Raw genomic sequence first — 71,800 nt, forward strand, 5'->3', positions numbered from 1 at the left:
GTCTCACAGTTATTTTTTATCAGAACAGCATCCAATGGCATCGGACTGCTGGGAATTTTCGTATTTAGCGAGTAGGAATGTGTCAATCTTATTATAGAACATTATATTATTATTATTATAGAATATTCAGTCGTGACTCATTTCGAAAGGTTTGATTTGCTGGTAGGCGATCTCAGTGTGAACAGAAACGTGAAAGCGAAATAATCGGATGAATTTGAATGAATCTAATCGGCCTGTGCATAAAATGTACATTTTGAGGATTGATCTTATAGAAGAAAATATTGAGGATAAATGGAAAAATAGAAGTATCCATCTAGAGATAGGAAGGTCTGGGGGGGGGAACGGAAAAATTGGGGGGAAAAAACTTTTTTTCCGTTTTTTTTTTCTAAAGCCATTTAAAAAAAAAAAAAAAAATCTGGAAAAATTGAAACAAAATGAACTGAAATATATGCTGAAAATTGTGAAATAAAACCTTTACGAAATAAAACAAGGTGCTGTCTAAATGTTTGGATTTAATCAGGTTTAACCCGTTCACTACCGTGGTTTTTTGGTACGTTTTTTTGACATTTTTACCGTATGTAGGTTTAATTAAGATTCCCCTTTCCGTGTTTGATGTACCCACACAAATTAGACATTTTTTTTTTTTTTTCTGGAACAAATAAGGTTTTTTATTTGAAACCATAAAAACGCAAAAAAAAATAATTATTGTAAGTGCTAGTATTAAAAAAAAAAAAAAAACCCAAAAAACCAAACAAACCTGAAACTGACCCAAGTTATGCTCAACAACATCGCCTGGTTAAAGCCATACCCCACATCTATCCCTTATAAAGTACCCTATAGGGTAGTATTTGTAGTACTTCTCGCTTAAGGTGTTCCGGCATAGTGAACGGGGGTTCTACTTTTTGCATGTCAGGACTTTTTCTTTTTTTTTACTGTGCAATATTGATAGAGACCCCTTTGGGATCTCTCGTACGTGTCATGTATGCCATGGATATCGCTGAGCTTGCTGTATTGTTAATGTGTTCAATCAGCATACCAGGGACTTTATGGCTCCGGTTACCCAGAGCCCCTCTTGCGGGATGCGGGCAGGAAGTCCCGCTGATGTTGCCGGTGGTCCCGCTGATGGCAGCGATGTTAAATGGCTGTACCTGTTACGTTGCGGCAGCTGTTCCTGCTCCGTGATTGCAGGAGGCCGCCATACTTTAACAGAACAAAAAATCCCTTTTGTTAATAAAGGAAAGACGTTAAATGGCACACGAGATCTCCAGCATGTGTCACCAATTTTATGGTGAGCAATAAGTAGCTTTAAACACCCTTTTTGAAAAGAAAAAAAAAGTCACAAATTGTGATGTAGAGTCTCGCATTTCAAGGTACGTTTTTCCTTTCCTAGATCTTAATTGCCTCGTGTGATAGACGGGAATACGATTAATCGCCAGTCCCGACAGTTTGGTTTTTTACCGCCTCTTTAAATCAGTTTCCTTCTTCTTCTTACTTCTAGTTTACATTGCTGTTGGAGAACTCTAGAGGGTCCGTCAAACATTCTAAAGCACCTTTATTTCCTCTCTTTTCCTTTTTGTATTAAAAGTACAGCCGTCTCCAGCCGGTGCCCTCTGCACAAACATCTTGCAAAAGGCAATGGTGCGAACGTCTGAACCGACCAGATCTTCTTATTGTTTCTCGACAATTTGAAGGATTTCATAAACGAAGGGCACGTGGGGAGGGATTCTTACATTTCAGCAGAGGAAGGATTTTTTTTTAGTTTTAGAATATTTTAGAATATTTTACATATATATATTTATTATTATAATTATTTATTTTTTTTGCATTTATTTTTTTTTTTTTTTTTACTTAAACACGTTACTCCTCTGCCCCCCCCCCCCCACACACACACACTCTGCGGGGGGTTTCTGTGTAAGCTTCTTGGTACCATCTTTCTGTCTGGGACATTATATTAGTCTGTTAGAAGGCCAGCGAGCCATTAATGTACCAGGTAGAAGCCAGAACCAAGACATCGGACCAGCTTATCTCTGGAGCACGTTCATGGTTGGGCTTTTCTTTTGATCTTTGATCCCCCCAGATCCTTTTCTCTGTTTAGTTTTACCGTTTTCAGTATTTCCTGAACCCATAATTCCACGGGTTATATATTTGTGATTCTCGGGTGGAACACCTGCCCAATTTTCATCTGAACTTCAATGTCTCCTTTGCTTCAGTTCCTGGACAGTGTGGTCAGCCCCGGATCTGATAATAGACGTATTACCTACCTGCCCCAAGAAATGGAAAAAAAAATCCACTCCGGTAAAACCGACTTCCGACATAATGGGAAATTCCACATCAAGTCTACTTGTAAAGTGTTCTAATATTCTTATTGTAACACATCTGTCGTTTTTAGTACCTTTTTATTCACCTTATTAGCCGTAGCTCACCGCAGACTTCGCTACCGCTATGACTGTAGTCATCGCAGCCAACGTACGTAAGCCGCTTGGATTTGGTTGAAGGCTTTGATACTAAGTGACTTGAAACAAAACTTCTCTGTCATTGTTTGAATCAAAAAAATTACAGATCGAGTTATTAGTCAGAAAATCTCCGGGGGTTTTTTTTTTTTTTTGCCATCAGCCTTTTTATTGTTTGGGTGTGATCAAAATAAGCAGATTCCGGTCTAAAATCGGGGCATGCTTTTTTATTTCTGTGTGATGTAAGGAAAGCGGTTTCTTCATTGGGGGGAGGGTGGCTTTCTTGTGCGATATATCGTCATGCGGTATAAAAAAAAATAAAGTATGAACGATGAGCAGATAAAATCCAAAGTCAGGGCCGGACTGACAACACGGTCATGCCACTTTAAGGACCAAATGACGTAAGTGCCGCCGACGGCTGTGTATGAGCCGCCACGCTTTGTTTTTTAGCTCACACAGCGTGCAGCCAGTTTTATCCAGCTGGGGGCCACACGCTGCAGCTCTCTACCTGTGCCAGGTGGCCAGCCGGGGCCTCTCCTAGGTAGTATAAAGCTAGTGGGATTATTACCATACCTGAAACTAAGACCCAGAAAATCACGGTTGTTGGCTCTTTCTAATGTATTGCGACAATGATGAGTTGAAACTTCAGCTCTCCTGCAAACATAAACCACAGTAATCAAATATCCTATAGATTACAACACAAGAAGAACTTCACGGCAGATATTAACCCTGTCAGCCCTAACCACGATTTCCGATAGCCCTATGCCTATCCCAGACATGTTTACATTCCCTTACTGTGTTAATCTGTACCACCTATGCTGGGAGGCTGTTTCACTTATCTACCATCCTCTGTGTAAATTTAAAACTTCCTTACATTACTTGTAAACCTCTGGCTCTCCTTTGAAATATTAAACCCTTTTCAAGTATTTAAATATTTCTATCATATCTCCTCTCTCTATTTTTTCCCCCAAGTGCCTTTAATCCTTCCTGATAATTTTTATCCTGCAAACCATTCCCTGAATTGGGTAAGAAAAAAATGTATGTGGTCATTTATAATTAATAATTAAGGAATCGTGCTAATGTTGTAATTTAAAAAGAAAAAACAACTTTTAATTCTTAATTGACCTGGCACTCGGTTAGCAATATGTAGATTTGCATTTCTCAGTTAGGATTTGGTATCAATTACTTTTAATATTTTTGTATTTAATATAGGAAAGATTATTTTATTAACTAAAGTTATTTATTTTGTGGTACGGTCAAGACTTTAAATGAGTCCCTGTTTACTGACGCCTTCCGTGGGTCTCGTAAAAGAAGAAAGTGTAAATGTATGAAAGTAAACTTGTGGAGTAGGAACATGATTACTTTAATCACAAGGGCCAGCGATATAAATATACCGTATTGGCTCGAATATAGGCCGCACTTTTCCCCCCCACTTTAAGTCTTTAAAGTGGGGGTGCGGCCCATATTCGGGGTCTGACGCCCGGGCAGGCAGCGGGGTTAGGATACAGATCCCCCGCAGCGGTGCAGGGGACCGGTATCCTACTCTCTGATACGCTCAGACAGCCTCCCCTGCCAGCACTTCCCACGGGGGGGGTGCCGGCACGGGAGGTTGTCTAAGCGCATCGTGCGGATGGTCACCGGCTGCGGAGGTTATTTACCCGCATCGCCGCAGCCGGTGACCGTCCGCACGATGCGTTTTACCTCTGCCCCCAAGACTTACCAGAGCAAACTCCCGGGTGTCTTGCGGGGCCGGCGGGGGACATCTACGCAATACGCGTATACAACTTCCGGTGCCGGCATATCCGCTGAGTTCCGGCACCGGAAGTTGTATACGTGTATTGCGTAGATGTCCCCCACCGGCCCCGCAAGACACCTGGGAGTCTGCTCTGGTAAGTCGGGGGGGCAGTGGCAGCATATCTCGGGGGGGGGGACAGTGGCAGCATATCTCGGGGGGGGAGGACAGTGGCAGCATATCTCGGGGGAGAGGACAGAGTGGCAGCATATCTCGGGGGGGGAGACAGTGGCAGCATGTTTTTTTGGTGCTTTTTTAAAGAAAAAAACTTTCTTTAAAAAAGCACCAAACTTTTAGGGTGCGGCCTATATACGGGGCCGGCCTATATCCGAGCCAATACGGTAAATTTTATATTTTCCATAGATCAGCAGAGAAGCCAACCGCCCCCCCGTTTATAATATGATGGGCACCCCCAAACCGGGGAGCCGGGGTGACTGATCATCGCCCGTGTTGGGGCGTGTTGTGTGGATTGGATCTGACCCCAGAATTTGGTTTTAATTAGTAAGTAGTTCTAGAATGTGTTTTCTGTGGATACACCACACTTTATTTTCGTTAAACAAATTCAGGATCTCGGTCCGTGAGATGGAGGCTCGCTGGACAGGTTTTACCGGCGGGATTTGCTGTTGGCTTGATAGCTCAGACGGCGCCGGCAGGGCTGCGGTGTTGCATCATTTGTGTCTTTAGCTCGGGGGTTCTGTATTGAGGAGCCCCCCAAATGTACCCATAAAGAGCAGGGCCCTATAGCCAGACAGGGATTGCCGCTTAGGGCCCACACCGCGCCATCGAGCCCCGATTGGAATGGGAAAAGCGATGGCCTGCAAGATAAAAATATCTGTCCGTCTGCCTGCAGTCATAAACCTCCCCTCAGTGACAAATATCCGTATCCTGCGCCGTATCTCACACTTTCTTATATTCTTTATATTCTTTATTTCTCGTTATTACTGTATAATACTCACAGCTGTAATTCTGGTATTATATACCTGCGAAGCCAATTTATTCCTCCTTGTAGCAGAGCCAAGATACATCCGAGATCTAAACCAAGGTACTTATGAAGGAGAATCGATCGACGCTATCGTGAATCTAAGACAAGATCGAGGACTCATTAAGAGTCTTCAGATTTAGGAAAAAAACGGGCTGACGACATGGGTCACTTTCTACGGTTCTGTGTTTTTCTCTGTTTGTTTCTGATGAATTACATTCATTGTGGATTAGGGCCTAGGGGGTCTTTTCTTGGATTGTGTTCTCAGAACGAGTGGTCCGCATATACTTCTGTTATCTTTGATTCTTTTGTTTTGCTCGGATTTTGTCAGGCAGGGGCTTACGTTTAAACGTGTCAGCCTTCCTGAGTATTGTTGCTCCATCTCTTTATGACCACAGTGTACCCATCTTCCGATGGCTGCTTCCAGCAGGATAATGCACCGCGTCACAAAGCTCACATCATCTCAAACTGGTTTCTTGAACATGACAGTGAGTTCACTGAACTCCAGTCACCAGATCTCAATCCAACAGAGCACCTTTGGGGTGCGGTAGAACGGGAGATTCACATCATGGATGTGCAGCCGACAAATCTGCAGCAACTGCGTGATGCCATCATGTCCATGTGGACCAAAACCTCTGAGGGATGAGCAGGGAATGCAGTCAAACTCTAGAATGTATACCTTTGTGGAAGCTCAGAGCTGTATGTGTGTGAATCACATGACGCTCCCAGGAACGACCGCAAAACAGGTCTAAGATTCTAAGAATTGGCTTGTACTCTTAAGCCATAAGAAAACAAAAAACAGTAACCAATGTAGGGCTGCAACTAACGATTATTTTCATAATCGATTAGTTGGCCGATTATTTTTTCGATTAATCGGATAAAAAAAAAAATTTCATTTATTTTAAATTTAATAAAGTAAAAATTTTTTTCTTGTTTTTATTTCCCCAACCTGCCCCCCAGTTATGCATATTTGAGCCCAGGCTTGCCACACTGCCCTCCCCGACATGCCACACTGCCCTCCCCGACATGCCACACTGCCCTCCCCACATATGCCTTATATACCCTAAATGCCTTATACCCCCAGGTCCTCCCCAGGTATGCCGTATACCCCCCTGATATGACATAGTGCCCTCAGGATTTGCAGACTCGTTCACAGACACAATACTTTTATAAATAAATACAGGATTAATCTTCACTGCCCCCAGGATTTAGATTCCCCTCAGTTTAACCCCCCCTTTACCTCTAACTGCACCTTAAGTTAACTTTATAAAATTAATTAAATTAACCCTCAGTCCTCAGCCCCTAAATTAACCCTAAACACGCCATTAACTATAACTGCCCCTAAGTTAACCCTAAACACGCCATTAACTATAACTGCCCCTAAGTTAACCCTAAACACCCCATTAACTATAACTGCCCCTAAATTAACCCCCACCTCCCCTAACTTTCAGCAGCCTGTTAGAATATTCTTTGTCTTGAATATCTAAGCTTCTCCAGTGATCAAACAGCAATCAAGACCACAGCTTCTATGTCTTATTAATAAGGTTTATTCGATAACAAATTATCAATTCATACAATACCAATGCTGGAACAAATGTTGATAAAAGGTACTGTAGGCTAAGTATCTTGGTGAGATGAAGATGAGAGCGTGGAAAGAGCGTGGAAAGAGACCTTGTCCTTGTAGTCATGCCAATTTATACCCCTTTACATTTGGTTAGGGTATACGTAAAGGAATCCTATTGGAACAGTAATAGGATACACCGGCATTCCACAGAAGACCCTCTAAACTACGTCACTTAATTGATACCATATGTTCCTAGCACTCAAGTTGCATTCAGGCCTAAAATGTGCAGAACAAAATAAAAGTATAAAAATTATTTCTTACACTTCCCCCTGTTTATGGTTATGTACCATAAATAAATGTTTGCTGTCCATTCATACAACATTCGTATCACATTCGTATCACATTCAGTGAGTGCAGGAAGATATGTAAACGATAATATTATAAAAAAGAATCTGTGGAAGACTGATGCATCCTACGTCTTAAAGTTTCCCTTAATATCATCTCTCCTTGCTTTATCTTTTCTCGAATAGTTAAATATGATTTTCTTATTCTACATAATAAACATATTTGAAAAATAATACATATAAAAGACACAAATAAAACAATAATAAATGGATGTAACAAAACATTGGTGATAGCGGAGCCAACAGATGATTTTGCCATAATTTCTGTTGACTTAGCAAAGTTTTTCCACCAAGATGTACCTGAGACTATTGACCATTCATGTTCTATGTTTTTGAGTTTACCTTGCTCATGTTGAAATACAATCTGTGCTTCTTTTAATTGTTTTTGCAAGACATTTAAAAATCCTACATCTTTCCTTATCTCATTTGCCCACTTTTGCCATGGAAATTCACTTACTTGTGATAAATTAAACTGTAGTGGCAAAACATTTAATTTTTGAGAATTAATTTGAGAAACATTAATCTGAGTTCCATATATATAGATTGCTATTGGATCGCCATCAATACAATACAGACCTTTCGATAATATTTCTGTATGCGTACATTTAGGAAACATTGCTTTAATCAATTCCCCATTAGACATTACCTGTACACATACTCTACCTTTCTCTATAGGCGTTACAAGATCGTTAGATGTTTTCACACTTTGAATTGTACCTGAACATGAGCTCTGGTTATGAAAACATGAATGATATATAGTCTCAGCTTGATGAGACAAACAAATAATTTTGGACACAAAATGTAAACATGCAGACAAGTCTAACTGTTCCGGTTCTGACATATCTGTGGAAAAAACAAAATCAGGATACTCTAATTTATAAAATAATAATTGTGTACTACTGACAGGTACTCCCAATACTCTCATAGGAAACAATGTTTCTTCTTTATCTGCCATAGGTATTAAACATGTACCTTCACATACATTATTACTGCATCCTATTACTATACTCAATAAAGCTACTTTGTTTATGATATGTTCCCAAAACCCAAATTTATCATCTTGTGTGTAGGTCCCTTTAGTCCAACTAAATAAATGTTTAGGCCCTATCGTAACATTTAACCTCACATTACTTTGTCTAGTGACGTTAATTCTAATGTTACAAACTAATAAGTACCCTTTCCTTACACCAAAACACACATGACCATTGAAATCATCAATTTCTCTTTTCTTCTTAATTATGTCTGGGAACCCTTGAGTATTGTTAAATTGTCTATAAATTGGTTGTCAAATCTGTATATCTTCTTGACTCTGTAGATCTTTCTTAGAACCATCAATCATCAGTATGGTCGCCGTCAGAACTGCGAGAAACAAAAAGGGTTGTCTCTTGTTGAATGTCAGATGTCTTTGCCATGATAGACTTTTTAATAATTTGCATTGTCCATTCGATTCTTACATACAACCTAAAAAACACAACAGATATGCAGCATCAAAATCTTAGCTGATACAAAACCTTTATTATTGTAGCACCTCACTATAAAACATGATGTAATGTTCTAATATGATTCTTAAGAAATTGTTTAAAATGATTAACATTAAAGACCGCATCATTTTATCAAATAACCAAATAGCAAATTATAACACATGAATTTGGATCATGAGATGAATTTAAGAATATGGACAATAGTAAATAATTAATACTTCAATTGATTACGGAAAAACATATTTGATCAATACAATACAATACATAGTAATCCTTTTTAGTCATGACGCAAAACCCTGTTCTCATGAACTAAATTAAGGTTTTGAATCAACCTGAGAAGCAAGAAAGGAAATATCCCTAACTTGTACTTCTGCAAATGATGGACACTATGTAGTTGCAGTTTAACATATACAACATATAACATTACAGGATCTTAACTTACAGAATAAAACAAAACACAAAACTTTAACATATAACACATCTGATGTTCATATAGTTTTTCTTATAAATAAATTAACTTATTCAAAACATCTTCATAGAAGACAGAGTGCAGGGATACAGTACGAATTAGAGTTAATTGCTATACTAGCTCCCTATATACTGAATCAACATAGATCTACGTATTATAGCTCTCGCGACACTTACAACAAACATACTCCTGTGTAGTTCCTGTATTAGGTAAATCTTCTTTATTAACTTCAATCTCCCTGATTTGCCTAATCATTGGAGTGTAAAGTAAATCTCTTTGAGGTGTTACAGCCCTGTTAGTATATACATTTGGATCTGAACTGTAAACAAATCCATTTGATTTTCTTTGCTCTTTTAATTTTTTATTATAGAGAAATTTGCGACATTGTCTTTTAAAATGTCCCAGTTTCTTGCAATAGAAACAGTGAAAAGACTCTTTATTCCAAAACCTGTGTCCCCTGGGATTCTGCATCTGGGTATGTTTAAATTCCTGAGGGGGAGAAGGGGGGTGAATTAAATGTGATCTGTCCTTTCTACCTATATCCTTGCTATTAACCATGTTAACTACAGACACATTCATTTTAACCCCTTCATGTCTGCATTCTCTCCTGATTTTATCAATAAATGCAGCAGCATCCTCAAGTGTTTGCATATCAGAAGCAATTGCTATGCTAGTAGGATCCAGGTAGTTAAACTTTTTAACAAACACCTGTATCATAGAAACAGGACATTCATCATCAGAAATGTTAAAAACTAATCTGTAAGCCTGCTCAAATCTTAACAAAAAAGAAAATGGATCCTCTGAAATTGTAGGTTTCAGGTTTTCTAGTATGTCAAGTGTTGGATTTTCATTTCCAGTTGTAAACTTAATCAACTGTTGGAGTCTATCCTTATCTGTTCCATGGATGATTTCATCATCCTCCACTATAGGAGTACTTATTGGAGCTACTAATCTTCTACTCATGTATGTAGGCAACCATATTTTAAATAATCTGTTTCGTTGTTCATTAGCCAAATTATGCTTCTCTGTATTCGATTCAAATACATCTGCATTACCAAATGCATCCAAATTAGAATTATACGGCGGTATTTCTTTAAGTAATTTCATTAATTCGCTTTGTATCTGTAATTTTAATTTTGCTGCTTTATTTCTAAGCTTCTTCCTTTGCAGTTCCTGTTCTGAACTGACCTCTGGTTCATCCTCTACATTTTCTGGAATTAAGCTGTGTCTTTGTCTATCTCCCCTTGTAATTACACAAACTTGTTTCAAATCTTTCTGCAATTTTGTAATTAACAAATTCTTAATTTCTAAGCAATCCGACAAATCAGAAATCTCTTCAGTTAATAAATCACATTTAGGACATTCCTTTTCTATTGCACACACATTGTGCATCTCATTTTTAACCATGTTACTACTCTGTGAATTACTTTGACTAACATCATTATTAGTCAGATTAACACCACCATCAAGTAATGTATTAAAAATCTTAATCATTTTCATTACGTTTCTCAACTTTTGTTTCTCCTTATTCACAGAAAATATCTTTTTGTCTATCTTCTTATTTGCATCTTCACATTGACGCCATAAATCATGCCACAAAGCTGAATCACTAGCCGTATAAGGAACAAACGTAAATTCAAGTTTACTTCCGGAAGACAAAGTATTAATAAAATCCATACTTACCGTAGATCAGTTGCTTGCTCAATCTGCTCTCACTACGATACACGGTTCTGGAATGCTCTTGCTTCTCACCACGTGGTCTGGTAATGGTCTGGTAGTGTCGAATTACACTTTCTTCTGATCACACTGCTAGGTTGTTGTTTTTTTTTTTTAGTCAGAGGATCTCTTTGATCTCTTCAGACAACTGCACACTATCCCCCCTTTGTCGGAAGAGGAAAAGTAAAAAACAAACGTGCAGTAAAGGCTCGCCGTAGAAAACTGACTAAAGACTGGCTGGCTCGTCAATTTGTTAGAATATTCTTTGTCTTGAATATCTAAGCTTCTCCAGTGATCAAACAGCAATCAAGACCACAGCTTCTATGTCTTATTAATAAGGTTTATTCGATAACAAATTATCAATTCATACAATACCAATGCTGGAACAAATGTTGATAAAAGGTACTGTAGGCTAAGTATCTTGGTGAGATGAAGATGAGAGCGTGGAAAGAGCGTGGAAAGAGACCTTGTCCTTGTAGTCATGCCAATTTATACCCCTTTACATTTGGTTAGGGTATACGTAAAGGAATCCTATTGGAACAGTAATAGGATACACCGGCATTCCACAGAAGACCCTCTAAACTACGTCACTTAATTGATACCATATGTTCCTAGCACTCAAGTTGCATTCAGGCCTAAAATGTGCAGAACAAAATAAAAGTATAAAAATGATTTCTTACACAGCCCAAATATTAATTTTATACTCACAGTTAGATGAGTGTCACAGCCATGGCGATGCTAAAGAAACGGGCGGAGCCAATCAGCCGTTTGGCTCCGCCCCTTTCGTCCTCCCTGTCCGTCCCTGCAGTCACTGCCGATTGGCCCCGCCCCTTTCTTTCTCCAGCAGCGATTGCAGGGAGGGACTGGAAAAAGGAAGTGGGCCGGCCAATCGGCAGTGACTGCAGGGAGGAACTAAGTAGCAACTGCTGCTGTGACTCCTGTGAGTCACACTAACGGATTATAACACGAGGGGTATTTTTCAGAGCATTTGCTCTGAAAAAACCCTCATTTTATAATCGATAAAAATCGATTCAACTAATCGATAATGAAATTTGTTGCCAACGAATTTCATTATCGATTATCATCGATTTTATCGATTAGTTGTTGCAGCCCTAAACCAATGCATAGGTATCCTTAAACAACCCCACGAGGGATACTTTCAGAAGTTAAAAGCACATAGGCCCATAAGATTTTGTTTCAGGCTTCACAGAAGAAACATCCAGACGGAAAGGTTAAGGTGTTCCAAAAAAAACCAAATAAAACACAAATAGAAATAACATGAAATGGATATTGTGAATTTATTGTAATTTTTTTTACTTTAAAAAAAAAATGTTTGAAAATAAAATGCATAATAAGAGGCTTTGTGTCATTGGGCAGGACGCTTCTCATGCCTAGATGTAATGCGTCTTCTCAAAAAAATAACACCGTGACCTCTAATGAGGCAAGTATCCGGAGAACCTGTGTGTTCGGTGCCAATAAAGCCTTCCCCTACACTTCATTGTTGGGCTCTTTACCTAGCTTTTTGGCTCTTTGCCTATAAACATGCCCTGATCCCAGAACCGCCTGACTACCAGTATGATTTTGGATATTCATCGTCATACTGGTCGGAGACCTCCAGGACTTTTGTACCATAGTATCTTCCTACCTCCTCCTGGGATTCTCCTGTTTCCAGGGCATGGGCTCCTCTCCACTTCTTGGGTATGGACTTTTTCTTTCCAGGACGCACATTTTGCAGGTTGCCAATAAGCACATGTGCGTTGCTACCTAATAAATTCCTGTTTTGGGGTGCTGTTTGGGACCCAAAAACAAAACTGGTAAAAATCACAAGATACGCTCTTGTCTTTGTGTGAAATATCTAAATCATGAAGTGTTTAAGAAGTATAACTATCTCCATTCAAGTGACAGAACATTCTATTTTGAGTGTGCTGGAGTAAATATAGCTTTGGCTACTTAAGGGGTCACAACTGAGAGGAAACCATAACTTAATCTAACACTGAAAGTGTTGCATTATTACATCAATGAATATAAAAAACAAAACCATGAATGATATATTGCGTATAGGGTTATAATTATATCATTATTGTCATTATAATTTTTTATTTTTGAAAGATGTTATAGCACCATAATATTATATTATGCAGAGTTATACGATAAATCTACCCTTTTTATAAATGCAAGCCTCTGTGTCGCCGTTTAGTAAATAAACCCCTCTGTGTAGTTCTTCGTTTTGGGATGCAGGGTTTCCTGCTCACAAAACCTATTCTAATAGCAAGAGAACAGACATTTCCAGGCACGTCTTTCTTCAGGGCATAGAAGCTATTTCAGAATAAATTATCTACTTTATGATTTATTACATTACAACCCAACCCATACATCTCTCAAAGAGTTTGTTATTCCTACAGCTTTGTAGGTCCACAAACGCATGTAGATGGCACCCAACCAGTGAAACATGGACTCCCCATCCATAAAAGTCCTACTTTACAGTAATTGTCATCCTTGCTGAAATCAGGTGCCTTCGTTATCCTGAAAGCTAACATAATCCTTTGCCCTACATACCAACTTCTACATCTGCTCAAAACACAGGAGACGGGGTAACCGGAGACCCTTTACTGGAAAATTAGCTGCAATCACAAAATATGTATTTCCGAGCCCATTAGGCTAATTAACTTGACTGAGGATGGTTTTAGAAACCCATTATACAGATATTTATTTATATAAATAAGCTCATTTTATTTATTTGCATATAAATCTGGATAATAGGTATATTAAATTCCTAACAATTTTTATCTTAAAATTCTTATCTCCGGATTGGGTTTATACCTTTTTTTTTTTTAGTATCATGAAGCATGCCATGTTTTGCACATGTATTGCTGTGTTTTTACACTGAAACTGGTAGATCTTTTAGTAAAACGTGTAAAAATTATTTTTCTTTATTGATTTTTAAAGCGCCATTCTGTTAATTCTGCAGCGCAGTACAATGCGTAAACAAGACATTAAAAATAGTGCATCGCATGACTATTTTCACTTACAGAAACAAGAGGAAAGGAGGGCACAATATTAGTCCTATAAATTTTAAGCAAAAATACTCTAATATTTATATATTTTTTTAAATCCATATTTGTAATTGAGGCATAATTCTGATTGGACATCATAGAGGCCCTCATCAAATTTTTTTATAGACTTTTTATGTGTTGATTTATTTTACTGTTGAGAAAAGGTGATAGTTTAAAAGTTGACTCATTGCTTTAAACCCCCCCCCAAAAAAACAGTAAATTGGATGAGCTAAAAATATAAAAGCATACATATGGTTATATGTTTTTAAGACAAGATTTCAAATCTATTTTATATTTCTAAATTATACCATTACTATATTATTTACTATTTCATTAGTTTGGTTTATTTTGTTTTCATTTAAAAATAATTCTTAGTCTGGAAAAAATAATGTATTACGGATGGATTTGTGCGCCTCCATGAAGCCACAGTCTCATTATTTATTGGATTACTTCATTTGAGTGAATTTTGGGGATTTACATATCTTTCCTAAATATTGATTGAATAAAACATTACAAATCATCTGGGATAAGAAGGCAACTCAGGCACTTTGAAGCCAGCGGCCGCCTAATAGCACGAGACAGGCCACATGTTACCTTTTAAGACTCACGTATTATGCAGCCCGGCATATCTAGCCAGTGGCCAAACACGGCAGCCACTGGAGCGATGTCAGTACAAATGAGTTAAAAATAATGTAAATGAAGACAATTTGCAGCTGCACAACAAATCATGTAACTCATATTTATACAAGGTATTCATGGCAGTAGAGTCATCAAATATGATCTGTAGGAGTTGGCTTAAGCCAATTATGTGGTCACGGCCCAATACTTTTATAAGAGAGGTATGGGTGGAATCCCTCCCCTTTTTTTAATTGGGATCTTTTCCGCAAGGTGTCTAATTCACAAGACTGATCCACTGATTTATTCTCACCTTAAGTGACACAAAACTCAAACACGCTGGCCTTTCTTTACCACACTGACCATTCTCAACCCAACTGGCATGCACCGATACAGACCAGTTTGCCACACCAATCTAAAACCCAAAGAAACTGACTATGCTTAATCATATCGACAGCTCGCAACCACAGCAATGAAAATACATATTACTATCAGTCAAACTAATGCACATGTTATTCTTTAATAAAAAAAAAAAACACCATTCTCAGCCACATTCATGCACACACACTATTCTCAGCCACATTCATGCACACCTACACACAGGGTGGCTTGATCAACTTTCCTAAACACTAATTTTTCCATTTAATAGCCATTTTGAAGACCGGCTTCCCAGTTACTGAAAGGAGAGTGTCCCGACTTCTCTGATTTAAGCTGCAAATTCAGCTGGATCTAGTATTGCGCATGCTGTGTGCTTTGCCTTTATTTTGTGGTTGCGTTGAGAGCAATAACTGCAAGATTGTCCCATAGTCTGTGCTTATTGTACTATGGAGAGCTCAAATTTTATTTTATAACTTACAGGGGAACACAAATGCAAAATATTCTTTTATATTGTTGGCATATAAATACATAGAAATATAAGTAGTACCCTGTATTTTTTTGAGTGTCCGCAGTATGATGTTCCAGCGCCAGCACAAGTTACTGTTATAGCCAACTTTTGGTACGTTTCTGTTACTTCTGCGAGTGAGTGATTTTGGACCTTGTTCACTCTTATCTCTGGTGAATATGGCTTTTTCTGTTATTGAATTAAATTGCAGTGCACCCATCCAAAATTTCTTTAATCTCTTGATATTTCAGATATAGTTGTTTAAATTGCTACACCTCTATAAAACAAATACGACGGCGGTAGTCTAACAGGGAGAAATTTCCTAGCCGTTCTTGGCATATGAAATGTACGTTAGTGTACTTGCTTCAATTGTCATTTTAACACATGAAATAGGTTTTATAGTAAAATGTTAAATTGGAGCTGATGAACCTCAGCTGATGAAGGAGTCAATTTAATGTCACTGATGATCCCATTAAATAAAATAATGTACACTTTAATATGCATTCTTCCACGGGGTGGGGGGGGGATAACACACTTACATGGGCTAGAGACTGCTGCCCTCCTCCTCTAGTCATTCTTGCCCCTGATTGGCTGGTGATGTCTCCTGCACGCACAATAGTTAGGGGTGGGGGAAGGGGCACAACCCCCCCCCCCCCATGCATTTGACCACATTTCTTGCAAAAAAAAATACCGGCCATGCTAATTTCCATACTTAATTATATATGCGTGACATCACAGAAACATAATGTGCACCTACCCCCCCCCCATATTTCCTGTGACAGAAACATAATGTGCACCTACCCCCCCCATATTTCCTGTCACAGAAACATAATGTGCACCTACCCCCCCCCCCATATTTCCTGTCACAGAAACATACTGCCAGACTCCAGAGCACTGGAGGAAGTGATGTCATGAAATTAAACATCACTTCCCCCCGCGCTCAGCCTCCGCCAATCACGCTGTCGCAGCACGTAGCGCTGAGCTAAAGACAGAGCGGCAGGAGGGGGTGTGTGCGCTCTAATGGGTGCTCCCCCCCCCTTGCCAATCAGGGTGCTCTAAATACCGGCCAGGTGGCAACCATAGCTATCGTATGTATTAAAGTGTGTATGATGGCTGGAGTGTCCCTTTAATGTTCCATATCACCGTTTTAAATAGCCACCTGACATTATATAGCCATTTACAATATATCATTTTAGTAAGACGATTGAACATAAGCAAGGACATACAGTATATACTACTTATATCGCCAGTGAATATTGTAATGGGGCCACTTATACCAAATCAGCTGCTTAAAGGGAAAGTGTCACATTACAATGTTCGCTGTTCATATGCAGTCTTAAAATAAATACCTGGTTCTCCTTGAGCATAACCCCTATATACAGTAATCCTGAGAGGTATTGACTAAATAAATAATATACCTGACACTATACACTAATATGCTTAAAAAAGGCAAAGTGCGTTTTTGGAATGTGTCCCACACCCTGGTGTTTCTTAAAAAAAAAATATCTAAAAATACAAATGCCTCTGTTTCTCCAGGCGCCACTGCTATTGGCAGCACTTTTCTGCTGTTAATGTATACGTAGTACTGTTGTGCGGCTGAGCAGACACGTGGGGACGAACTGAATTATATTCTCCCTTCGATGCCGAGTTTAGAATCCTGCTATGACCCCGTGGTGCACCTGGCACACTGACCCCCTAAACGTGCTAAGGTACCATCACACCTAAAGCAGCAAGGCTTAGCTGTACTGTTAGCCTAGAAACACTCCTGGGTGTGCGTGGAGGGTTATACAGACGCCAGCTATCAGATTTCAATAGTTATTTTTGATTAATAAGACTTGGTAACTTTCATTTTTGGGAAGCGAGGCTGACCTACATACAAATGTAGCTGATTTGGAACAGGTGGTATTACCTCTGCCCATGGAAACATCCGTGGAAAATGAATACATTATGCAAGGGATCCGGCTTCGGGAGAAGATTTATATCTTATTTGTATTTATCAGGATTTGGATCAGAAGCCTGTGTCTGCCCAGAGTCTTGTATTGCATCACGAATGAGGACAAATAATTCTCAGTTATGTTTGTAGAATTAGCAGACAGATCCATCTGCTTCTACAGTAGACGGTCAGAGTATCTTCCAGGTTGGAATTGTCTGCTGCCGTTACTCCCATTGATTTCCAAGGGAGCTGCATAGAGCATGCACAGGGAGTGTACTTAAGTATGCTTACTGCTTTCAGTAGCTGTAGCTGGGGGCGGGGGGAATGATACAAAAAAAGTCCACAACATTTAGGAGCACGGGGGTCTGCTCATCAATTTTGTCATTTTACAGTTTCCAGATTCTTGGAAATGATTAGTCTAATCCCCCAAGTTCACCTTAACCAATCACTTATATGTCATTTTAAGAAGATAGGTGTGCAGAGAGAGCGAGTTGTGGTAAGTCACACTTGCATATGTAGATAGATGGAAGGAAGTGCAGGGTGAATCATGAAGCCGCTGTCCCAATTTAGTCGTTAAGTCCACGTTTTCGAGTCTCTATACAAACAGTTAAATACTTAAAGATTTTACAGAGTAGAAGAGGGAAGTTAATTTTGATGTGTGTGTTCATTTTCCCCCCAGAACTGATCACTGGGGTACTATAAGTGATACTAGAACTGCCTTTGAGACATATTCACATTGCCCCTACTTGACCCAGTGGTGCCTACTTCCTAGGTTAGCCATCACACTGATGGACCTGGCTTCACGGTCTGCCTCGGTGCCAAGAATGCGAACGTATGCTTCATTCAGCAGCTGGGGTCCCGGTTACCAATCATTTCTCTAAATAGAGAGATATTTGTGCAAAGCTTATGATCCTTGGCAAGAAACACATTTGACGGCAGATAAGAACCATCCAGTCTGCCCATTCTTCTGATGTAATACTCAGATCTTAATCACACCTTGATCGTGTCCTGGATTCAGCGTAACTTTATGTCTATCCCATGCATGTGTAAATCCCCTTTACTGTATTAGCTTCTACCATTTCTGACAGGAGGCTGTTCCATTTTTCTAGCATCCTCTTGATGTTGATGCTCCAGAATTGTTGAGTTTTTGTCACCTCGCTCAAATTCTTAATTATTTAATAGTTTTTCAAAATCTGGGGACGCATGTAATTTAGTTTGTGCTGCAATCCATATCTGCACGTTTTTGCTGTCAGTAATTTTAATTTACTGGCTTCCAGGACTCCTCGCTCACAGTAGTGTCTCTCCGTTACAATCCTTCAAATAGTCATTGTGGCTTTTGGGATCCTAAGACTCTCAGCGCGGATAAGACTTGTTTAGTTACAAAGCCCCACATGACAGGATATAGCAGAGGTAGAACTCAACAGGAAATGAATAAAAAAGAGATTCTGCTTCTGTGCCGTCTCGTCAGACGTCAAAGAACAAACCGTCCTATGCACACCGGGTCAGCTTCAGTCTTCTGCTCACTTCTAAGCGTTTTGCAGTTCGTGGTAGCTGCCAGCTTAATACATTGCAGCACATGTAACATGTTGCAGTGAAAGTTCTATATCATTGCTACGTGGCGCACAATTTTGGGTTTGGGTACAGCTTTCAAAAGGCTTTGGACACCAAGGACCAGCTTCCAATTCGTTCCATGTGCAGTCATCAAAAATATGTAGAAAGGAAAAGTAACAAAGTTACCCAAACATTACGTTCCTTCCTGTGCTTACACTTTTTTCCTTTTTTTTTTGTCTAATCCTGAAAACCACATCGAATTATCCTGGAGACCACCTGTGGTTCTTGGGTCACAGGCTGATTACGTGTGTGTGTGTGTGTGTGTGTGTGTGTGTGTTTGTATATATATATACATGCACACACGCCCTAGTAGACTTGTAGTAGACTTCCTTTGTAGGTTAGTGGGTGACTTGACTTTCCACACGACACTCTTCAGAAAGAGTGTAATTTCAGTTGTAACGCTTGATGTTGGTAATTGTAGAATAATTTAGTTAAGCTTATCAATTAATCCATATGTCTGCTATTAGTTTGAATAGCACTGCATATATATATATATTACAACTCCTGGAAGCAGAACTCATCTGCTTGTTTATCTGCTGTATTGCTTTGTTTCTTTTGGCTGTAACATTTCCTTGGGTTCCGCCTTGCGGGGCCAAGTATATAATGAGGAAGCTGAGGATGTTTTCTTCTGTGTTACATCATCAGAATGGCGATTCTTCAAAAATATGCCTTCCGCATGAAACTCACCCTTTGAGGAACTCACTAAACGTAATGAGATTTCAGAATGTAAATTGTAGCCTTCATGTTAGCTTTAAGAACTGTATTCTTCTAATTAGGAGATCACCCTGTTTGTAACAATGAATTTCTGATTTGTAGAATTTTCAGGAAAAAGAAGAATTCACAATGGCAGCAATAGTTTAAAAACCACAGTGTGAGAAATGAAGCCTTTTTATGCCCTGATCTATGGATCTGGGACATGTAGCCGTCTAATTCTGGTCATTCCACAAGTAAACGCGTGTGCGGGGGTTTTGGCGGTTGTGAGCTGGGGTTGTATAGCCACACAGTCTTAGGGTTGGAAACTCCACACAAGGTTCAATTTCTTTAGAAATTACAGTCCTTTCTATTAAAGGTCTGACAAACAAAACATAAAACAAAGAAAAGAAAAGCCTTGCTCTCTGAGCACTAACATTTGAAACTGACTATAGTTGGACGGCTTACCCGCTGCCAACAAAATGAAGCACAGACCTTCTTCTTCTGTACTTCGGGAATAGTTCAGCGGACTCTTGTGGAGAGAAATGCCGTCTCCCTCACTGCTTGTATCCTCTCTCCTGAATCCCTCACAGGGAACTTTGTAGCCACCTTCTGCTGCTCATTGCCAACAGGTGATGACCCACCTGGGAGATCCAGAACACCCGGACTGGACTCCTCCCCTGCTGCAAGTAAACTGTGGAGTGGAGCTCCAGTTCTCTCTTCTCTCCAAAACGCTCCACCCCAGGGACCCAAACTCAACCACAGAATTTACTTTATTCTCACCGTAACAAAACTTTCTCAATGGGGTTATCAAACAACACAATGCACTGCAGTGTTTTCTGTGAAATATAGACACCATCAACCACCAAGCACAGTATAGACATGCATAGGGGAAGACAAACTCCACAAGCTTTAATGTCCCTGCTAGTCCTCAACTTTCATAAGTACTTGTTTATATAGTTGTAGTTTTCAGTGTTATTCAACACAAGATTTGCCACACTGCCCAGTTCCTGGTACTAGTGTGGGAGTCCCATTTGCCCAGCGTGAGAGTAATGAGATGTCCTGGTAGGATTTACGACCCACACGCTGCCATGAATAGCTTGATAAGACAACCGAGAGAGGCCGTTTCCAGAATGCCGGCAGCCTCCTAGAAATAGAACAAATATAATAGTGGACCAATAAAATTGATCACATGTTTAAGGAAGTCTGTCTAATTTTTCAACCTTCTTCTAACACATTGACTTATTATCCAGATCTTTAAATGTTTTACTAAAAGTTATGTTGCAGGTTATTTTAAGTATTCGCAATGTGAAATTCAGCTAAAAAAAACTTTACTTTAGGGTTCTTTAGACTGCTTCCGGACCCAACAAGTTGCAAGATGCCCGTTAATGGGTCGTGGCACGGCTCACGCTGAATCTTAGGTGGCCCCACGGCAACTAATCAGGCTTATTTTATAATGTTTTGGTAGTTTAAAATACCCAGTTTCATTTTACTTCACCACATGATCATATTAGCAATCACCTATGATATTTCTTGAGGAGCTACTAATTATTTTATTACGTTAGTTATTAAAAGTAAAGTTTTGCTTATATCTAGAATAATTATTTTTTTGGTATATTATATTAAAAAAAAAGATAATGTTTTTATCCATTGGTCTTCAATTATAATTTTAATCCAGAGTATTTTGAGGTAGTATTTCATTCTTACCTCGTTCTCTGGAGCCAAGAAAAGCCATGACTTTCATCTCTGCGTTAAAGAAATGTAAATTGTATAAATCCAAATTGACTCTATTATGCCTCAATATCTTCCACTGGGATTTAATGGCCAAAAAAGCATTAATACAAATGCCTTTCCCCATGCAGGTTTTCCTTAGAACCTGCCCTACTAAAGAACATGTTTCCTCCCCTATTACTTGATTTAATCATCAGTGGAATATTTAGGAAGCTCTCTCTAAATCCACCGAAACATTGAAAAAAGAATGAGTTTACTCATGTTGACTAAATATTTACTGCGACAGGTTTCTGTCATGAAGCAGGCGAAAAGGATATTTGTTAACCTATATTTTTATTTTTTCTCTAGAATTGTGTTCAAGCTGCTCAAGCTGGATAAATATGCAGTCTGTCCACACGTAAACCTGAAACAGGTCTAACAATACACTTTGAGAGATGGTTCTTCACATTTTTGAATACAGTTTAACAAAGAATCTAATCTCGTGGCTCATTGAAAGGTAAGTTTCTTTCCATCTCTGCCTATCTCTTTTACTACACATTATATGTACAAGTGATGTAATTTTGTGTATATGCACTATGCACCCCCTAAGAGTTCTAAATTAAGAAAATATTATATTAATGGTGTTTTGCAGTAATTTGTACATTTTGTGTAGTTCCAGCCACTCAGGGCCGTCCCGACAATGGAGCCGAGTGGGGCAACCGCTCCAGGCGGCACTTTTGAAGGGGCGGCACGAGAAGCTCGGTGCCGGTCTCGGTGCCGGCTTGTAATGTTGAGCGCCGGGAAGATGACATCATTTCCGGCGCTCAGCATTACAAGCTGGCACAGAGACCGAGCAGGGAGACTCGCCGCAGGACTGCTGAAAGGCAAGTACGGGGGGGGGGAGGGTAGATAATGGGGGGGCGGCAGGGAGAGGAAGGGTAGATAATGGGGGGGGGGGGCGGCATTTTAAACTTCGCCCCAGGCGGCATTTTATTTTGGGCCGGCCCTGCAGCCACTGACCGAATGGTAAGCCAAAGATGTCCATGGTCAGTGGTGGCACGTAGGTCTGACATTCTTCACAACTAGTCAGCGGTAAAACAGTCGGTGCTACATAGCCTACTCAGAAAGATTTCCTGTATAAAAAAAAAAAGCAAAAAGTAACAAAAATACTCAACTTTTGATCTTTTTAACTACTGCAGGTTGATGAGTTCTTCACAAGACGATCACATTTCGTATTTGCCTGTCTGAAGATTATTACAATTACTGGTACACCAAGCCATATAAATGGGCACACTAAATACCTAAACGCTAGGTCACCCTGCAGTTTTCTCAGGGACCTCATCCTCTATGGGCTTTGCCTACCGCATCTAGGAGCGTCGTGTACAATGGATGACCAACAACTGTACAAGGCTACCCTTCCGGCCAACAACAGCGAGAGTCTGTACTACCAGCAAGTTCAAGTAAACAGTCAGGCTCTTAACCACAGCTATGAGTCTGTGGACATGAATGAGTCCTCCTCGTCCCCTCATTTGTCACACGAATCCATGGATGTCACTGCCAGAACTAAAAATACGGGACTGGTGGATTCTGCCAGGCAAACCGGTTGGGTACATTCTGCTTCAGGAAACAATGTCGAGGGAAGGATAAACTTGGGTAGCTACGAGCAAAGTTTGTCATGGAGTTCCCAGCCCCAGAATGAAATTGCAGGTGCCTACCAGCTAGCATATTACCCGCAGCAAAAAGTGACCAGTGGTGCTTTGCACAAGTTGGACTCTTTCACACAGGTGTTTGCTAGACAGAACCTAAGAATCCAGTCCTTAGCTCAAGGCGTCCATGAGAAGCCATCACCAATGGATACCGACAGTGCGTTAAGGCAGCTCCTGTCTCTGAAGCCTACAGCCGAGCAGCCGACTCTTGCAAACTCCGTGGTTCGATATCAACAGGCTCCCCAGCAAATGCAGCAGAACTTAGGGAACCAACAGCAAAAGCATCATCCGCAAGCCCTGCCGCATTCTCAGCAGAACTATTACTATGACTATCCGCAGCACGTAAGTCAAATACAGTCACAGTTAATGCAGCAAGGGCAGCAGTTTGTTCAGCAAGTGCAGCCTCACCAGGCTTTGCAGCAGCAGACGCAATATTACATGCACCCTTCTCAGTCTGGAGAGCAGCGGGTTGCTGTTCAAGAAATGCAGCAACCGCAGCAGCAGCAGGTGCTTTCAGGTCAGATGTCTCAGTATTACCAGGTTGGGGCAGCTGGAGCCGAGATGCAGCAACAACAGAGCCGTCGCATACCGGTGCAAGCCCAGTCTTATCACAGGAATCACAGCCAAGCAGCCGCGCATTACCCGCAGGAGCAGCCTCGCTCCATGCAGCTGATCCAGTTGGGTGCAGTGCCTCAGTATGTCTACCCGAACTCTCAACCTTTTCATCAGCTGTACAAGCAGAACCTATTGGCACTGGAGCAACAGATGCAACAAGAGGCCAGCCCGCAGAAGCCGTACCATGGCGAGAGCCGGACGGTTCTGATGGACGCTGCAGCGGGACTCGCAGAAACATTAGATAGTTATAACGGTGAGGAGACCGCTGTAATGGGAAACCCAACTAACCTGCATTCATCTCAAGAAGCCTCCTACCTGGTCAACAGTCACGGTCCTCATCAATCTCCCGACGCAGCATGGCCGCAGGTACAGCCGAATATAGCAAAAAGAAATGTTACAAGCAGTAGATAGGACAGAACTTCCACGCGTTTCAATAATTCACCAATTTGTCTCACCTGCGTTATAAGTGTTGCCATTGTGACAGATGCAGATAAAGAAACTATAAATTCTAAAAAATGTATATACTCTATAGACTGTTCCCTTCTTACAGTTGCATTTGACGTCGACTTGTTGACTACTTATAGTATCTGCAATATATATTGAATTTTATAAGTTCAGCTGTGATTGGATTGGTTTATGTCCTCTTCCTTTAAACTCCCCTTTCCCTGCATGACTATATATAACTTCTAGTCCCTATACATTTTTTGTTTTTCAGCACATGGCAGATGCTCATTCTCAGACATCGTCCCCAGATCCTAGGTATATATATGTTTCATTTGTGCAGATTTGATGATTTCATTTCTGGAATATACCTATTTTATAGAATAAACACAAACATGCTACCAAAAGAATTGGCAGATTAACTAAAGTATACATTTGCCGGAGAACGGAACATTTAAACTCCCCCGTTAGATTGTTCATTATGAAGGGATAGCCCTAGTAAGCGTAACTCAGCCCTTCATGTAAGAAGGGCTGAGCTGACCCTGTGTAACTGGCAAGCGAGATGACTTCTGAGAAATCTCATTCATTAATTACATTAATTACACATCATAGTGAGAAATTGTAGTGTTACGTGATATTTCATGGAGGCTAGACTGTCTACTCCAGCACAACCACTAACTCACCATAGTGCAGGTAATAGCGGCACACAAAGGTTTTATCTGCTAATCTGTAGCAACAGATACCATCCATATTGATGTTAATCCTTCAATGTATTGAAGGTTCAAGAATATAATTAGGTTATATTAGTTTTCACTCCATGCAGTCATTGTATTGGTCATTAATCCAAGGTATATGTCTGAAGAAGAGACCAAGATAGGCTTGAAAGCTTGCAATCCACTATACATCAGGTTAGCCAGTAACTGTATCATCTTTACCAAATTTGCTCTCCCTCTTTCTATGGCTAACACAACACAACGCTATATCTTAATCCATGGATAGACATACATTCCACAGGCCCCCAGTTACTGAGAGTAGTGGTGTCCATCATACTCTGAAACTGAATGTATGGAGTATAATTCTAAAGCCAAAGCCATTTTTGTGCTTCTCCCCTAAAACGTGATGTGGCATAACAGGCTGTTGTATGAGTTTTACTTTCACCTTCTGTAAATGTCATCATTAGTAGAAGCCTGTGCCCCGAAAGGCCTGATTCCCAGACTCGACTCCAGTGCTCAGTCTGCTTTAAGGAATTCAGAAGTCTTCCTGCCCTCAATGGACACTTGCGGTCTCATGGTGGATCGAGGACCTCCTCAGTCGTAAAGCAAGTAAGAAGGGCTCATCATAAACATTCCTTCCCCATAATTCTATTGCTTGGAAATTCTCGCGGTGCACATATGGGTAGATTTTAATGTGTTAACTCAGCATTTGCTTCTTGCTTTGTGTGTTGCATTTTATGGGGCAAATCACCGACTGTTAGCCATGTAGAGCATGCGTTACCTAGATAGGGACTGAGTCTAGTCTGCCACAAAAAAGTACCAGACTGTGTCTCTGGACATTATATTTGCAGATCAGCATGTATTCACACCAACATAAAAATACTTGTAGAGTGATTGTTACTGCCCCATATCGAAAGAAATCAGAGCTTAATGCCACCTAGAACCTCATCAGGACCCAGAAACTGGGTGCATAATGGGTATGTGCCATCAACTTATCCGCTCAATATCGAACAATCCACCTTTACAAGCAACTGCCCACCCCTAGCATGGCTTTTTTAAGTTGCCCCATTGCATGTTTGCAAAATACATTTGAAATTATATATGGCTATGCTGACATTGCAAAAAAATAAATAAATAATGATATACAATCTGGAAATCTCCCAACTGATTTAGGAGTCTACCTGGTTTGATAAAATACATTAGCAATTACTATCCCAGGATTCAGTGATTTTGTGACAATTTTACAAAGAAAGATGGCCCAAGTTTAAGCCAGCTAGGGCATATGATACAGAAGGTCTGGATCCTGGTTGTTGAGGGCTGAAAGGCATTAATTGTCTGTACAGGAGGAAGGAGAGAAGAAGGAGGCTAGCGAGGTGGATAGCCTCACCCCAATCGTCATGCCTGTGTCTGTTCCCGTGAAGCTTGCACCGTCTGAGCCTAGCAGTGCGGACAAGGACCAGCCCGCGAGCTTCATGTCTGACGACGAAATGCCAGTTCTAACAAGGATGAGTTACTCCCCGCAATCCTCCGTCAAGGAGGCCAGCCCATGCGCACCTCCTGTGAGTGCTTCTCTTCCGCTACTAGCTTGTCGTTGCCGTGTTTAAGCCTTTTTGCTGACGGATGGGCCGGAAACTCACTGATTGCGCACAAATGTGCCAGAATATATTATGACATATCAAATATTAACGTATCTTCAAACCGCAGCTCCGCATTGGCATCACAAAGTGATAAGTGCCTTACTACACCGTCAGATGAGTCTTCTATGTACATGCAGAGATTGTCGCATTAATGTTATCGCTGAAGCCGGATGTATAGTCTGCAGAATCGCTGGCCAACTTGAGGTCTCGACGGCTTTTCCAACAGCAAATGTGTTGTTTGTTGTGTCCGTCATGCTTGTCCGCCAAGTATCCTCTACTGTTTGCCGTATGCCAGCGCTCGTTTCCCATCTCCGCTTCACTCTGCTGCTCAAAGTTTTTTTTAAAGGAAGGTGGGGAAATTTAGGTAAAATTGGATATTTAGTGCCACCACAAAAAACAGAAATTTGAGCAGATGAAAACCAAATTTATACGGTAGTAACACTAAGCATTTACCGTTACACCCTTCATTCTACAGTAGATGCACGTTAAGGTACAGCACGTGATGAGAAACCTGCATGTGTGGATGCGTTAGGAAGGTACTCTTACGAGGTGCATCGGTGTTTATGGTTTTTGTATTGTGCTGGAGAGGAGGGCCGTGCGTTACAATTTGTTTGCTCTCGCCTGCGGCAAGCAGTGGGTTAACCGATGACCATGCACAACCCCAAATAGTATGATTTGACCACTAATCAGTCACAGGGCTTCAGGTTTTGGCTGCAAATGGCACACATTTGCCCTTCACATTTGGAAATTGGCAAACAAAGATACGGCAGGTAAGCGAAGAGAACGCAAATCCACAATTAGTGAAATTATTACGTTTATATATGTATAGGAAATTGCCAGAAAACTTCAGCCGGGTGCCTCGAAATCATTTCATCCAGAAGAAAGCCTCAAGCCTCAGCCAGAAAGGAGAAAGTACCGCCACAGACCAGAACCACTCTTCATACCCCCACCTTCCTTCAATATGAATGTGTCTTTCTCAGGAGCAACACTGTACCAAAGTCAGCTGCGCTCCCCCCGCGTCATGGGTGACCACCCACTGCTCAGAACCCATGAACTGCCGACCTATACCCCACCTCCCATGCTTAGTCCTGCGCGGCTGGGGTCAGGCCTGTTCAGCAGCGTCATCGCAGCTTCTCACAATGAACACCTCCCTCTCACCCCTCCGACACCTACCCCCAGGGTGCTTCTCGGTCGACCTAGTAAGTATGAGGAATAGGATACATTATATCTACATTCTCGTCTGTCATTTCTGTGACCATGATTGGAGCCGGCTATATTTGGGGAATGGTGGGGTTTAAGGAGATTCTGGCATTTGTAACAAGTGAAAAAACACAAATTATTTGTTGGCATTACATGCTCTTTGGTAATTCAGCGGTGCTGAACTGACTCAGTCACATTACAAATAATTGTGCTCCTTGTTCAGACAGCATAGATGACGGCGGTGCTACCGTAACACGGGGACTCGGAGACAAGACAGTGGACGTTGAACCGTAAGATATGTCTTCCAGTGTCCGTTTCCTTCTGTTTGTGTAAAATTGTTCTCCGTTACAGTATTAATTAGGAACGCTGGTTAGTAGGTCTGCATCCCTATTTTTTTTTTTTTTCATGTAATGGTCTTCGTTTGTTTTTTTAGGCGGATAAACATTGGCTCGAGATTCCAGGCAGAAATTCCGGAACTCAAGGGTCCATCGTGTCTGGGAAAGGAGCAGCACAAAGCAACTTTGGTTTGGAAACCATGGCCAGATCTGGAGAACAAAGAATCGCAACAAAGAGGTTAGCCGTTTCCTTATCTGTATTTATGGGATTTCTGGGTAAATATTGCTTTGGAGATGATGAAAATGAACCAATTAGCCGTTTTTGAATCCCATTTTACTTAGTAATTCTTTAGGATAGCTTTATGCACACCTCAATATTTCTTGGACTCCTTCAACTGCGGTGCATGTCCTACTGTGATGTACATTAAAAGCTGCGTATATGTCATCCTTGAGCGTTTCTTAGATTTATATTAGGAAAAACAATATAACTTAGTTGTACGGTGGAAGATAACACGGTAAAAAAGATGTTGTCAAATGTAGCTATAGTTTGGTACATGATATTCATTCTATCATGCAATTAGCATAGCTTGGCCCCTGGGCACCTCCCTGTTCCTGGCTGTGGGAAGTCGGTAGGATAAATAAATGTCTGGTGCCATGTAATGGTTAAGTAAACGTCATTATGTGACTACATGAAATCTGCATTGAAACAATGTATCCTATAGCAGAATAGCACTGTTTTTGGGCAAAACCGGAGAAATTCGGAGCTCTAAATGACTCCCCATCACCATGATCGCGGAGGGACTGGTTCTTCCCAGTATGCTGCAATGTGTGCTTTGATCTCCTTCGACGTCTATCCACCTTCTGTGTTTCTTGTGCTTTGGTTGTAGTTCCTCATGGTCGGTACCACTGTGCAGGTGTTTAGAATCAACCGTGTGGGGACCTAACAGCTCCTTTGTTCACATCTTTGACGTCTCTATTAATCATGAATCATGCATGTATATAAATATGTTTACTTGTCACAGTGGAAGTGTTCCTGAGTATGTCTTGTTCCAGTGTGCTGCCCGGAGGTGGAACCAACCTGGAATACGCCTTGCATTCTCTTTTCCAAGCTAACGGGAACGTCTTGGTAAGGAGCGTTTTCCCAGTTACTGTTTAGTTCCAGCCACAAGACCTACATTGTATTTTACTCGCTTTCTCATTTGTGTGTATTCTTCTGTCTTGAATAAGTCAAATTGTTATACCACCGGCCCCGTTGTGACCCAGCTTTTGTTTATGTATCAGGCAGCACCAAGAGAACACATTTGCAATTTTTATACTAAATCACAATTGCTGTAAAAGATAGCTATTCCTAAATGTTTCAGTGGATGTACTCTTTCAAGTGATAGTATTCACTATGTATGGTGGTTTACAGAAAACCCAGTTACTAAAACATCCAATGGGCTTCCGTTCTTGCCAACTCAAGAGAACTTGAGCACTTTGGTCTTGGTTGACCAGAGGTCAGTGGGTGAAGGAGCGGCTGTGTGGCTTTTGTTCGTTCCCCGGCTTCATTTGATTAAATCATACTGTTTGACCCATATGTTTTGAGAGTCAATCACTAGAGGCACAAGCCATGAAGGTTTTGGTTACCTCAAGCAAAATGGCCACGACATCTGGCATCTAACCAACAAACCTCCTACATTTTTTAGACGTTCTCGTTACACACATTTGCAACTGGGATGTAACTTTTGGGATACCCATGAAATGTAAAAAGGCTTCATCTTTCTGCGTTAGGCTAGGTCTAGATTGGATCTTGATTTAAATTCTATTTTAATTGTTAATGAAAGTTCACTATATATTACCTTGCTGTTTTTTAACGGTAAAATAAAACCAGCGTTCTTCTCTCTTTTGTAGAGTGCACTGAAAATGCTGCTTTTGGGAAAACCACTAAGACTAAAAGATCATCCATTAGCGAATTATCACTATGCAGGTATTATACCTTTTACGTGCGTCATCCGTTAAAGCGTTGTGTACTGTCGCCTACGATTCACGTACGATCAGCGTGCATTTCATAACTTTGCCGAGGGTCAGGTCCTTTTTAGAAAAATAGAAAATGTTGTTACTTTTATTATTTCGGTTTGGGGTAAGCCCATCTAGCCTGTCCAGTTCTTTCCTGCTGCAAAACCTGAAACCTTAATGGTCATTTGTTTTCATTTCATCTTAGAGTCACGAGCCATACGCCTGCCCCATGCATGTTTAAATCCCCTCACTGTAATAACGCTGCTTTAATAATTTGGAAATTGCTATCACTCTCTTCTTTCCTCCAAGCTATACATTTTGAGATCCTTTAGTCTTTCCTGGTAATTTTTATACAACAAACCATTCATCATTTTAGTCTCTTCTCTAGAATCTGGCGTTTTCAGAACTCTATACCATAGGTATGGTGTGACCAGAGATCAATAAATTGGCAGAACCTCTGGTATTAATGCCTCGCTATACAACCCAGCACCCTGCTTGCATATTCCACCACTTTGTTGCATTGACTGAAAACCCTTTAGTCCTCAAAAAATAACGACTCCCAAGTCCCTCTTCTCTGTTGCCACCGACAGCACCGGGCTTTCCCAAGTGCATTATTTTACATTTATCAACCGTGAACTGCAGCTGCCACACTGTTGGCCATTCTTCTAATTTACTTAAGTCATTAGCCGTTTGGCTTGTTCCACCAGGAATGGCTACACGGTGGTAGATCTACCTTACACTTTCCAATATCACTAATCCAAATATTAAAAGTATGGATCCCAGTACTGATCCCCGAGTACTCTATACCGGTACTCTGAATATATACGTTTAAGTATATTTGCCCAAACGGTACTTTTTATATTACTTATTTATCTGTATAACACTAACTCAGGTTCCAGAAGTAGAAATAAAATGGTTCAGCTTTCTTACCCATTTTTTACTAACCATATCATGATGTATTAAGTGGCCTCAACTAAAACTAAATCTCAAACTAATCTACCGAGTTGTCTTAAACTCAGCAACTTGCAAATTCACCAAACCTGTAGTCTGCTTTGACGTTAAATTGAATCAAACAACAAAATCTGAACCAGTGTTTCTTTTGGTAGCTGATAATGATCTCCGTTATCACAGTGACTGTAATCTGTTATTAGTCACAACCAGTTTTACCAATATATATGTTTCTTTAGGTTTGTTATACATGCTCTATATGTTTACCCTAACCTGCCAGATAAACGTATTCAGGCATTATCCTGCTGCGTTGTTGCTCAGCACGGGGTTTGGTATCAATAAATGATATATTGGATTTATTTACGTTCTGCCTTAAGTGACTTTAACAAGCTCTCGCAGCAAACTTTCATGTTATTTGCAATCACCAGTATTTTCCCCATTTCCCACGTACAAAAAAATTAACAGACCACAGAAAATATATGTAATATTTAGTGGTTAATCCATCTGTCCGATCTGTGTAATTGTTGTGTTAAATCTCAGGTTCAGACCGGTGGACCTCTACAGAAAAGAAGATTTTTAAGAAAGCATTAAACACCTGCAACAAAGATTTCTTCCATGTCCAAAAGATGGTGAGAGTCCATATTTATTCTTTTATTCCTACCTCTCCACACCTATATGTTAACTATTTAACTGCATGCAAATTGGCACAAGCATTTTTTGGCTATTGGCGCTTGAAAAAGAGACCTCGGTGCCATTTAACCCTTCCTTTGGCTGCCTGTACTGAAGCCAGGAAGTGGAAGCAGGAAGCTTCCGACACGTGTTGGTTACATCATATCAGTGTTCAGCTGGCATACCTGCAATTAGCTGCCACTAGTCCCTGTAGATTTCAGTGGACACTTGGCTCCAGTTGAGTAGAATGGAACTCCTACTGAGCATGTGCAGGAAGCATACTCCAGTATGCTGGAAACAGCAGCCAGGGGAGGAGTTACAGGACACAAAAGTCTTGTTTTTTTCCCAATAGCTAAAGAACGCCCGCACTAATTTCATGCCAAATGGACTCCGGTATGCATTTAACATGAAAGCCGGGCTGGATTGGGTCTTTAAGATTTGGGCTAAACTGTTTCCTAGAGAATGCCATGTATTGGAATACATATTAACATTAGGTTCTGGCAAAAATATTAATCGTGGTCCTTGATGGTCGATGAGGGTTTTGGGATTTTTCTAATTGCCATCTGAACAAACAATAGTATAAAACAATATTCTGAAACTAGTTGTGTGCGTCTATCACCCCCCAAGGACTTTTACCAGGGGTGTTATTATTCACAGAAGGATTCATACATTTAGCTTTGATGAATTTGATTCATATTGTTCTGAATTCTAATCATGTTTTCATTTCAGATTAAATCAAAGACTGTGTCGCAGTGTGTTGAATATTACTACACCTGGAAAAAGATCTTACACATGGGCCGGAGGCATAGATCACGCCATGCTGATGGTAATGAAGATGACACAGTAAGTGCCCGTGGGGGCCCAATCACTAAACTGAGATATAGCTATACAGAAAATTCTCCAATGCATCTGTGGGTGCGCACACACCTACACATACTTACCTGCCTCCTCTAAAAACAGCTCAGGGACAACCATAGAGATGGCTTGGGGTAGGGGTGGGGGGGTTGTTCTATCAATGTATGTGTATACTGTGTATTTAGATATGTAGAGATATAGATATATATATATATATATATATATATAGATAGATATTAATAGTGCTTAATTTGTAAATGGAACATTGAAAAGTGGTTTGTGATAAATTACTTTGTTCCAGTTGAGCTCTTGTTGCTTTGAAATATAGTAACACAAAATATTTTTTTAATTATTATTTTATGTTGCATCATACTCCGCAGCGCTGTACAATATTACAAGGGAATCAGATTTGATGACAAAAAAGGGTTATTTATGTTTTCTTATGGCTATACTTACTGGAGTTTTACTTTGTAGTAGGGCTGCAACTAACGATTATTTTAATAATCGATTAGTTGGCCGATTATTTTTTCGATTAATCGATTAATCGGATACAAAAATGTAATTTTTTTTTCAATTTAAAATAATGTAATAAAAAACGTACAATTTACACTTTCATCTCTTTATTGTAATGGCCTCTCTCTATTCACCTTCTTATTTTACTGACATAATAATAAAAGCTACAAGAACCCAAACACGGTGTTTCTCAAACTAGGTTTTAATACAAAGTTATTAGTAAACATTAATTCATATGTTAACTATTTTTCATATTTAATAAAAACTATGAGAAAAAAGCCTTGTTTAAATTTTTTTTTATTTACCAAACTGCCCCCGGTTATGCACATCTGACCCCCAGCTTGCCACTCTGCCCCCATATATGCCTTATACCTCTTATATGCCAGTGATATGCCACTGAGCCCCCTGATATACCTTTTACCCCCAGATATGTTTTATGCCCCCCTGATATGCCTAATATCGATATGCCTTATACCCCCTATATGCCCTGAAATTCATAATACCCCCCATACACCACTATAACTCACCCATACACCACTCTGGCTCCTCCCCCTCCCATACACCACTCTGGCTCCTCCCCCCCATACATCACTTTGCCTCCTCCCCCTCCCATATACCACTTTGCCTCCCCCTCCCATACTCCACTCTGGCTCCTCCCCCTCCCATACACCACTCTGGCTCCTCCCCCTCCCATACATCACTTTGCCTCCTCCCCCTCCCATATACGACTTTGCCTCCTCCCCCTCCCATATACCACTTTGCCTCCTCCCCCCTCCCATACTCCACTCTGCCTCCTCCCCCCTCCCATACTCCACTCTGCCTCCTCCCCCCTCCCATACTCCACTCTGCCTCCTGTCAGCAACGGAGGTTCACAAGACACCAGGGAGCCGGGTAGAGAGGCAGAATGCCGTATGGGAGGGGGAGGAGCCAGAGTTGTGTGTGGGAGGGTGGCTCCCATACACCCCTCTGACTCCTCCCCCTCCCATACACCGCTCTGCCTCTCTACCCGGCTCCGTTACTGACAGGAACTTTCACTGCAGCTTCATAGAAGCCTCAGCGTAAGTGAAGGTGAGTAACGGAGGCTGTCTGTGCGATGCAGACCCCCACCGGCTGACAGAGAGGATGATTCTCTGTCAGCCGGTGGGGGTCTGCACGATGCGCACAGCCAGCCTCCGTTACTGCCCTTCACTTACGCTGAGGCTGCAGTGAAAGTTCCTGTCAGTAACGGAGCCGGGTAGAGAGGCAGAGTGATGTATGGGAGGGGGGAGGAGTCAGAGGGGTGTATGGTGGGGGGGAGAGAGACGGAAGTGAGAGACCGGCCGACAGTGAGGGGAATCCAGGTCCCCTGCAGCGTTGCGGGGGATCTGGATTCTAGTGTTATAATCCGATCTCTGTTTGAGGTCGGATTATATCGATTAGTTGTTTCAGCCCTACTTTGTAGCACTAAATATGAGACACATGCCCAAGAGGAACCAAATTCCACGTTGGGTGTGAAAAGTAGGGGTTAACCGTTTATTAGCTTAGTTTCTGTCTGTTGGTTCGCAGAGCAGTGAAAGCCACAAGCGCACCTATTTTGAGAGTACGCGTCAGAACACAACCTTTTCTGTGGTTTATTGATGAAGGCTGTGAGATTGCGGGAAACGTGTTATATAAAATAGTTTTATTACAGTGCGCTGCTTTCAGAAGTTACACATATGATCAAAGACAGGGAAATATAGCAGGAAATAACTCAATATCTCCCTGCACAGAACCAGCACTGCAAAAAGGGTTAAATACCCTGTAGGTGGTGACATGCTATTCACTGCTGTGATATTCCGTGTTAATAGACGAGTGTCGACGATCTGGAGGAAGACGAAGACACGGATGATAGAAAATATGAAGAGGAGGTCGAACCAGCGCAAAAATCCCCGGAACTGCTGCCCCCGACGGACCTGGATCAGACGGCACCGCCTGCTCTTGGCCCCCCAAGCGGCTCGTTTGTCTGTGAAATGGGAAATTGCGGGGCAGTATGTGCTATATGCCAATAAAAATACCTTTGTCAAACCACGCCAGCAAAACTAAAAAGACTAGACAGTCTACACAAAATCCTGCCATTTCTTACGGTCTGAATGTTTTATTAAAAAGAAATTATGTATGACCCTTAAAGCCGACGACCACTAAGGTCACGTGTCAGGTCCTAAAATCTACACAGTAAGGTTCTGGAACTGCATATTTCTGGCAAACTGTGGTTTCTATTTAAAAGCAAACAAATACCCCAAAAATAAGAGAATAAAATCTTAGCTCCCCTCCGGTCTCTATTTTCCTGGCCCTGACTGAGCCGCCATTGACTGAAGCCTCCCTGCCGGGATCTGGACAGCCGCTCCAGATGGATCACCGACACAGATCCCGGCAGGTTTACTGCACTCCACTCAGGGATCTGTATTCCAGGATCTCTCCTTGCCCCGGGAGCGCTGATGAACTTCCTCTGCCCTCGGCAGCCTCACTAAGCATGTGGCTTGACGGGAGTTTAAATGTCCATCTCCTGCACAGGCTTCATCAAAATGTTGGACTGGAGCATCAACATCTGACATGGATTTCCAGTCTGTTGATGGTGGAGGGGGATGGGGCAATGGTGAATCCGGCTTCCCAGTTGCTCCACTCTAGGGACCCATATACATGATATACGCAGCACCCGTACACAACCCCGCCACCCCCCCCCCCCCCCCCCGATGACTCTGTTTGCTAGACAGAGGCTCTTGAGACGCTTACCTCCTAATTCTACACTGCAGGAAGCATTAGCCCCGTGACCAATAGGACTATCGTGAATACTGTTACTGGCCTAAAATGCCTTATGTTGTCTTCAAGTTTTTTTTCTTCGTTATTTCTAGATATTTTGCTCCAGGCAAGCTTTAAACGGCCACGCTCGTATTCACGGAGGAACAAATGTACCGGCCAAGATAGTACCGGCCGCAGCTTCTGCGAAACAGAAGTCAAGCAACGCAAGCGGATACTGCTCTGTGAAAAGCTCCCCAGCACACAGCACCACCAGCGGGGAGACAGACCCAGCCACCATATTCCCCTGCAAAGTGTGCGGCAAGTAAGCGAGTTATTGACACCGTAACACGTTGAAAGATACGTGCATGAAACACCTATAGGAACAGCAATCGGGTAAAGGAGCGGTCATGCTTGTTTTTGACAGTTACTGTCCCTTTAATGGAGGCTTATGTAGCATTCATGTCTTCTATGCCTCTCGCACGGGGATAGCCAGTAGGCCATACTGCACTGGCACTGCATACTATCACTGGCATGTAAAATGTAGCATGCAGGATATGCACAGGCCCGATGTAAGGTAAACAGGCAGATGCCCACCGGCCACCTTTTAAGCTGTTCACCCACAACTCCCATGGTACACACTTCCAAAGTCTTACTGGTAGTGATGTGGTTGTTGCTTATATCAATTTGCATTATAAGACAATGGCTTTCATTTCAGGGTATTTTTCAAGATCAAAAGCCGGAACGCGCACATGAAAACTCACAGACAGCAGGAGGAACTGCAGCGGCAGAAGGCCCAGAAAGCAGCAGAGGTGGCAGATGCAATAACGAGGACCATAGTCATCAATCCGGTTCCTGGCGAACACTGCATGATCCCCTTCGACCGCCTGAACCTGATTAAAGCTATAGAGCAGGAGTTTGATGATGTCGCCCAAGACTTAGAGGATGTCTTGGAGGAGACGCAGGTCATGCACTCCGACCTCCTCCTAGATGATGAAGATGTAGATTTGCTGCAGGATGCTACAGATCTGTAGGTGAAATGCTCCGCACCCATTGTATGCACCGGGCGAGCAAAGAACATGCTAGGAGCTGTACTAGGTTGCATGACCACGATGCTGTTTAAAGATTACATTCTGCAAAGTATCAAGAAAACCAAAGAAGGTTTTATATTCAAGGGATTTGGACATCTATTCCTACGAGGATTGTATAGAATGACAGCGCTAGGAAATATGGCCTCCCATTCTGTAAGGGAAGCTGCAATGGGATGAATAAGCGAGTCTTTACCCGTTTTCTGGAGCACTTCATTGCAAGCTATTGAGCACACCTTAACCACTTAATTCTAAGTGCACTTTGAAAGAGTTTATGGGATTAAATCTTGACTTTTAGCTACTTCGGAGCAGAGAGCGCATTGTTTGCACCAGCCGCTGAATGGCTGAGAGATTTCCTCAGAGTCCCATAAGTCCAGGAGACAACCAGAGTCCTCGTGGGCCACCGCTTTTTGGGGACAGGCATCTCGGTTAAAAAATCCAAACTGTTTTCAGACAGTGGAAAAAAAATAAATCTGCAGTTGTGCCCCACTGATATCTCAAATACTAAACTCTCCGCATCTGACCTTTTGTAGGTCACAGCTGTGCTTGGCTGCCAATTGGTCTTGGTAAATCACATTACTCGCGGTGAACACAAGCGGTGATAACTCTCCTGAGCTCATGTAGTAAACTGACAATGTAGTAAATAAAGGGTTGAAACACTTAGCAGAATAGACATGTAATCAGCGGCAGAAAGCCCAGAAAGCTGGGCACCGCATGCTATAGAGGCCGTGCCTACTGAGAAGCGGGGGGGAAACAACTGCGCATGTTCTTCATATTATTATAAACATTACATTATTCAACCTATTATTTCCTACCAATGGTTTTTAGAAAAAGCAGCCTTCCCAACTTCCGAAAACCAAGGTGGGGTGTAGGTCATTCCTCGCTCCTCTAGCTGTTACACGGCGATGGATAATACAGGCGCTGTTATATTTTAAACCAGTCGCCCTTAAATAACTACGGTTGGTGTAGGAATTAACTAGACGTTCAGCCATGTGATGAGGAGCCGAGTCTGGTCCATGTGATGCTCTAGTGAATCTTTACAACTTTTTGTAAGTTATAAGTTATGCCAAAGGGTTGGTGTTTTGTTTTTAACCCTTTTGGCCATGTGTGGAGAAATTACCATAGCATCCAGTGGAATATTTCCCTGCAGCAGAACTGCGTCTTTAATAAATATTGGTGAATGACTATTTTTCTACCGAGCTGAGCCTTGTATGTTGTTCATCAATTTAAATATCAATCTCCCAGGAGTATCATTCCACACCTTATCTGTAGCACAAAATAACAGTTCTTTATCAGAATTATTAGATACTCCCGGGTCCGCAGCATCCTTCCTGAGTGTTACATTATGCTTTACCCCGCTGAGAACTTTCACTGTGCTACCAAAGCTTTTAGAACTTGACTTCTATGCAGTTAGCGCACAGGTTTGGTGATCATTAAGCCAGATTTGAGGCAGCTCCAGCAGTAGAAATCCGCCACGGACTAGAGGGCTTCAGGTTATCTACCAGGGGTCCAGAGGAACATTTCCTGATGCTCTTTTAAGGACACACAAAGAAAATGTGAAGAATAAAAAACGGTTTCTGATTTAGACATTTTACAATTTAAATGTCAGAGGGGAAGAAAATAAATCTCCTCTGGTTGTGATATCACACCTTTAAGGAAGCTGTTCATGTCTTCATGAAAGGTAGCCATTATGACATCATGGTGATATCCCTGCATAAAAGGCACTCTGCAATTTCTGATGGCTTGTTCCAGCTTGCTCCGTTTGGTTGGGTCAGTGCAAAGTCCTGTAGACAAGCATTGGGTGCATCTCGAAAGTCCAAAAGAGGCTGGAGGCATCATCATAAATTAACGAGAAGTTTTCAAATGGCAGAAAAAGCACAAAAAAATAAAACTGAGTAGTGGAAACTATTGGTGGCCTTAGGTCTTCCTTTTTTTTCTTCTTCGGTTGTAGAGTCCAGACAAGACGTATATTCTACTCCCTCATCTACTTATCGATCCTACGGATGACATCATTCTGTCACACACAATATGCCTTCCTTTTGTACTTGAGATTGTTTCAAGCTTCTGAAATAGCGTTTTGTTGAACTATTGTCCAATACTGTATAAGTTCTTAAATGCAGAATGTTTTAATGGTTCTATTTCCTGTCCGGGCTTCTTGGCGGTTGGCGTGTCTGAGGGTGTTCTACACACCTTTTGGCACTCAATTGGTTAATCTGTTGTGTCATAGAGTGTAAATAATATGTTTGGAGAATGTATTTTTATGAGAAAGGGAATCTATTTTGCAAACGTATTTAACTGTTATATTTTTTTTCTGTGATACGCTGTAAATATTTTTAGATCGTTACTTTTAAATACAAAAAAAACCCAAGAGACCATAGCCATTTTTAACCCTTTTATTTCAGCTACTTAGAAGCCAAAGTGTTATGGGGTAAAGGCACAAGAAGAACTCCTAAATTTATCTGTGACCTACAAGCCAAAGTATAGAAATCGGTGTGTTGTCTTTAAAACTAGGGCACGTGTATAATGTCATTTTTGAACAGAAAAGGTTGCAGGTCTTACTCCGTTTTGAGTTACGCGGGCTATTTGGGTTCCAGGTTAACCCACTGACATATTTACTTAATGTGGAGTATTTTTAATGAATATCCAAGTTAATATTTTCATTTTTAGAACTATACACAGTAATTGTCATATATAAAGAAAATTGAAAATCCGGAATACCCATAGCTAATAGAATGATCAGCCCCAAAAACACCTAGGAAAAAATAAGAGCCATCTTTCTGTTTAAAAATTAAAACACTATACCAGTAATTTTAAATTATAATTAATATTTCTTAAGTGATACCCTGCCTTAGCAAATAGGATATTCATAGATGAAATGGTCTGATGGCTTTACCCAAAGACATTTATTTACAACTATGTGAGTTTCTACTGCCTTTCTTATGGCGTGATAAATATTTTATATGATAAGTTTCATATTTTGAGGTTTGTGCTATTTTTCTACTGTGCTTTTTAAAGATGAATGCGTTTCTTGGCTGGCTAAAATTGAGTTGATGGCAAAGTACAATTTGTGTTTAATACTTTCCTTAATCTCCAGAGGGGAGCTTTTCAAAGTTGTACTCGTTATACATGGAATAAATGAAAATGTTGGGTTTCTGCATTTGTTATTGTGTGTTTCTTTGTAATGAGTGAATAACAGGAATATTAATGTAGATCTCTCAGTAAAAGAATTAATTCCAGAAGGGTTGGGTCGAAATATGATCCCCTTACTGGGTTAGTTTTTAAATTTTTTTTAATATATAGCTATGCACTAAATGGATAGGGTGGCAAGTCAGCCCGTCATGAAGATTCTATGTATTGACTCGCTGAGCGTGTTAACTAAATGTCTTCAAAATCATCCCTCATGGAAAACTTGACTTTTCATTATTTAAAGGCACACTTAATTGAGCCACTTGCATTCAAGCAGGGATATCAACGATCACATACTAGAAGCAAAATTGGGATATCTTGGATATGATCCTGGCGGTGTAGAATAGGAAGGGTTTTACCTCGCCAGACTTTGTTCTGAGAAACCATACCTTACCAGCAAACTCCCCCAAAAAGTTAATTAGGTTATTGGACATTATAATTTTACCAGAGGTAAATAACCTGACTAGATCCAGAACCTCCAATCCAACAGCATTGGAAAAACAAAAGCCAACATTTTATAAAAACAGAGTGGACATAGAGAACAGGTTGGCGTTTTTGGTACACCCTTCTGAGGCTTTATACCCGGATACAGTTCATCTACAAGAGCTGGACCCTCAACATCACAACCGTAAAACAGGAGACAAAGGGAGGAAGACTAATCAAGGGTACGGTTCTCGTGTTTTTGGACGCGTCATTTATTTACAGGAGAATTTCTGCAGAACATCACTGTGAATCATCTACCGAATCAATCAAACAGCTTAAACTCTCCAGGGGCTTTATCCTATGTATCTTACTGACTAAAATGATGCCTGTACCCAATGTTGTATGTCATGATTTAGAAACATGCTCTCCAATTAGAGAAATAAAATAGGGAGGAGTGCGTTCCAGACTGTGTGGCCCTGATAATCTGCTCCTTCACCCTGATATTGGGGCAAAAACCCTGAGAGTTAGGGTCAAACCTTGAGAGTTCACGGCTATGCAGATAATGCACACTATCAGGTGCCACTAATTATACGTAAATAATAATTATTACGCAGGAAAAAGTGCAGTCTGACCTTCAATAGACTGTATCGTGTCACATGACAATGCTCAGGAAGGGATGCAAAAACTCGTGTTTGTCTAGTAGATTGGGGTAAATTAACAGAGGGAGAACTCATACAAATAGCTAATATAAAGCTACCTATAACATTATATTCTGCACAAAACAGGTTTAAAAAAATGGAAGAAGAAACCAGCACAATAATTACTTTTAACCTGATACCAGTAAAAAATATGGCGGCAGTTCTCCTTCAAATACCGTATTTGCTCGATTATAAGACGAGGTCTTCTAATCGGGGTCGTCTTCTAATCAGACCTCAAATAGAGGTCTGATTATGAGACTAAGATCCAGATCCCCCGCACCGCTGCAGGGGACCTGGATCCTCCTGTCTCCCCCCCCATTTAACACCCTCCCCCCACACACTTACCGGTGCTTGCAATTTCCTGCTGTATTGCCGGGGCAGCGGGTTGACGTCTCCTTCCGCTGCAGCCGGAAGGAGGTGGAGTTGGCAGCGGGGGTTGCCTGCGTCGGTCGCGCATACCTTTCCCGGCTGTCAGAGATCAGAGTTCCCCGCACTGGTGCCGCACCGGTGCGGGGAACTCTGATCTCTGACAGCCGGGAAAGGTATGCGCGACAGACGCAGACAACCCCCGCTGCTAGCCACACCTCCTTCCGGCTGCAGCGGAAGGAGACGTCAACCCGCTGCCCCGGCAATACAGCAGGAAATTGCAAGCACCGGTAAGTGTGTGTGCGTGTGTGTTAAATGGGGGCATAGGGCATTTCTGGAATGCCTTATACCCCTATATGCCACTCTGGCACTTAGGGGGTTAAAAGGCATATTATGGGGCAGAGTGGCATATAGGGAGGTATAAGGCATTTCAGGAGGCAGAGTGGCGTTAAGGGGGCATTTAATAGAGCACTCTGCCTCCTGAAATGCCTTATACCTCCCTATATGTCACTCTGCCCCATAATATGCCTTTTAACCCCCTAAATGCCACAGTGGCATATAGAGGGTTAAAAGGCATATCATGGGCCACAGTGCCATATTGGTGTGGCAAGCCTGGGGGCAGATGTGCGTAACTGGGGGACAGGTTGGAAAATACAAGGAAATAAAAACAAAAAAAAATTTATTTAAAAAAATAGTTTACATGAATTAACATTTACTGGTAAAACTTTTTTCCTTTAGGGTCGTCTTATATTCAGGCTTTTTCTTTCCTTCCTAAGTTAATATTCAGATTTTGGGGGGGTCGTCTTATAATCGAGCAAATACGGTAGTTCAACGGGCCTCAATAATTGAGGAATTTCATAAACTAACCAGTAGGCGGCAGTGGTGCGTCTATTGTAAGGCTCTGTAGACTGTCAGATTATCTATCCTCCGAATGATCTCCATGGTATCTACCCTGGAAGCAGAGTGTGAAGCCGCCGGAAGTGCATGTGGCACCGGTATTTTTAACAGGGAGAATGTCTATGCTTAATGTTATTTTCCGAGAGAGTGTCCGGGGTCTTTCGCGGTGTCGGGTGAGTCAATTCCCGTGTGAAGAGATTCGGGTTCCCGCGCTGCTGACACAGAGATAGACGGTTAATCGGTCTTTGTGAAGACGGGAAAGGCTGACCTTGCCAGATACATCACAACGTACTGACCGGGAGCACGAACTGGTTTAGTGCTTGTCATTGTGCAGCACGTTCAGTCGGCTGAGGCGTGCGGCTAGCGGTGTGTTAGGTCGGGCGCTGTGTGAACAGGCACTGGCAGGTGTCACGTTGTGGGGCAGCGCGCTGCACAGCCGTGTTAAGTGTTAGCTTCTGGGTCACATCATTGCGTATTTGTGTTAGGCAGGTGTACTGTATAGGCCAATGGGAGAGAGATCTACATGTAGGCGCCGTGCTCCCCACAGCCTCCTGCTGCTAAATGTGATGCTGACCCCCTTATCTGTCTGCATCAGCTGAAACAATCACTCACATACCTGTATGATCACTCACATAATTACACACACCCTCCCTTTATAAGGAGGTTTATTACTTTAATGAGTGTTTTGGGGTCAGATATTTGTATTTTGGTTGATCTCTGGTATTTTTTTGTCATTGTTATGTTTTTTTCTTCTTGCAGACCTTACAGACAACACCATCTTTCTATTGTGCATGCGCCATCGCATCTGGAAACAGACAATTGGGGTAAGTGTTACAAGTTCCAGGTTAACCCTTACTGTGTCAGAAGGTCTTAACCAGCTGGGGTGTAATCACTTAATGATGAGCTGCTGTGGAATTAGGTATTTGTGGTTGCCAAGCTACATGTTGCAGTGACAACGGAGCCCTTCCTGCAGAAGTGACTTCTATGGGATTTAAGCGTCCTAAAGAAATACTTAATCTTGTAACTCACCAATAAGACATTAAACGTGGTTTGTTTTGCTTGGCCAATTGGTCCTAATGAGGGTAACTGTTAAGGAATGCGTTCCTAATGATGAAATGGTGCTTCAGATCTGCAATCCATCCCATAACACCGATGACCTTTCTTCCATTACTGCTTAAAAAAAATTAAAAAATGGACTGTTACCCTTGACATCCTTGCCAGGCTGCCCCATACATCAGAATGATGACTGAAAAAAATTATCTTTATTCTTTATAGAATTTCAAAGCATGTATTACGGACACAATCCACAGAAGTTGCGGTGCCTGCCATACAGTCCAGAATAAAAGAACTGGTAAGAAACTGTTTATTTTCAGTTTCACGGGTATTCTGATCGATCTGTTCTGCATAGATGGATGTGCGAAGCGATCTATAGATTGCCGGTTTGCTATTTCTAGGCATCATGTCAACTGTATCGAAGAGGCCAAAATAGTAGATAAGTTTCCGACCGGTTGTACATGCGTCGGCGTGATCGTGGGGTTTCGTAGAAGAATATGCCACTGATGGTCCTTGATTGGCTAAAGATTGAGACTCGGCTTTAATACAGAAGGGGGGTCTGACCTTTTAGTTGGTATGTTGTACTAGCAGATGCTTTGTGGGCACTTATTAAAGTTTGCACTTTTGGTGGTCTTTCCACACAACGACTGTAGGGACAGTAAATCCAGCTCTCTGGTATTTGGCAACGGGCTGTTCTTAAAAGGCTGGCAGTTTTCCCAGACAGCAGAGACAGAATGACTACTTCTTGAAATCTAAAATAATTCTTGGTAACTATAACCGTTAGCTGTAACATGGCACTTATGACTTGGTTCAGATTCCCCCACCATACAGTCTGGAAGATATATTTACCCACAGGTAGGAAAACGGGACTGGCTTTTCTATGCCTTTATGAACTAGAACCACTCAACCATCTCTTAAGCCGAGTATACGATATGAAGTATAATATGCTTCTGCTCAGCTGAGCTGTGAGGTTCAATGCCGCAGTTGGCGTTCTCACAAGCTCATGTTTACCGACAACCTTATGGCAACCAATGAAATGTTCCTGCTGATTGCTCTGGTCCATTGGTTGCTATGGTGACTAACTTTATAACAGAATCAATTTGTATACACAGAACTCTGTATATTTAACTTTTTTTATTCATAATTTGCAATCAGTGTGGTTTCATTTTCATGTATGCATTCTGTGCAGTTGTAACCAAATATCAGTGAAATCAGACGGAATAGAGTTTAGAGAAATGTTTATTTTGACTTCACACAGGTAACGAGCAGTGATGAGCCAGAAATACTGTACAAGAAAATAGAAGTATTGGCAAAATGCCACGACAGAGCGGTGCTGGACAGTTACGAGTATTTCGCTGTCCTCGCAGCCAAGGAGCTGGGAATCACCATGGAGAAGCTGTAAGTGTGTTATATACTGCCTTCAAACATCAATCTGAAGCCTTACATATACTACAGCATTAAATATCAGTTTTGTACTGTCTTTCTTTAGTGTGGGAGTATATATATATATATATAGGTTTTTTTTTTGTTTTTTGCAAATACACAAGGCATGAGCCTTCAAAGAAGATTGAACGTTTAACTCTTTTAAAATCCGTGCACATCTACAAAAAGCACAGAGTTCAGTATGAGATGAGGACACATTACAGGTGTTTTGAGGTAAGCGCAAAGAACAAGGGAATAAAAGCGCAGTATAAGCAGAATTAGTTACAATTCAAGCCGGTATCTTTACCCTGTCCATGCATTTATGTAGCCCCCCTCTAATTACATCCGGGACCTCTTAACTATTCCTCTGGAAGGTAACTGATTTGATGTTTAATTGGTTATGTCAATCGCGGCATGGCTGCTCCATTTAGATCCTTCTTCCCCTCGTCCCCGCATGGCCTTTTTGGGCAGCTTCTTAGTGTCTATTTCTGATCCAAGTGTAACTATGTTTTAACCACCAAGGAACATGTTCTTGATTCACAAGTTACTTTTAGGTTCTTTCAATTTTCTTATTTAACGTGTGTGTGTGTGTGTGTGATTTGGGACAGGCTGCTTAAAATTGAATGGACTGGATCTAAACGCAAAAATGAGTTTCTACAAACTTTTTTTGTTGTTTTAGTTGAAGCACTTAACCGGCAGCACGGCAAACGTCTATCTTGAATACCTACAGCGTAATCTCCCCGAGGGAGCTGCCCTGGAGATAACTAAAGTAAGAAACGTGCTTGCTGCAGCAGAAGTGTTATTTAAAATACAAGATGCTTTATCCTGTTATGTTTTCTGTCTTTAGACTACACTAGAGAGGCTACCAGACCATATAAAACAACCTGTATGGGACCAGCTATCAAACGAAGACACCAGGAAGAATGCTTAAACCTGTCATGGGGTATTTAAAATGAGTAATAAAAGGATGGACGCATCTAATGCTGCCATTTATTTTCTTTTGTAACTGAAGGTTCCTGTTTAAATGTAAACACACCAGGCTTCCAGTCAATGAAAGCCAGACAGCACTATAACCTGGTGTAGAGAGAGGGGCTCAGAAAACCAATGTGTGGCTGGCACACAAAGGGATTAACTACATTCATCTTCTAAGTTCCTTAATCATATAGGTAAGAGTAAGCAGGTCACACACTCCTGTACAGGATCCTTAAAACTTTCTATTACGTTTCTCATAGCTTTCAGAGGTGTAGATTGCTGGCTCAAAGAAAATATTCCCCTGCTTATTTATATCCATTCTTAATTAACCTCGGTCTGTGTAAAATTCTAAACAAGGCATGCAGAAGTCAGAGCAGGGACCGCTGGCATACAAACAGTGAAAGTGTGATAGGGCATCAAGTCACATGAAAGCTCGTATGTTTTAGCCATAAACGCTCTAAGGCTTACCTGTCTGAGGCGGAGGTCCCATTTGTAGGGTAAAATATATATATATATATATATTTTTTATTTATTTTTAAATACTCTCACCTCACAAAAAGGACTGTTGCAAGTTCTTCAATGGTCTGCATACCATCTTCAAATGGCTTCAAAGGGTGACTATGTTACCCTTCGGAAGACAATAATAGCATCATTCTTTCACAATCAGGTTTACACACCGAGAGGCAAGGCAGTTTATGTTATGATAGAATAATATCAGTCTAATGTCTCTTGTGCTCTATAGAAAAAAAAAAACCCCAACAATATATTAAAGTTCTCAGTGAACCTTATTGTTGGCTTATATAACACACGGGAACAGCTTCAACAGTTATAATAATAAAAAAATGTCCACAACCAAGTTTCCAAAGCATTGATTTATAATGTTGTCACGTTACAGCAACGATGACAACCAACACTGAATAAACTCATTTGTGTGTATATACCTCTGCTTTCATATAACGGACAGATACATAGGGAAATCATTTCGGCATAGAAACTGTTTGGTGTCATGTCTGAGACCTCAGAAAAACAGTAAAATGCACAAAAACCTCAAAATAATAATTAGGCCGACGTTTCTGGCCTGTGTTACATTATAAAAGGTAGGTGTCGGGTTGTGTGCCTTTGAAAAAAAAAAAGTGTAATAGATTTTATTTAGTTGATCAAATACAGGTTGGTGTCCCAACAATAACCACAGTTTATATTTTCTTTGCGTCTGTGGTTTTTTGGGTTCCTTTACCATCTGACACCTTGTGCGTACTGCAGGTTTTACACAACCCTTCGGAACTTAGAAACGTATTTTTCCAGCCCTCTGCACCAAAATTAAAAAAGGAAAATATATCCCAATAATACTAGGTTTTCTTGGCCTTTACAGCTAAAATGACACAAAATATTGGCAAAAAAGAACCACAATTTAACATTTTAATTAAAAAAAAAAAAATTGTTGCTGCTCACATTATAAATCTAGGTGAAACAAAGTAAAATGTAATATACAATGATGAAGGGGTTCTTCAGGTATACAAAATTTGGAGCTTGTGTTACAGCTGGAGTGTTAAATTAATTATGCTACATAAAAAATGTAGGTAGAGCAAATACAGAGGTGATTTACGTAGTGTTACAGACGGTTACACTCCATACTCGGCCTACCATTAAAAACAAATCAGGTCAAGCTTTGAACGCTTTGTTCTTCCTTTCAACTATCACGTCATCCCAAACGGGTGCTCAGTGTCACAAAAAAATAATTAATACAGAATATATTTGTTAAATTGGCTACAAGCTTTGCAATGATATTGATAAACATGAATACTTGTCTAAAAGACTGCGCTCAGTTACACACTAGTCCAAAAATACTAAGATGCGCTTTGAATACATTTGTTAAGTTAACGCTTGACCTTCTTGTTGGGCAACAGCCGATGTCCATATAGATTATAGATCATAAACAAAACATGTCCGAAGAAGCCCATTAGTTTTTTTATATACGTGGCGTTTCTCTTTTCTGCCACTTAATGCATGAGGGCTCTTGAAAAATCATTTTTTAAGTACACTAAAATGTTCTTTTGGCAGTGACAAATGAATATAGATAAAATAATAAAAGATGGGTTTAGTCAAGGTCTTTTTCCAGCCAATTAAAAAGGTTTATAAATCACTCTCCTATACCATTTAAGAGTGTGTCTTTAAAAGCGTCTGCCACCTGGCGGTACGGGCCATCTCTGGCCCCGGCCAGGTGGCGGAGGAGCACCGCGTCCATTGGGAAAGCTGTGTAAAAGGATAAAATCACAATAGTTTGCTTATAAAGGAAACAGCTAAAAAATATGATGTAAAACCACAAAGCATGCAGTTTAACACAACACCCGCGTGGATTATTTCAAACAAAGAAGTTATGAAAACGACTAGCTACAAGTGGGCTGTGAAGATTTAGTCTAGGAACATTATTTGATGGCCTTATAGGCTAAGCAATATGATAAGACGGTCTTACCTTCGTGGGTGAGGAAATGGACCTCTCTGTGGTGGTGGTGGCGGCAGGATACCCCGGCCTCGTGGAGGTGGTGGCATGCCTCGGAAACCCATCCGACCGGGCGGTAGAGGAGGAGGGTGTCCACGTCTGGATGTATATTTAAAAATTAAAAAGATTAAAAAAATGAATAATAAGCATGGTAGCAGCATTTGGATGGAATGCAGGACAGAGAGTCGAGACAAGGGAATACCAACTATAAGGGTGTTGAATAGTCGAGGCAGGAGGTAAGAAGAGAACGAACTAGGGTTTTTGTGGCTTACTAGGAAAGGACGAGCCATCATTGCCTGGTTATTAGGGGAGGTCGTCATGTTTTAGGAGACAAGCAGTTGGTATTATGGGACATGAGAGAAGAAGTGAGATCAGGGGAAGACAAGTGCATTTGGGTATCATCTGCATAATGATGATACTGGAATAACCTTACAAGAGATGATGTGTAGAGACAGAAGAGCAGAGGGTGAAGGACTGATGCTTGAGGGACTCAAGTGGAAGAGGTGAACATGTATTGGCGGGGAAAGCGGTTGTGTTGTCATTTGCAAATTGAACAATAGTCAGAACAATGCTTTCTGCCACGTACATTCTCATACTGAACCGTGGAAGTGGGGGTGGGGGTGGGAAGGGTTCACTCATTTCTATCTCAGGATGGGGTGGCAAATATCCTGGGTGTTGGCCTCTAGCTCCTCCACGCCCCCGAGGATCCTGGTATGGATGCATCCGCCCCATGCCACGTCTACAAAACATATTTAAATGCACATTGATAAGAACATTTTGGTTGTGGCGCTGTCCGTGTACTTAAATGACAGAATGCAAAATATTCAGATGTTCACCGTCACCAGTGAAGATAATAAAGATATTTCACCAATGTTACCTTAAAGGTACAACTCCATTCATTGATTTGTCTCTGAACTTCTCTCTGCCTATAGACATTTGCCCCTTCATGCCACGGTCACCTCTGGATATGTAGCTGCCTCTACCGCGGTTTCCTCTTCCCCTAAAAACAGGTAGAATTTAGTCCACTAAGGTTCTGTAGCACACAAATGCTATCCCTCACGCTACACCAAATACATACAAAATATTTATATATATATATATATATAAAGCAAAGTAGTTAAAAAAGTAACCACTACTACAGCGAACTGATCCACTTTTACCACTTTGATCCAGAAATGCCCTTTTAAAGTCACCACAGGTGTTATAACTAGTTTGTCTTAATGTGCCACCTACAATAAAAGTCCATTTTGTGCTGGGCATAATAAAGCAAAATTATTCAGTTTTCTCCATATATTTCTGCAATAACCCGGTGTTAGCCTTTTCAGTCAAAACATAGACGATGATACCTAAATTTCCTAACTTCTGGCCCAGCTTCAAGTCGATCCATTGGCATCTTCTGGTCTGCTTCTAGAAAATAAGACATACCCATATAAATGGCAAATCATTATGTACATTAAACGTGCCTCCAGACAAAACAGAACACTTGTACAGGAGATCCCCGAAAGTTCTGGGTTTTTTAGGACTGTTAGGAGAGCTGCGGGAATTGTTGCTGCTATATAAATAAAAGAACTATAATATTACATAGTATATTACAGCTGTATCCGCCGTGTGATTTGTCCAGGTATAGAACAGTAATTTAAACACTCAAAATTACCCTACTTCCAAGAAATTGCACTATATCCTTACAAACATGGCACTAGCATCACAGCGGAAGCCGATGACGTTTCTTAAGGCAACCGGACCCCGAGCTCAGCTGGCAGGAGATGTGGAGGATGGGGCTAGTAAATAGAAAAGCGGGAGCCGGATTTCCTGTGGCCGTCTACAACAAAGAAACCAAGAGGCTGGCTGATGCCTGAGTGAATGACACTGTTATGGCTGCTCATGGAGAGAAGGTGAATGAGCATCGAATGAATGAATGGATTGATGGATGGATGGAGTCCGCATTCACAGGGAAACATTTCATAGAAACAGAAGATTTAGGCGTCGGGGTCACCGACAACATATGGTTTACAGGTTTCTATGGAATTCCACAAATTCTGTTGTCCGATACAAATGTAAACAAAGCCGATAAATAAATGACAGCAAATATCACCAGATCCACCGCAGTGCTGTAAAGAATTGATAAGAGACCATGAGTGTGTGTGTGTGTATATATATATATATATATATACACATACATACATACACACACACACACACACACACGGGTGCACTAATCCTATGATGACCCCCTTAAGTGAGGCAGATACGGATTCCCAGAGGGAGTGCGCCATTCAACAATTATTCAGTGACATCTTCATGTATACTACCGTAATTATATATATATATACACACATTTATATACACACCGACCCATCATGACACCCTGTGACCCTGTGACGAGGGGCAGACCGAACGGCAGTGAGCCGTATAGCGGGTACTACGCGGCATCCTCAGGTAAATGGAGCGCTTCCCGCTAGTTATTTTCCTCACCGGTATAAAGCCCCGAGCCCCGCTCCGTACCGTACGGGAATATAAACACACACGGCTGCCCGTGAAATCCCTGGAATGTTAACCCTTTCCGTGCCGGCCGACACTACCCGGTAACCTCTCTGCTAGGCTTACGGCTTTTATTGTGCAAGACATTACCTCAGATACGGACAGGCCTGACCCCGACTTGCAGATAACCGGAGCTGTAATGGCTGCCCGTGCAGATGGCCGGTAATCCCGCCTACGGTCGCTGAGGCGCAATGACAAGCCCTCTGGCGGCTGATTGGGTGGGATTCCTCGGTCCTGGCAGGAGGTCGTCAGCGTACTATGGGCGTGACGTCATCGTGCCTATGGCATAGCATGATAGGTGTGAGGGCGTCCGTTGTAACGGTCCCTGAATCCCGGTGCTGCTTACAGCGCGCCGCACTGTAACGTCTGAACGGCCACACGGACTCCGTGACTGACAGCAGCTCCTCAGGTCATTAAAGGCAGTTTCGGTACACAGGATAAGGATACGGACACGCGTGGGAAGCATGTTTAATGCACGGCTACATAAAGCATTCTCCTAATTATCCATCAAACGCCCCACCTGGTCACTCTAAATTAAGTTGCCGGTAACTTGGTGCACACAGGCTGGGTGAGGGGGATGGCCCGGGCCTCGCATCTTCTTATTCCAACTACCAGATATAGGCAAGCGACGCTTTCATTCCAGCTCATGACTCCGTGACGCTTTCCATATAAAATAAAACCAGCTGTGGGTACGTGTGGGGTGGGACACCTTTTTCTAACAACTGGGTTCTTCGTAATACTGCATTGGCGCTGTCTGTGCCGGGTGCGGGTGCAGCTAAAACAACCCCACTTTGAATTCACAGGAGCGCATTTTTTACAGACAGAAATAGAAATCTGAGAAGTTGGATTGGGAACTCTCCGGGTTGCAGGAGCGGGGTCTTGACACTCCCCACCCATTTCCCCTCTCATTCCCTGTGAACGCCCATAGACATCAGCAGGAATGCCCCCGATATCAGCGGGAACGCCCACTGGGCAATGCTGGCCGCGTCCCGCAAGTTTCCGAAGCCCTTTAAGCAGAGACGTGCAGATGAAGACGCGGGATTCCTCGTGAAAGGTTCCAGGGGCTCCTTGATTTGCATATGGCTGCCACTTTACACATAGCTGTGAGCCGGGGATAGGTGAAGTGTCCGTACGAGGACATCTGTGCCCATGGTAAGGTTCGTGAAGGTTTATAGAACATCATTAACATCATAGAACCCCAGCAAATGTCCACCATGAGCAGTGTTGGTGCCTACCCTTGCTTTGAGCTCGAGCCAGAGAGTTCCACCTCCGTACGGCTGTCTCCTCAGTGTAGGATCCGAGAACAGCATCAAGCCACAGATGATGAAGAGGATCTCTGCACTGCTTTTAGGAACAGACATTCCACAACTTCTTTTAGTATGACTTCTCCTTTTTCCCCCCAAACTTTAGAGTGCCGAGAATCAGGACACAACTTTCCCACTAGGACATACCTGGGTACTTGTGGGGCCCGGCTATCCAGCACCTACCCTTGCAGGACGCGGCCAGGGCTCCCGCTGACGTTTCGGGAAACAGCACCATTTAAAGGGGAAGTGGGCAGGGAGTGGGCATGTCAGGACCCCGCTCCAACGACCTGGAGGATTTGGGTGTCAACCCAGAGGATTTGGGTGTCAACCCAGAGAACTAGAGAAGCAATGATTCTCTCGGAGAGTTCCTAGGTATGCACTAGGAGGCCAGGACTATTTTTGTAGTTTTGTTATAGTTAGATGTAGGTGATAACCATGTAAATAGTATACACTTTACACATGGAAACATACTTTTCAGGATAGGTTAAGCTATTCGTAAATCCCCAGCTTAACCCTTTCAGTGCTGGGGGCCAGGACACATTTCTCCCATTGGGAGGCTTAGCCAATTTACGTAGTTTTGTAATGGTTACATCAAGGTCCCCTGGTGCCACACAAGAGGCCGGTTACAAGGGAGAGCTTTGATCTCCCCAACTGGCCTTTTCGCACTATGGAAGCTGCGCTGAGCCCCCATAGACTGCAATAACCCCTCAGGCCTAGGGTTTTTTTTTTATAACCTCAGGACTCCAGTGGCACCGTGCCTTACACTCGATCTAATGCCTGGCATTGTACCTGGTGATGTGAGGCTCGCGTGCAGCTACTCGGCTCCATGATGTTCCCGAAGCACAGTTTTTGTGTGAATATTTATGCCAGAGGAAGCTTGAAACTCTTCAGCTATGGAATCAGAAGAACGTTGGCGACTTATAGGCAATCGTTGACCCCACTCTGTGACTTTGCGTGGTCTTCTGCTTCGTGGCTGAGTTGCTGCTGCTCCTAAAGGCTTCCACTTTCCAGTAATACCACTTATGGAATGTGATATATAGAATATACCCATAAAATATCGAGCAGGGGTGAAATTTCAAAAACTGACTTATTGCAGACATGGCATCCTATAACAGTACATTGCGTGAATTCACTGAGCTCTTCAGAATGACCCTTTTTTTTAATTTTTTTTTACATTTATACAAGTATGGGGTCCCAAAGATTTTGTCCATATAGTGTATGTCACACATGTTGGGACTTTCTGCAATTAGCAGTGAAACAGTGTTTTGATTTCAATGAAACAAGAATATCTGGAACAGATAACTGATGTAAAGCAGTTTGGGTACATGTAACATGTAACTACCTGCCCCTTTAACCATTATTTAAAGTGATTAACGGGGCAGACCCAGGAATACCCCTGTAGAAACCACACCGTTCTGTTCCGCTTTTCTTGCATTTTATTATAAATGTACTCAAACAGTGCGGTGAGAATTTCATGTTAGTGTTTTTTGGTGAGGCATTTATTTCAAAGTTGTCTTTTATGTGAACTGTAAAAAAAAAAAAATAGGCATGAGTGTTATATTTTAAGGCATCGTAGTACCCCACATCCAGAGGAATATACAAATATGTAGTTATTTAACAGTTATAATACAGTGGAATATCTGGATTAAGGCTGTAATATTTGCAAACTTTTAGGGTGATAACTTTATTTTTACAGTCTGTAAAAAAAGTTAAGAAGGGTGGCATCACAATGGAGTGTCCAATCTACATTACTGCAATAATCTGGGTAACAAGTGAAGAAAATAACCCTTAATCATAAATTAATCATAAGACATGGCTAATTATACAGTTGAGATTTCTAAAAAGCACCAGTGCATACTTTTAATCACCACAATTAATGAGAATTATATTGATAATATATACACTTTATACATTTAACATTTATTATAAATGTTTATTTTAGTAATAATAAAGAAAAAAAAAACATAAGCAAATTATTACCAGAGTAATACCAGCGTAACATACCAAAAAAATCACAGTCAATCTAAAAAGCACCAGTGCATACTTTAAATCACCATTAATTAATTAATGCTAACCACCATTATACCGTATTGGCTGGATTATAAACCGCACTTAAAGGTTGGTGCTATTTTAAAGAAAAAAATATTTTTAAAGCAAAAATACACATTAGTGGAATGGTAAAGCAGTATTTTATCTAATGAGCAGGAATACATGTATTTTAACATTATTGGTGTCTATTATGCGGCATAGGTTATATACAGACAATTGGAAAGCCAATAGCCATTTTAATTCATAATGCACCTTACTTATAAATATGCCCCTCTGCCCCCACAGATATGCCACTCTGCCCCCCCTAGATATGCCACTCTGATCCCCCCCCCCCCGACTTTCCAATGCACTCCCAGACTCCCTGGGGCCTAGTGGGGGCAGCCGATGTACATCTGCGTGATGCACGTAGACAACCTCTGCTGCTGCTCGTCACAGCGCCCAGCAGCAGCCGGGTCCCCTGCAGCGCTGGATCCTTACCCTGCTGTTTTCCAGCAGCAGGGCTAAATGGAAAACAAAGATAAACACCTGCCCGGCACCTGGAACTGCATGTCCTGGGCGTCGGGCGACACGAATTACGCTAAACCCCGATTATAGGCCGCATCCCCACTTTAAGTAATTAAGAAACGGTTCGCGCGAACCGGCTGAATCCCACCACTGGCTCCGTCGCCGCAATGTGGGCCGTGCAGCCCAGTTGCTTATAGGTGGTTGGGGACCCCTGCTCTAGGGTACAGAGACACTTCACACACAGTAGGTTTAATATATCAAAAGGGCTTTGCCCGCTTTATTGGTTTTCCTACTGCAACATAATCAGGATCAAATTAAACAAAACAAAAAAAGAATCCTTGCTCTGCCAACCACTTAAATTAAATGAGTCTTATCTCCTGACTATGCTTAGATGGCTCGCAATTTGCCAAAAATAGAAAAACATTAATATAGTTACCACTCACAGGCTTTGATACTTACTCCCTCACGTCAAGGAAGAAAATAGTTCTCTCGCGCCCTCGGTTCAGGCCAGGTATTTAAACACCTCCCTTCTAATTATGAGGAGCAGCTGAGTAAAGTCAGGTAGAGTTTGAACTCTTGGTCTGGAATCCTCACCTGTCATCTATGAGCCAGAATAAATACTGTATTTGCTCGAATATAAGACAAGTTTTTTTCAGATGCCTTGAAAAATACCCCTCGTCTTATATTCAAGGTCGTTTTAAAATCTGACCTCAAATAGAGGTCTGACTACAAGACTAAGATCCAGATCCCCCCAGCGCTGCAGAAGACCTGGATCCTCCTCTCTGGCAGCTGGTGAACGTCTGCGTGATGCGCACAGACAACCTCTGGTTCTGCCGACACTTCTGCCGGGGTTTCTATGACCGAGCTCCTTCCGGTTTTCAGTCAGAGAAGCCCCGGCAGAAGCGGAGGTTGTGTACGCATCGTGCAGACGTCCACGGGCTGCCCCCACTAGACATCAGGGAGTCTGGAGCACGGTGAGGAAGTCTGGGGATGCATTAATAAGTCTGGGTGCAGAGTGGCATTTAGGGGGCAGAAGTGCATAATGGGGGGGGGCAGGGTGGCAAATAAAAACAAGAAATGCATTTTCCTCCATCATATTTCTTATTAAATATGAAAAAATACCCAGAATAAAGTAAACAATAAGTTACTGTGTACTACTCTGCATCTCCTGGGGGCTGCTCATGATATATACCCTGCAATATTTGGGGCATTAAATACACCCCCCCCCGTTATAATTCCATGGATTCTGTCACAATTTATATACACACTTCTGCATTTGAAATCTATTACAATCATGCATTACAAACTAAAGTCATAAATAATCACAGTTTTGCACAGTTCCTCTTAGTTTTCTTCTGTAAGACACTACAGAGTTCTGTGGTATTGATGGTTAGCCAAAGCACCAAGTTGATGGATGATCTGGTGTTTCCTTAGTATATTATATGTACTAAGTGTAGACTTATTACAGTAGTGACCAAAACTGTGGAGCATTCTAAAGTTGCTATGCTAAAAAAAACCTGGGAACTTTCTCTCTACCCAGTTGGAAGCCTCTGGGTAAAGTGATGCATCCCTGGGTCTCTGGATCACTTTCCTCTTTTTCCGGGTAGCAGGAGCTATATTTAGTTACGCCTACTCCCCACCCACTTCCCCAAGAATCTCTGGCATTAGCCCCACCCATTGCAGGGCTATCCTCACCCTTCATGTCATGTAGCCTGTCCTGGGAAGTTCCTAGGTAAATCAATAAGACCATGCACCAGAAATAATCCCAACATTTCTTGCTGGAAACAGAAATAAAAATACTCAACAAATAAAGAAAAAACTGGCAAGGGTAAAATGGGAACCAAATGAAAAATATTTTATACTTAGCAGTATAAACCATTAAATGGGAGCTCCCACCAAAAATGTATTACTACTATCCATTTAATCTATTAGACAAACACTCTGAGCCGGGAAAGTCATTGACAGCAATGGTGGCCTCCAGGTCTGCAGATAAAGGGAGTTTATTGGAACAAAATTACACAAAACCAGATTTTTGTTAGAGGTTTTTTGTCTGCACAATTTCCTATCTATCCACAATATATTGGAATAATCTAAAAAAAAAAAATGCTAGAAAAGATGACTGATTTTTTTAGGTGTAGTTCTATTAATTTTGTGATGTAATAATTCAGTTTAAATATGATTTAGGAATGTAGTTATTTGAAAGTAGAATTGGCCATGTGGTCTAAAACATTAAATCTGGTTATTTCTTCAAAACAACTGTATTTGGGAGTTAAATTATTTTATGAGGATAAGAGAGTATGTTCCTGCCTTTAGATGGAGGAAATGTAGCACTGAGGGGAAAAAAACATTAAAGTATTCTATAGACATATGTTATAAAGGACAATCATTCAAGTCATGCTGTTTGCTTGTCAGACAGTTGGATTTTTCAAGGAAAAATCACATGGTTGGACGAAAACTCTCTCCATCCATCCAATCTAAACAGAAGAGATCCTTGTCAGTTTCTGGCAGATGGCCTGTTCCCTTGTACAATGAATAAAACATCGCATCCGTCAACCCGAATGGAAGATAGGAGTATAAATTCCCAGAAGGAAGCACTAATGCCAATAAGAGAGAGGAGAACAGTATTTAATGCTAATTGAAGAAAGAGAGAAACATATGACTGCGATAAATAGAAAGGTAGATGAGATCTAAAAAGAATGGGGAACGATAAAATGAAATTGAGCTTTCAACCGCGGCTGTCTGTCCAAAACATTGGTTTATCTGTCACTTTGGGGTTTGCAGGACAGTTTCAGTTTCAAGTTGCTGACTTCATTATCATTTAAAAAGGACAATCTGGGGAGGTTTTCCCTGAAAGATGTGCTAAGCTGATACAGTAATGCATAGTAAAGTTGGTAAGAAAACCTTATTGGTTTGACTATGTATGATGGAGGACCAGCCCAGCTCCTCTCATGGGAGAATCTCACATGGGCTAATCCTTTGTAGGGCACTCTGCTTTCACTTCATATAATTAATAACAATGGCAATCTCTATGCAGGGCCAGACTGGCGTTGACCAGGCGGCCCTGGCACTTTAAGGCCAGCGGCCGTCTGATGTCTTGTGTGACCAGCTCGATATGTGCGGCTGCATGCCACATCATTATGCTCAGGTACCATGCAGCCTGCCATATTTAGCCAATGGATGAACGCTAAATCTGCCCCTGGAGTTGGAGCCTTGTGTGTCTCGATTTCTCTTGAACCATTTTTCTAGCTAGCTGCAAACTCTTATTCTCAGCTTTTCCTTATGTTGCCACTTTTGACTCACTCGCCCCATGGTTTACTGGGTTGTCCGTATAAGAAACTATTATCCTGGCATCTTACTTAATCTATCTATCTATCTATCTATCTATCTATCTATCTATCTATCTATCTATCTATCTATCTATCTATCCTTTACAGATAAAGTCACCTGGATCTGACAAATGGAACGTTCCTTGCGTTTAAGTAGCTACCCCAATGCCTTGTGTTTTTTTGCAGTATAGGAAGCGTAGATTACTCTTTTCATTTTTTTTGTAATACTAAATACCTCAATTATACCGTACATTCCTTCCGTCAAGTTATGAAAGCTAGAGATGTAGCCTGAGATTAGATGGGGAACCGAGGTGATTACTTTTCATAGTACATCTACCTCAAGAAGAGCCTGTGAACCACTCTACCTTGCCTTAGAGACGCACCAAAAGAGGTTTTATAATGACACATTAACTCCGTGAGAAGAACCAGGGTCACATGTAATCCACAGAGAAGCAACTGGAGTAGGAGGGGGCATTCAAATGTCATAGAAGGGGTACATTATTTACAGTGTTAGCGTCAACTCTGGTGTCTCCTGTGGCTTATTATTAGATTCCCTACAAAAATGCTGCTTATTTTTTTATATCTGAAACACTACAGTTTTCAGGGAGTACACTAACACCTGTTTCACTGTACATTGTCATGGGCCAACCCTGTGACTTTACCCTGGGTTTACTGGCCCAGCATACCACATAATAAAATCAGCGGGAGTACGTTGACAAAATCGGACTTGTTTACGGATACATTATACACATAATTCTCTGTATTTGCCCCAAAGGCTCCAGGTTTCACACCTGATTACTGGGCCTCTGTAGGGGATGGGGGAAGTGGTGCCTAGGCATTTCTGCGTGGTAATTGACACCCCTCTCATGTGGTAGAAACACTTGAAAACCTTAATCTTTAATGTTTCTGGCTGTGTTGCATTTGCCACTCCATTGGTACTTCTGCCTCTGCACACGATTAAAACATGCATTTTTTCTCTTTCTTTCTTCTATCTTTTCTCTTTATCTTTCAAACTTATATCTCTTTCTTTTATCACTCCCTGCTTTCTTTCTTCTTTTTCATCTGTCTTTTTTTAATTATTATAATCCCTTCTCCCTTGAACAACACTATACAACTGCCTCGTAACTAAAACAACAATATCAGGCATACAACACTATCCAGCAACAACAACCTCCATGCAAAACAACAACAGAACACAAAACTATAAAGCAGCCCCTCTCTCCTTTCACACACACACACAACACCATCTGCAGTCCTTTCCCTTCTTCACACAATACTAACTGGCATCTTCTCCCTCACACTGCAGACATGATATACCCCTGCTGTCATATCAACAACGGGGCAAAAAAAGTATTTACCCTAGCAGAAACGGCCCCCTATTCGCTGCTGTGTCATTTCTATATTCACTTGCATTGCACAGCAGAGACACGGTACTTGTAGTGCTGGGTACTGTGGCGGCCCACTTGGGTCTCTCTCCCGTAGAAAGCTTCACATAAAATAATCCTCTATGTGTTGCCCATTTGCAAGTCTTATTGCCCAGTTCCATATGGAAAAAAGCCATTTAGTTTGTGTGGACAGTTGACTAATCACTGCCATTCTTGAAAAGCACCTAATCTCTGATCTGGCACTTGTTGTCCAATAGAGAGTCGGCTTAATGAATAAATCAGCGCCTCTGCACCATTTTAATGGAACAGAATCACAGATTAGATCTGTTGTGAAATCAGACTGTAACGTATCTCTGATCAATGCCACTCTGGGCAAGAAGATAAATCGTAAGAGTACGCACCCAAATCTTAATTACAAAGCAAAGCGAAAGCGAAAATTTAATTTAATTAATAAAACTTTTGATGGTGACAGTCCTTTGCAACCTCAGTAGTTCTGAAGAATTGATTTTCTCATTCAGAAACCTTGGGACGTAAACATAAAGTTTCAATACATTAATCTGTAATTAGGGAAGATGTACTAGAGCAAGAGGAGACAAGACGAAGCAATAATGTCCAAAATTACTGCTGAACAAACGGCGCGTGAAACAGTAAACCTATAGTGCTAACATTTAAGGAGACAAAATTCTATTCCACCACTTTTTTCCAACAGTTTTTGTATCCAGAGGGCAAATATTGGGAAGGGCGTTAAAAAACTTAAACTTAATTTCTTAATTAAGAACCCCAGGCCTAGGTAGCCAGATTGAATAAGTCATTGTTCAAGGACCCAGCTATGTGTTATTTCAATTATACCGTTTACTTTGGTATTATTATCATTTATATAACCCATTTTACCGTCCTGTATTCACACTGGTGTATTATGTTTTAGGGGTGGCTAAGGTCATGGCCAGCTAGCACCTACTCCAGTGCACCCCTTCTGTAAACCAGGCAGCAGACCGTGATTGTACATGTAATGGTGAAAGCAAGATGTGACAGCCCCCCAAATACCTGGAGACATTGGCTTCAATGTGTCCTTAATATTGCCAGAGTGTATTTAGATTTTTGTGTTGTATTCCCATTTTTGCGTATTCCGAACCAAAGCCATAGTTTGATCTGTACTCGCTTTGGAACTCACTGAAGATCTCAGCCTGCCTCACGCAGACCTTTGTTGTATTTGCTGCCCACTCCTAAACCCTGTTTTTCACCCTAACACCAGGGTAGCTTTATAGGATTCCAGCTCCATTGCTGCCCTATCCTCTCCTATATGTGATCTGTCGGCCTACTCTTTGCAAGAATCGCTGCTCACAATTCTTGGAAGATTATACCAGTCACAAGGTAGCTACAGACAGACTCTAAAGCTTGTTCAGATTTTTATTAATTCCTTATGTTGGAATCCTAACCATTTAAGTCTTGACACAACTGGAAAGCGGGAGTTCTTGCTACCCTTGTGGGCTGAGCCATTCCTGTCAATCATAGAGAAGTAGCAGCGTTGCAAAGTTGCATATGGAGGTTGGCTGTGCTGTTATGGTTCCTCCACGTGCTTTCTGTAACTGACACCAAAACAACCGGATTGCAACCAGCTTTAACTGATTGCACAAAGCCGCAAAACAACAAAGACTGTGTCTACAACACTGTAGCAGGAGGTACACAAAAAGATAAGCGCGCTTAACATAACATGGCAATATATTCAGGAAAATGAAAAGCTATTCGTTCTCCTAGTGTTCTCACATGGTTTTGTTAACTTCTTGTTAATGCAACACTGGTTGCACAAGTCTGCACTGCTAGAAATCAAACGTCTCACTGATGTTGCATGTCTACTTGGAGGAATGGTACTACTGAAGTCCTGCGAGATGGTGTGTGTGGTAAGAACATCTAAAGATGGCACCCACAAACAAGTTGGGATAAATTGTTGGGATTCTGTTTTTGTATCCGTCTAAAGTCTCACAAACTTCCCTTGTTTCTTTTAATGTTCCCTCATGGTGGGGTGGCTGGGGCAAAAGAGTCAGCTTTACCTATTTGCACTGTGCACACATCTGCAGCAGCAAGGCAGTAAACACCTCTTCTCCTGGTAATACCTTGCTTAGATTCATCTGCTGAACAATCATCAGGCTTCTTTTAAATGAACCAACCATGTTTATGAACAAGTCTGGAGGTCACCATCATAGGCAGCCATGTGATTCTTTGGTTACACGTTAACCACACATACCTCACTCAGCTGATGATCTATGAAGTCCCTCTATATGATTTATTTTGAGGCATTCTATAGTTTGCCATAAAGTATGGTCAGTGTGTTCCTCTTGTAGATTGTGCCAACACAACAGACCTAAACAAGGGAAAAATACAGGTTTTACAAACAATGTTTTTTGAAAATATTTTGAAACAAAGATGGCTCGATATTTGAAAGATTTTTTAGCTTTAATTATGTGTTATATTGTGTCAATGGGTGTGATAATTTTTTTGGCGGCCACAGGTGGGTTTATCTACAGACTTAACTATTCTAAATACACCCATTTTCTATGGCAATCACTCCACCTCTTTGTGCCCTCCAACTTTTCCTAGCAATCTCACCCACTTCCCACAGTGCCATCGTTGCACCCAACTTACATGTGCCATCTTAGCCAAACGTGCCAGTGACATCTTTGTCCCCAAACAACTTACCAGTGCCATCTTTGCCAAATGTGCCAGTAACATCTTTGTCTCCAGCTTTTCAATGCCATCTTTGTGTCCCCAGGTGGGTTTGTCTACAAGCATAACACTTCCACCCGCACCCATTTTCTATGGCAACCACTCCACCTCTTTGGGCCCTCCAACTTTACCAAGCGATGTTAACCACTTCCCACAGTGCCATCTTTGCCCCTTCAAACTTACTATTGCCATATTTGTCCCCCAAACAGCCTGCCAGTGCAGGCTTTGTCCCCCTAACAGCCTGCCAGTGCAGGCTTTGTCCCCCAAACAGCCTGCCAGTGCAGGCTTTGTCCCCCAAACAGCCTGTCAGTGCAGTCTTTGTCCCCAAACAACTTATGAGTGCCATCTTTGCCCCAAAACAGCTTGTCAGTGTCATCTTTGCACGCAAACAGCTTGTTAGTCCCATTTTTGTGCCCAAACAGGGTGTCAGTGACATCCCCTAAATAGCATGACACTGAATGTGTCAGAGACTTTATAGAAGGTGCCGAGTGCGAGGGGGCGGAGCATAAAGTCTTTGCTGATTCAGCCGTTATGGACTTTACCCCTTGCGCTGCACTCCCCGTCCGATGCTTCCCTCTTGTTCAGAGTGCCCAGTGCACCTGCCTAGGCTCAGCTCTGGTTGCAGGAAAAACTAAATGGGTTTAGCCCGTCATAATGGACAGAGTTGCTGGTGTGTCGAAATGGCATAGGAGGCAAATTCTCCTATGAGCTGTTGCCTATGTAGGAAATAAAGCTCAGATTTTCCTTAATATTTTTTCATGTCTGTCTCAGACAAAGCAGTACAAGGGTTTATCCCTGAAAATATGGGACCCTAAAATATAAGTTTACTCGGCACCATACCATAGGAGGTGGTAGGGAAATTTTACTAGAGAGGGAGGAATAGGAAGGGTATGAGATAAATAAAACAAAACAAAAACAAACCATGAAAATAAATATAAAATATACCGAAAGGACACCTGGATTTTACCAACCTTACATTAACTATACAACTATACAGAAAAGAAAGGAAATTAAAAGTAAGCAAACGTGTTACTTAAAAAACATTGCTTACCACTGAACCAGCACGTTGCAGTATAAAGTCCAATTCCCGTAGTGCATACGCAATAATTTTTAACACCTTTTTCCGCACATTTAAAGCAAAATAATTTATTTTTTTTACCAAAACATCTCATTATCTCCTAGCAGAACTTTTGCAAACTTTGCAGCGCCTTAACACTTATAATAATAATAATAATAAATAAAAACACAGAAAATCTCCATCGTATTCTACACCGCAATTTGAGTAAACGATGAAATCTGTTTTGAGATTTTTTTTATTATTTATTTTGGATTTTTTTGTTGTTGTTGTTGAAGTGTGTGTGTGTGTGTGTGTGTATCTCCCCCCCCCCCTCTCTATGCGCTCTCTCTCTCTCTCTCCCCGTCTGCTCCTTGTGGCTGAGACTCACGCAGCTCTCTCTCTCTCTCTCTCTCTACACATTGCCAGCCCCTGATGTGATGGTGAAGAAACCCCGTTGACAAGGCACTGCTTTTTCATGACGGTGAGTTTCCCTTTGAGTGTATTATAATTTTGTGATAAAAATTTCAAGGAAAAAAAAACACACAACCTCCTTCCTCCCTTCCTTCGGGGAGGGGAAAAAAAAAGAGACGGGGAAAAAAATCTATCTCCAGACAGACAAGAAAAAGAAAAGAGGAGCAAATAAAAAAAATTATATATACAGTTGCCAAAATCAGGATATTAGGTTTCAACCCAGAGAGCTATTGGCTCGTCCTTTTTTTTTTTCACTCGTTCTTTACTCCTCTTTTTTTTTTTTTATTTGGCAGATACAATAAAAAGCACTTGTAGAGAAATAATAAAATATTTATTTATGGCCGTATCTCATTGTGCAGGGGGTGGGGGTATTAAGGAGGGAGGGTAGAATTTTTTGTTTTTAGCTGGAGGTGGTTGGGGAGAGAAAAAAAAACCACAAAGTAGCCTTTCCTTGTTTAAAAAAACGAGGTGACGGGGCATTTTGGGAGGTGGGGGCGATGCATGTTTTTCTGCTTTTTTTTTTAGCTGATGTAAACCGAAGAAGGGAGGAAAAACTCAATGACTCATTGATTTGACGGGGTTTAAAATTAGTTTTTTCTTCCTCCTCTGCCTCTCTCTTTTTTTTTTTTTTTTTTCCTCCTTTCTTACTCCCACCTCCCCCACCCGGATCACCATCAGGGGAGGAAAAAATAGAAAGAAAAATAATCTTTAGCAATCCCCTCCCCTCTTTTTTCCTCTCTCCTGGCTTGAGGCTGTGTGCATGCTGGCTTGGGCTTTATTTCGCTGGGTCTATGGATAGATGTATGGCAGACATGGCTGTGAACGGTCTTCCTGTCAGAACCGGGGGCTCTCCTGAATTTCAGCCGGGTTTAGGGGCCCCGAGCTCGCCCTCGCTTAAGGAAAGCGCCGGAGGGGGGAGGGTAGGCTGTATTAGGTACGGCTGCGGATCTTTTGGCTGTTACTGTGGATTTTATGTGGCCGTCATTGTTTCATCGCCATCGGAGAGAGTGTTTACCTCAGACATATATTCAGGCCTGATATCGTCGCGCGGAAACGGATCGGAATGCTCGGGCTGAGGCTGTACAAGCCCCGGGTTTTTGAATTCCTGACGTGTTAACGCGCCTTATGGACTATTTGTGCTTTCACCGACCGCTATAACGTTTTATTTATGTATTTACTTTCGTGTTATAAAAGCGCGTCCCGCTCGCCGTCGTTGGCGTTAAATCGACTCCATCGCCAGAGACAGGCGGGTAGTTTTATTTTAAGGCACCCTGTATTACTAGCGCCAGATTTTAGGGCCTTGTCTCTATTTTATTTGTTAGATATGGCTACGAGACTTCCGCCCGCCATAGTGTGTATGCGTTTTATTTATGATGAGGCGGCCGCTGTTATTTCCTGCCCTCCCCGGTGTGTCGGTGTAGTGGACACAGTAGTTCCCGGTAGCTCGTAGTTGTAGGAACGGAGGAAGATGGCGGCGGGTGTTGGCGCTGGGCCAGGCGGAATGGCGCACTTCACCTCGGCCTCCATTTTACCCCAGTCTCCCGCTCCCGCCTTACCAGCACCGGTCTTAAATTTCAGACGGCATTACAGTGACAGCGCGGGGTCAAAGGCTGCCCCCTTATCAGCTCGGGCCGACCTGACCAGACAGCATGTTTTCGTTTTATGTGTTATGTGTCAGTGAGTGCTTTAAAATACTTACGTTGGTTTATTATGTATGAGCGCATATAGTGCTGGGAATGTCTCATGATAACGTGTCCCACAGTCCCTTTTTGGGCCCAAACCCCAGTTTTCCTCCCCTGATGCCTCTCTTCTGTTCGCGCGGGATGTTTGCTGGCTATGTTGGGGTCCTACAGCCCTAAAGTCACAGCAATGTGTACAGACACGGCTTGTAAACTGAAGTGTTTTTAAATAAAATACATTCCTCCATTAAATGCCTGACTTGGTTGCTCCGGTTGTATCTGCATAAATATATATTTAACTGCTCCATATGTTGCTGCTTAATAAATGAAATATCTATCTAGCAGTCGAGGTAAGGAGTTGTTACCCTTTCAGCCGTAAAAAGAGAAAAATAGCAAATTTGGTAAAGTATAATAAGGTTGCAAGCTTTTGAGACTAAGGTGATACTGTATAAACGTACAAGCAGTTCTGCTTAGAATGTATGATAGGCCTGAAGAGACCCAGGTAGTCTCCAAAGCTTGCAATCTATTACCTTTATTGGCTAACTGGAGTATATCATCTTTACTGCATTTCTCGTTAGCAACGCCGCCGTCCCACCTGAAACAAAGGAGCCCCCTGGGCCGTGGTTGGTTTGGTGCCTCCTGTACCCCGTAATCAGAACAGAACTGCTATTCCGGCCATCTCCTCAGCTGGTACTGCATAGTAAGGGGTGATGGGTGGGTGTAACGATGGCACACCAGATGTGGGGGTCTTATTGTTAATCCGTTGGTTGCGATGACCACTTCCTGTGTGTGTGTAGTGTGTGCGCTGACCTGCATACGGGTGTAAAAGGCTATTATTGTTGAATAAGAATATCTCTATCGCTGGCATCCAGTCAGTTTTGGCTGGTGAAGTAATCTTGGTGTTTTCAGAAAACAAAGGCTTGTTTCAACGTGATCTCGATTTCGTAAGCAATTGGTAGTTAATAAGTTTAATATTATTGTTACTGACGACCCTGTGGTAACTACACCCTTTTAAAAGGCCTGTTCTGCCCCAAGCAACCTCATCCTACAGGAATACAAAGTACTTTGCTAGTGTATTAACCTGTTTGCACCCCTAAGGACTTACGGATACGTCCTGAAGAACTGTGCCAAGACTCCCATTAGGGCGCACCATTATATCCTGGCAGCAGCCGTTACGTAGGAGATCAGTGTGTGTCTATTCACGATAGTGAGAACCGGTGCACCGTTATACAAGCAATGGCTAATCTGGCGTTCGGCCATTCCCTTCAGGTACATGTCAGTGCTGACAGCCCCCGGAAGGTCCATGGGGGACTCAGCGGGGTATTGCATGTATACTTTGTGCGGGTTCATCTATATACCCCCGGTATATATTTAAGGGGATTGAGATGCTGAGCCTGAGCTCCTTAAGGGCATCCCTGTTTTTGAATCTTGTAGCTACGTACATTGTCACTTTAAAACATCTGAGATTTACTTTTATCTTGAGTCTTGCTGCGTGGACTTTCCCTCTGCCAGGTTTGGCTTCCAGAAGCAACAAATCAGTCAAGTCAGGAAAACTCTTACACTCAAATAAATAGGAATGTGAGAGGTGCCTGCGCATGGGGAAGGGTCGTCTCAGAGGCGGAAGTCAAGTGCCAGCCAGCGCTGAGCAGGCGATGTTTTCCTTCAAAAGCAAACGGCCCAGATGTGTAACGAGTAAAAATACACGTTACAGTCACACATGCATTAAAGTGTATAGGGGGACCGGTTCCTAGAAACCTATAAGTACAGAATGCGGAAATATGCCGGCTGCTCCCGGAATAGTAAACTCCGTTCACGGGAGCTCTTCCACCAACAGAGAAACTATCAGAGCTAAGGGTTATCAGATACAATTTATAATGAGTGCGAAACTCCATGGTAATACTATGGGTCTTATTCACTAAAGGGAGAGTAGTGATTCCAACCACTTCGCTATTCATCATGAAGGCCCAACACTGGCAGGTTTATGTCCGGTGAGATTTAGCCGCTCCTGTATAATTCTATGTGTAAAGAAACTTTAAAGAAGTCATACAGATTAAACTATACATTATACAGGGCCAGCCGAGCTCTTTCTGCTGCAGAAGTTCATTGGGATGGACCTGCATGATGTATAGTGAAGGTGCTGAAACAAGCTCTCCATTTAGTTAATAAACCCCACTGTGAGTTCTGTTAGGGGAACAGTGAGTTTCAGGCGATATGAATAATTAAACTTTCAGGATGTGCAAAGGTGGCTCTTGAATGAAATCTGCGTTATTTGTGGCTACTTGGCCCTTTCAGGAGACTCTCATTGAGGTCGGTCCGTCAATATTCATAGCTGATGAGTTGAAATCGCTTCTGGTTTAGAGAATATATCTTTTTTGCATTGTTACAAAACTTTTACACCTTTGCTGGGCGTTGTGCCCTGGCTAGTTTATGGGGGGGGGCTTTTCTATTGCCGAACCCATCCTCAATAAGGATTGTATTTACCCATTTTGCGTGATGTAAGTTGTTCAATTATTAGTTGTCCAGCAGGCTATTTTTTATGATGTGGTTCTTAACAAATATGGCTGCATGAGGAGAATATATGATCTCCCCAGGTTCAGATGTTTCAAGCACTTTGTGTTTCCCTGAGACTTTCCTCTCGCTCATATAGTGTTCTCCCAGCGTGGTGAGGTCTGGCCTCCGATCTGTCGTTGTTATGTGATCTGCAGATGTCAGGCTGCCACGCTGAGATAAAATTGCCCAGAGCATTCATGCCAAAGATCAGAAAGCGTTCCCAGAGCTCCTCTTTATACACAACTGCATACATCTAAAAATGGAAACAAGCTATGCTATCAATGTGTTTGTGTGAGAGGGATGAATACATATGTTGTATGTAACATGACTAAAATAATAAAGAATTGCATGACTGATAGAATGACAAGACTATCAAATATACACATCCGTGTGCAGTATACACACCATATGGACAAAAGAATTGGGACATGTGACCATTACACTAACAGGGACTTTTATGACATTTCATTCTAAATACATAGACATTAACATGAAGTTGGCCCCCCCTTTGCAGGTATAACAGCTTCCACTCTTCTGGGAAGACGTTTGGGGCGTTTCTGTGGGAATTTTTGCCCATCCATCCAGTAGAGCGTGTGTGAGGTCAGGCACTGATGTTGGACGAGACACCCGGCTCGCAATCTCCGTTCCGGTTCATCTCAAACGTGTTTGATGGGGTTGAGGCCAGGGCTCGGTGCGACCGTCAGGTTCTTCCAGACCAAGCTCATCCAGCTATGTGTTCGTGGAGCTTGCTGTGTGCTCTGGGGCGCAGTCATGCTGGAATAGAAATGGCCTTCCACAAAGTAGGAAGCGTAGTATTGTCAAAAATGTCTTGGTCTGCATATATAAACCAAATGCAATATGCTATAGTTCCTACATATACTGTACACACCAAAAAAAACCCTCCCCTGTGCTATAAGGACAATCTCATGTTTCCATGCCTCCTGGCAAAAAATGAGCAAAGCACGCTTGATGCTGAAGTCATGCAGGGTGGAAGATCACTAAGGATTCTAAGGTATCTGTTGGGAAGACCTTCAGTTGGTTGCTGAAAGAGGTTGTGTGATTTCTCCCCAAACCCTCCACTTTGCGTTTCATTGTAGTTATTAATCGTCTCTGATGTGCCGTGGAAGATGTGAATACTGAGATCAGTAAGTTCTTCCCCCTGAAGTTGTTTTTCCTTTTTTTGGGGAGGTGGTTGTTAGTTGCAGTAATATATACACATTCCTCTGCTTCGTGTATACACACTCGCCCACAATCTCCAAGAGTAGCCTACAGTAAAATATTTCCGGATTGTGCTATGGTTTTTGGACTTGGCGGGGGTGCTCATGACACCGACTAATCGCTTAGCTCCTGCATTATCCCTGACAACCCAGCACCTCTTCCAAATTGGGCTTCCATCTCATTACTCTTGCCTGGAACTAAGTTTACCTTTACTTAATACTTAAATACTTTCTTAAAGCAAATGACTCTTTCTTGAGATGCTATAATGAGGGCATCAGTTTGTAGCCATTTCTGTGTATACCCCTTTATACAGAACCCTGGAGCTACCCCCGGTATATATTTAAGGGACTTGAGACGCTGAGCCTGAGCTTCTTAAGACTCGTACTTAAGGGCATCCCTGTTTTTGAATCTTGTAGCTACGTACATTTTTTTTGTCACTTTAAAGCGTCTGAGATTTACTTTTATCTCCAGTCTTGCTGCGTGGACTTTCCCTACGATTACACGGGTAGCATTCGATTTGAAGGAAATAAATTAGATGATAGCTGCTTGGAGTCGCCTTCTCAGCTGAAAAGCTTCCTAGGGAATGATTGCTTTAAACTGAAAGAACGGTGTGAAAAATATTTGGTATGACATCCCGTGGCTGAAATTGTTTGATGAAATTGTATTCCTTGCAGATGCCCTTTGCTGGCAGGTAAAGCAAACTACTTCTAGTGATTTATCACAATAAGACTACGAGGGACCTGACGCTCCTTCACGTACTTAGCTTGGGAAAAATTAACAAGTGGGCAGCGATCTTGTCCACAGTCTCCGTTTGCTGCTCTGGCCTTGGGACACTTGTGTGCTTCTTATATCAATAGAGTTTTTCGAAAGCAAATATGTGTTACGTATTTTGTTCCTAGTAATAGTTATACCGGTAATGCTGTTAAACTCTAGGTAGTATTATCAGGGACCATAATCCTTTTTTATTCTATGTATTTCTGAAGCTCAAATCCTCTGAGGTCTGCGTTGACAGCAGCCTCGCTCTGTATTGATCAAGACGGAACCAACAGATATGTTAAGGGGACAGTATAACGACCCGGGTAGCCTTACAAACCGAATGCATGCGCTCACTTTATAAGTACTTTAATAAGCATTCTTTAAAAATGAGAAATATGGTACTTACCTTAGGAAGAAGCTGACTCTACTCTGTGGTGCCAAGATTTTTGCCACTGATCGGCTGCTTCAAATAGCTAATTAGTGGCAATAAATTTCTCCAATTGAACTGTATGGCCCATCTAGTCCGTCCAATTTCTGAATACTTTCACTAGTCCGTGGCCTTATCTAGGATGGACTTAAGCCTATACCGTGCACGCTTAAACTCATTCACTGTGTTAACTTCTACTGCTTCTGCTGGAAGTCTAGCCCATGCACTCACCAACCTCTTACTAAAGTAATATGTCGTGATATTACTGTATTTGCTTGAATATAAGACTCTGAAAAGACTCATCATATATTCGAGGTCGTCTTACAATCAGCGGCTGCCGAGCAGAAGGATCCCCCATAACGCTGCAGGGGACCTGGATCCTCCTATCTGGCAACAGGTTAATGTCTGCGGGCAACCTCTGCTTCTGCCAGGCACTTCAGCTGGGGCTTCTATGAGGGAGTGCCGGCGTGACATGACTTTCCGGTGCTCAGTCATAGAAGATCTGGCGAAAATGCCAGGCAAAAGCAGAGGTTGTCTACCCGCATCGCACAGACGTCCACCGGATGCCCCTACTAGAGCCTGGAGCACGGGGGACAAGTCTGAGGATGCATTTGTAAGTCTGGGGCAGAGTGGCATATAAGGAGGGTATTAGGCATATCAGGGAGGCATAGTGGCAAGCCTTGGGGCAGAAGTGCATAACTGGGGGACAGGTTGGCAAATAAAAGGAAATAAAAATCATTTTTTATTAAATATGAAAAAAGTTTATATGTGAATTAATATTTATTTTAAAAAAAAAACCTTTTTTCCTATAGGGTAGTCTTATATTAAGGAATTTCTTTTTTTCCTAAATTAATATTCACATTTTAGGGGGTTGTCTTATAATCGAGCAAATACGGTACTTTTTTCCCTCTAATTTACGTTTATGGCCTCTTGTTGCGGTAGTTTTTCTTCTTTTAACCCCTTAAGGATCAGGTTTTTATTTTTGTACCCTTCTTTACAATGGCTGTTTTAACATTTCTGCGCTACTCATGTTTAGCTGTAATTTTCTCCTCACCCATTTAGTGAACCCACACAAGTTACATATTGTTTTTGTTCGTGACAAGAAGGGCTTTCTTCAGATACCATTTCTTTGATCATACCATCTAATTTCCTATAAAAAATAATAAAATATGAAGAAAAAAAAAACCTTTCTCACTTTTATTTCGTTCAAAAGTTAAAGAAGTTATTGGGCAAAGCCAATTTTTTTTCCAAATCTGGTCGTTCTGCCCCATGTGCGATTTTGGGTATTTTTTAAGCCGGCCAATGCAATTTTACCCCATCAAACCATATATTTTTGAAAACTAGACACCTCAAGGTATTTCAAATGCTGGTATTTTAAACCTTTCCATGAACTAATTGTACTACCAGCCTTTGTCAAATTTTGTGGTAGTAATTTATTTTGTCTTTTTTTTATAGCACAAATTATACTTCAGGTGTGAATTTACA

At 41.7% G+C, this 71,800-nt stretch overlaps 2 protein-coding genes across 2 annotated transcripts; both read left to right on the forward strand.

The window, feature by feature from the left end:
- Nucleotides 1-22,735: 22,735 nt before the first annotated feature.
- On the forward strand, nucleotides 22,736-36,762 carry LOC149303126 (transcriptional-regulating factor 1-like). The gene is made up of 14 exons (XM_089481337.1): nucleotides 22,736-24,037; nucleotides 24,387-24,430; nucleotides 25,293-25,434; nucleotides 26,169-26,384; nucleotides 27,292-27,661; nucleotides 27,886-27,952; nucleotides 28,096-28,235; nucleotides 29,020-29,123; nucleotides 29,888-29,963; nucleotides 31,481-31,569; nucleotides 32,339-32,452; nucleotides 34,804-34,983; nucleotides 35,845-36,053; nucleotides 36,447-36,762. Exons 1-14 carry the CDS (start codon nucleotides 22,736-22,738, stop codon nucleotides 36,760-36,762), a joined length of 3,369 nt encoding a protein of 1,122 aa, XP_089337463.1.
- Nucleotides 36,763-42,502: 5,740 nt separating this feature from the next.
- Nucleotides 42,503-45,792, forward strand: LOC149303127 (small ribosomal subunit protein uS10m-like). Its single transcript, XM_089481338.1, has 7 exons — nucleotides 42,503-42,559; nucleotides 43,146-43,210; nucleotides 43,662-43,737; nucleotides 44,698-44,837; nucleotides 44,987-45,095; nucleotides 45,541-45,630; nucleotides 45,709-45,792. Exons 1-7 carry the CDS (start codon nucleotides 42,503-42,505, stop codon nucleotides 45,790-45,792), a joined length of 621 nt encoding a protein of 206 aa, XP_089337464.1.
- The last annotated feature ends 26,008 nt before the right edge of the window (nucleotides 45,793-71,800 follow it).

The sequence above is a fragment of the Sceloporus occidentalis genome, unplaced genomic scaffold, assembly GCF_023333645.1.
Source record: "Sceloporus occidentalis isolate IW3139 unplaced genomic scaffold, rSceOcc1.0.p SCAF_15, whole genome shotgun sequence".
NCBI lineage: Eukaryota > Metazoa > Chordata > Lepidosauria > Squamata > Phrynosomatidae > Sceloporus > Sceloporus occidentalis.

Excerpts from the sequence above, each read along its gene's own strand:
- LOC149303126 (XM_089481337.1), top strand. The coding sequence starts at position 22,736 with ATGGATGACCAACAACTGTACAAGGCTACCCTTCCGGCCAACAACAGC. Across the intron at positions 24,038-24,386 it reads CCGACGCAGCATGGCCGCAG|CACATGGCAGATGCTCATTC; the intron begins GTACAGCCGAAT and ends TTTGTTTTTCAG. Across the intron at positions 27,953-28,095 it reads AAGACAGTGGACGTTGAACC|GCGGATAAACATTGGCTCGA; the intron begins GTAAGATATGTC and ends TTGTTTTTTTAG.
- LOC149303127 (XM_089481338.1), top strand. The coding sequence starts at position 42,503 with ATGTCTATGCTTAATGTTATTTTCCGAGAGAGTGTCCGGGGTCTTTCG. Across the intron at positions 43,738-44,697 it reads AGTCCAGAATAAAAGAACTG|GTAACGAGCAGTGATGAGCC; the intron begins GTAAGAAACTGT and ends GACTTCACACAG. Across the intron at positions 44,838-44,986 it reads GGAATCACCATGGAGAAGCT|GCATGAGCCTTCAAAGAAGA; the intron begins GTAAGTGTGTTA and ends CAAATACACAAG.